Source organism: Oncorhynchus keta, chromosome 19 (genome assembly GCF_023373465.1).
Source record: "Oncorhynchus keta strain PuntledgeMale-10-30-2019 chromosome 19, Oket_V2, whole genome shotgun sequence".
NCBI lineage: Eukaryota > Metazoa > Chordata > Actinopteri > Salmoniformes > Salmonidae > Oncorhynchus > Oncorhynchus keta.
In genome coordinates, this window is record NC_068439.1 from 60,342,650 (window position 1) to 60,414,738 (window position 72,089).

Sequence of the window (72,089 nt, forward strand, 5' to 3'; positions counted from 1 at the left end):
TAGTTTAGGTTGTTTCAGATTATTTTGTGGCCAATAGAAATTAATGGTAAATAATGTATTGCGTCAGTTTGGAGTCACTTTTATTGTAAATAAGAATATAATATGTTTCTAAACAGTTCTACATTAATGTGGATGCTACCATGATTATGGATAATCCTGAATGAATTGTGAATAATGATGAGTGAGAAAGTTACAAAGAAATAAATATCGGTAGAAGTGTTTAGAAACATATTATATTCTTACTTACATTAAAATTAACTCCAAAATGACACAATACATTATTTACCATTCATTCAACACAACCGAAACAAACAGCAAATGCACCCAACAAGTTTGTAGAGTCGCAAGCTTGATGTAATCATTGTGTGCTAGGAATATGGGACCAAATACTAAATAAACTTTTGACCACTTTAATGCACAAGTGAATTTGTCCCAATAGTTTTGGTCTCTTAAAATGGGGGGGACAATGTACAAAAGTGCTAGAATTTCTAAACAGTTCACCTGATATTGATGAAGATATCCTCAAATTCAAGCTGACAGCACTTTAACCTCATAGTCATTGCATAATTTCAAATCTAAAGTGCTGGATTACAGCGCCAAAACAACACAATTGTCACGGCCCAATACTTTTGGACTTTACAGTGCCTTTGTAAAGTATTCAGACCCCTTGACCTTTTCCACATTTTGTTAGGTTACAGGCTTATTCTAAAATAGATGTTTTTTAAATTCCCCTCATCAATCTACACACAATACATCATACAAAGCAAAAAACAAGTTTAGAATGTTTTGCTAATTTAAAAAAAATAAAACTGAAATATCACATTTACTTAAGTATTCAGACCCTTTACTCTACTTTGTTGAAGCACCTTTGGCAGTGATTACAGCCTTGAGTCTTGGGTATGACGCTACAAGCTTGGCACACCTGTATTTGAGTTTCTTCTCTGCAGATACTCTCAAGCTCTGTCAGGTTGGATGGGCAGAGTTGCTGCACAGCTATTTTCAGGTCTCTCCAGAGATGTTCGATTGGGTTCAAGTCTGGACTCTGGCTGGGCCACTCAAGGACATTCAGAGACTTGTCCCAAAGCCACTCCTGCGTTGTCTTGGCTGTGTGCTTAGGGTCATTGTCCTGTTGGAAGGTGAACCTTCGCCCCAGCCTGAGGTCCTAAGCACTCTGGAGCAGGTTTTCATCAAGGATCTCTCTGTACTTTGCTCCGTTCATCTTTGCCTCGATCCTGACTAGTCTCCCAGTCCCTGCCGCTGAAAAACATCCCCACAGCATGATGCTGCCACCACCATAGGTATGGTACCAGGTTTCCTCAAGATGTGACACTTGGCATTCAGGCCAAAGAGTTCAATCTTGGTTTCATCAGGCCAGAGAATCTTGTTTATCATGGTCTGGGAGTCTTCAGGTCCCTTTTGGCAAACTCTAAGCAGGCTGTCATGTGTCTTTTACTGAGGAGTGGCTTCCTTCTGGTCACGCTACCATAAAGGCCTGATTGGTGGAGAGCTGCAGAAATGGTTGTCCTTGTGGAAGGTTCTCCCATCTCCACAGAGGAACTCTAGGGCTCTGTCAGAGTGACCATCGGGTTCTAGGTCACCTCCCTGACCAAAACCCTTCTCCCCCGATTGCTCAGTTTGGCCAGGCAGCCAGCTCTAGGAAGAGTCTTGATGATTCTAAACTTCTTCCATTTAAGAATGATGGAGGCCACTGTGTTCTTGGGGACCTTCAATGCTGCAAAAAAAATGTTGGTACCCGTCCCCAAATCTGCGCCTCGACACAATCCTGTCTCGGAGCTCTATGGACAATTATTTTGACTTCATGGCTTGGGTTTAACTTTGACATGCACTGTCAACCTTATATAGACAGGTGTGTGCCTTTCCAAATCATGTCCAATCAATTGAATTTACCACAGGTGGACTCCAATCAAGTTGTAGAAACATCTCAAGGATGATCACTGGAAACAGGATGCACCTGAGCTCAATTTCGAGTCTCAAAGCAAAGGGTGTGAATACATAGTTTTTATTTTTAATACATTTGCAAACATTTCTAAAAACTTGTTTTCACTGTCATTATAGGGTATTGTGTGTAGATTGCTGAGGATTATTATTTTTTTGATCCATTTTAGAATATGCCTGTGATGTAACAAAATGTGGAAAAGGTCAAGGCTCTGAAAACTGTATATATTTCTTATCAATATTATCCACATTTTTCTCATGATAGTAGAAACAAGTGTCATTAATTATAATAATGGGCTATATCACAATGACAGAGTTCCTTACTTTAATTGAAATTAGGCACTTTTGGGCCTCCCGGGTGGCGCAGTGGTTAAGGGTGCTGTACAGACTTTGGGTTCGCGCCCAGGCTCTGTCGTCTGTTGGGCGACGCACAATTGGCATAGCGTTGTCCGGGTTATGGAGGGTTTGGCCGGTAGGGAAATCCCTGTCTCATCGCGCACCAGCGACTTCTGTGGCGGGCCGTGCGCAGTGCACGCTAACCAATGTTGCCAGGTGCACGGTGTTTCCTCCGACACATTGGTGCGGCTGGCTTTCGGGTTGGGTGGCGCTGTGTTAAGAAGCAGTGTGGCTTGGTTGGGTTGTGTATCGGAGGACACATGACTTTCAACCTTTGTCTCTCCCGAGCCTGTATGGGAGTTGTAGCGATGAGACAAGATAGTAGCTACTAAACAATTGGATACCATGAAAAAGGGGTAAAAAATAAGAATAAATTAGGCACTTTCAGAGTGGGGCAGAGAATAGAATAAGATAGAAAGAAGATTTAATTTTGACAAAAAAATGTCCTAAGTCATTTCTTTAGTAAAAAGACAGGTGCTGCTGCTAATACTGCCATCGTAATTGAGGCAGAGGACATGTACTGTATGTGTACCCCATGTATCTGATGCTGTTTGGCCAAAAAGAGTATGGCATGCCATGTATCTGATGCTGTCTGGCCAAAAAGAGTATGACATGCCATACTCTTTTTGGCCAGACAGCATCAGATACATGGGCTACATATAGTAAGACAGAGGGGCACTGTTTCGCTCGCTTTAATGCTTTCTCCAATGAGATAGTTTCATCGACTTGCGATTGAAGTGAAGTTGGCGGGTGCACAGTGTACTGTTTATTTAGGATTGAATTATTTTGGCTGTACCCTATCTTTTTGAAGTGATTTGTTTGAGAATCAGATGAAAACATAATGACTGGTTGTGTTCATGGCACATTAAAAGGTAATACATTTTTACAATTAAATGACATCTTTACTATAAAAACCTCAGACTAGCCTCTGCCCTGGGGCCTCCAAATCACTAAGTCCACCCCTGGTGACACCCTTTGAAGAAAGGGTGTAAGTGAGTGGGAAGGAATCACTGCAGATAGCTTATATAACTTGGTAGAAGCACTTCATCACCATCAGTGTAGAATCGGAGCAGTTCATTGAATCAGCAACCTACAAGCTGTAGTAGCCAGACCGGCCCATGCAGACAGATAGACAGACAGGCCAGTGATGAGAGAAAGAGAGCCAGAGACAGAGCACAAATAAGTCCAAGCAGAATCAAGACAGGATTATGACATGGAAGAGGAGCCAAGAATATCCCTCTCAGCACACAGAACAGTAAACAGACAAACCAAACACATAATACAAACCACCCTTCATTCTGCCAACTTCTCCTCTCAGATAAAGTCTATGGTAAAAAAACAAGAGTGTGAGGAAACTCTGGGTGTTTGGATACAACTCTACAACATTAGGAGTAAATATGATGCAGATTGAGAGTCATCCTGCAGCTGCAGTAATCAGACAGCTTGCAGTCTTCTTCTGTAATGACTATCACAGTTTCTTGCCTGCTCGAGCTACTAAAATCTTTTGAGATTCAAATGAGGGCTTACCTCTCTAGTTATCTGAATATTTTAAATATTATCATGCTGCCACAGGATAAGGAAAGAGGGAAAGAGAGAGAGGGGATTGCTGCCAGCCCCAACAGCTATAACCTACCACAGCACTGGAGCCTAGGAAAGCCCATTCAGTCAGAAATGATGGTTCTACACTAATGGCCTGGTCTGAAGGCTCCCTTGCCTACGCTACTGATTAGGAAGGAACATTGTGGTCATCACAGTGTCATTAGCCAGTGTTCCTACAGAATCATTCACTTCACACCCCTGTTTCTCCCTCCTCCCTGCATCCTTCCCTCTATGTTGGTCCGAGGCACAGGTTGACGTTGTTTGTCATGAATCTTGCCCTGGAGGCAGAACTAAGTGATTTCTGCTAGATGGACCAAATGCAAAGACAATATTGGTTGTATCTTAACATTTCATGAAAACAAAAGTTTGCTTTTTGGTTTTAATTTATGGTTAGGGTTAGGCATTAAGGTTAACAGTACTGTTAAGATTAGGGTTAAGGTTGGGGTTAGGTTTAAACTATGACTTTGTGGTTGTGCCAGCTTGTGACCAGTCTAAAGAGCTCCCTCCAAGGCAAGATCATTGACAGTAAATGCCAACCTGCGTCTGAGGCAGGGAGTTTCTCCGAACCAAGAGAAGACCTAATGGGTGACAGGCCATTTTTGCACTACAGTACATTGATTACATTTGGGTTGATTATACATTGAGAAATCCCCTTAGTCCCTTTATACCACGATTTAAACAAAAAATAATAGGATAAGCGTATTAGCTAAAACGTGCACTTAAATGGTTTTAAAAAAATAAATAAATAAAGTGTAATTTTATGGATTAGGGTGTGTTAACTACACAAACAAGAGTTGTTGTCATAACCACATCCTTACACCAGCTGCTTGATTAATTCAGGACCTAAATTCTATGTATATCCAACATAACATTTAATCTTGATGGTCACAATCACAATCAAACTCCAAACATCATGTATTCACTGGTATACAGTCAGCTCAACCCACCACCAGTTCTTAACTCTGTCGGACAGTTTGATGACAACAGCATTGACAGCGCATTTAACACAATCCAAACAGTTCCTTTGTGTAAAAGACACATAAAGCATTGAAATGTAAGGCAATGCAGCCAGGCCATTTTGGCAAATCAAGAGTAATTCCATTCTAGATGAATTGTGTGCATCTATCCTGGACCCCATAGGCTTATGAATTTATAACGCGCACATAGCCATGTAATTTAGAGATTATGACACATACAGATGTAGGATCTTAATTCGATCACTCTGTTGCACAGAAACCTCCATACAATGCAGGAAAAGTAAAACTTGTAGTGTATTTTAGGTTTAAAAAGGCTTCTGAAGTTTGTAATTTCCACATTCAAATTTCCGACTTGATTTTCCCTTAACCTTAAGAAAAAAATGATCAACCCCTACAAAAATGTCCATTAATTATAGTCCACAAAATAATTGACATTTCCTGCTGTTGCAGGATTATGTTCCTGCTTTAGCAAACTGCTAAAGCTCAAATGAAGTTCCTACATCTGTACATAGCCACAGTACTTAGCGCTCAGACCTTGGCATTTTCAAACCTAATCCAGACACTTCTCCCAAATACATCCTCATAAATCATTCTCCCAAGACTTTCTATCTTTCCCACTGAGCACTTTGTCTCCATGCAGTCTCTGAAAGATGCCTAACATGCATGTTCACTATGTTGGTAGCATTGTAGTTAAGCTGCCCTAGCACCAAACGGCACATAAGTCCTTATGCAATAGTTTTCTTTTTCCTTCTCTCTTCATGTAAGGGGGGAAATCCTACTGCAGTAGTCAAATGTTGACATTGTTGTGTGGTGTTGAAACGCTGTATGATCATTTCAAATATCAACTACAGAATTGTTGAATGAGCAGAGATTGTCTGGGCTAGAACCATTGTAGAAATGGATAACAGACAATACGGCATGGGTGTGTTCTTGCTGCCTGAACATTTCTGATGTGTGCTTTTGGAACAGTATGCCTGTTCAACCACAGTTTAGAATTGCATAATCTTATTGCAATGTGTGTATGTTGTTGTGTTGTGGTCAAGCTGAACACGCAAACTTAACTATGCTGGTGTATCAAGGGGGGGGGGAGACTTTAGTTAATCTGCTGCTTGAGTTATTCTCACTTCGCTGTGCAATATTCTAAATCAGTCATCATGTTCATTGGTTGTTTCACACATGTTCTTATTCAATTGTTTTCTTGGCAACTGCATCAGGTTTCAAGCCCATCCTTTGTATAAAAGTGAGGTGAAATAAGAACAAGTCGCCTATCACCTGCTACTCGTTAACAGTGTTTGGGTTTTTATATTCACACACAGAGCATCAGACACCACATCAAAACCAAACCTCAGACAATGACCTCATCACTGATGTCATCAATCAATGACCATGTTCTGATCTGAACAATGAGTTGACACTCAGACTCACTGACAAAATTACAACCTACCACACATACAATAAGCATCAACAGATCACTGCATTAGACAGCCTGATTTAAGAGTTAGACAAAACCATGAGCAAGGGGTTTGGTAAATGAAACATTGGTGGAGGTAATGACTTTCTCAGTGGAGCAGACAGTGAAGTGTTAGACAAGTGATGGTCAATCGCACGTTAGAACACATACTAGACTCAGAAAGACAGCATTAAATATAGCTTCGCCAGAGATGGCTTGTATACAGCAAGTACAGCAAGCCGAGTACTTCAAAAGTCGAATTGACTATCCTGTATCATGAGTGTCTAGCAAAAAAAAAACATTGAAAGTTATTGGAGGGTTAAGCATGTTCATGGATCATGTATAATGATATTGTAATCTGAAAATTCAACAGTAGTTATGTAAGTACGGGTCATAACAGCACAGCAAACCTTTTAGCTCAGTCTTAGACATGTTCCGCATATACCATTGCAATTATTTGTCATTATTGTTTGTTGTTTTGCATACTATTCTGATAGAAAGAAAATAACGACAACCAAGCGCAACTAAATTGCAGTGTAGTAAAAAGAGTCTGTAATATCTCCCTGTAATATAATGGCCAAGTAGTGAGGAATAAACCAAGAAACAAACCAGGAAAACCATCAGAATCCACAGTCTCCCCAATAGAGAACATATTACATTTGTTGATGCACCACAAACATTTAGGTCCACTGAAGGTGCAACAGGTTGATCTACTCAGTTTACTGTTGACATTCTGCAGTTTATTACTGTGTTCAACCCTTTTTTCCTTTATTGCTTTTTTTTTATAAGAACATTTCAGCTTTTAAAAAATCTAATATCATAAGAGTTTTTTTTCATAGAAAATCTTTTAAAAAAATCATATACAGTTATATTACACATATGATCCTCTGGCTTCTGTTTCGTTGAACATAAAGGACATTTTGTTACTTTGTGGCACAAAATGTTATAGAATATGCATTGAAACAACAAACATGGGTTAACACGGCGTTGCAAAATAAGGATACACAGACTAAATATACAGAAATCAAAGACATGCATCAATACATTACAGTGCCATGCGTACACAGTCATTTTGGGAAGTCAATGATTTCAATTGGCATTTGTCCCCTTTATATTAAATGTTCAAACCTTCTTACTATACATACATGACATGGCTTTTACAAAAATGCAGTGACACCAACAGTTGCAGGTTTTGTAGCTAGCCTATACCCATCACTTTGGAGTAACTATGTCTGGTTAAAAGTTATGAGATTCTCTCTTGCTATTTAGGCTTTAACGCTTAGGATTAATCATCACCACGGATAAGAGATTTGAGAATGAAATTAGGGATTTACCTTGTCATCATTTTTCTACGTGAGAGATTCATTCATTACTAACTTTCAGACAAAATGGCCGTCATTAGTCTTTTGTGAGGAGGGTGATTTCTTGCATGAGGGAGAGGACCCTTTTCATCCCATTTATTTGACTAAAGGAGGAGTGTGAAAGCCCATGAGCAGGTAAAGGCATTATCTTGATAACTAGCGAGCTACTGTTTCATACAGAAGCAGAAACTGCTTTTCGCTTCTTTACTTCAATATGTTGCTTTCAAGATGGTTAATTGTACTGACCATTTTACTCCTGTAAGCTTCTCTAACTTTTGGTAATAAGACATATAAAGTTCCTTCAGCTGCCCTCATAGCTTTTATTGCCCTTTTTGAGAGGTACTTTGTCCCATTCAAGCAGCACATAAAGACAGCAATGCCCTCTCAAGGTCATAACCTTCAATTAAGAATAACCGACGGACAGCCACATCCTTTTACATGAGAGGCATTCTGTTAAATGCCACAAACCACCCTAAAGGTGACGTATCAGAGGTCAGTGATGACTATCTCCTGCATTCTGACCTTGAGAGTGTCTGCCCTTACAGAGATCTTATCCAGAATCATCAGACTTAGCTTGATAATGCGCTTGGTTTTCCGACGGGGAGAGGGACTCCACTCTGGCCATTCTGGATAGCAGAGAGGCTACTAGAGGAGAATATTGATGTTCTCTGGAGATTTCTAAAGTAGATCAAGCAATGGTCCATGAAAGCCATTGGAATGCTAATATACATCACCAACGGTTGTTTAAACACGCATCATTGTGATGTATGGCATTACTTTGAGGTTTGAACCAATAGGATGTCTTTTACATCATGATTTCATTTGACAGAATATCCATGTACCAACAAATCGGCACCCATATTTTTTTCCCGCTCAAATTATTTGGCACCATAGTCTTTCACACAAACAAAAAGAAACAATGTATCTCTGATTAAATTATGACCTGTCATGTCCAACCCACCCAATCATTTATTTTGTTCATGATGATCCATAATCACCTCTTAATCACGGGACATTGAAACGTGTGACACTGAAACGTGTTAAACACTAAAGATGCCTTGCCAACCATGATGTTCAGATGATTTCTCGAGATACCTCATATCTTAGCCCAGTTAGGAAGGAAGTATGATCTTCAACCTCTGCAGTACTTCCTCCTTTTGGTTTTACTAGTTCAGAGTTGCCTTTTCCCTCCTAGTTAAGCCACCTGCTATGATTTCCTGAACATGCCTAACTCTATTAAGGGATCTGTTCAATCTGTATCGCAGAAGTTACAGTGTGATTGGAATTGAAAGTCAATGTTACCGCGTAAGCGGAGACTGCATTCACAATAAAACTCTGCATATGTCAGCTCAGTCTGAAATGACCTTTATATTTCTATGGTGCAAACTGTAACACTTCAGGGATACAGACTGAATGAAGCCCTAGATTATGTACCTTGCTGCTGTTCTACTCTAATTGTTGGCTAAGAACAGATGTGAGAATGGAAATAAAGCAGATATATCTGTCTTCCTGTAAAATTAACCTTGACAATTGTATCCACACAATGCAATGTGCAGGATAATTCTTCATAATGGACACAGTGTACGCCATCTGCCCAGTTCAGCTGTTCGCTCGGGTGTTTACCGGAAAGAAAGAATGGAATCTAATGTGGGTATGCTTTATTTCTGTGTACTCTCAAACAAATTCAAATGTACACGTCTGTCTGTCTGTCTGTCTGTCTGTCTGTCTGTCTGTCTGTCTGTCTGTCTGTCTGTCTGTCTGTCTGTCTGTCTGTCATACTAATCATACTATAATGGGGTCTTTGTGATGGGGGTAGTATAAGCCTGTGTAGATGATAAAAATATTTAATATGACAAATTGTAGAAAACAATTTAGATAACTTTGACCACCAACCTTGGAGGTACGCATTGCTCTCATTTTTATGCTACCATACTTTCCTCACGATACTGTAGATTTACAATTGTTAGAATATCCCCTTACACATTACACTGTAAGTAAATGTATGATATTGTAGTTTCTTCCTGGTTGTGTGAGAGTGTCTGTATGAACAGCAGAGGGAACCGTTTGCAGACTGTGCAGATAAGATACACTGTCCCATCCAGTCTGAAGGAGTAGCTGATCTATGGGTCTGACCCGGTCTGGTCTCTACTCTAGACAGCATGGCTGCTGGCTGTCTAGCTGGGTCATGGCTGCTGGTCTATATCTCCCTCCCTCCCTCCCTCCTCCTTCTGAGGACTGGTCAGCTTTGACCCCTCTGGCCCTTTGAGGGGCTACAACACATGGCCACCCTCGCTATAGGACATGCTTCCAACACCTCACCCAACAATCACTGAAGACTGTCCCGCTGCCGCTCACCGACACACGGCTTCTCAGACGTTAGTCACATGATCAGGGTTCTCCCTGACTTCAATGCACTCTATCTCCTCCCTCTCCCTCACTCTCTCCCTCTCCATCATCTCCCGCTCCCTCTCCCGCTCTTTCCGTTTTGCCCGTTTTTTCTTCTTGTGCCTTTTTTTTGATGGGGGAAAAAACGTTAGAAACACAGGCAGGATGACGAAACAGTGCAGCACTGTGCAGCCTGCGGTGAGGAGGGAGCACTTGAACAGCGTGTAGGTCAGATTGGAAGGCACAAACACCAAGGGCAACATCCCGATAACGAAACAGCAGGCGTTTTGCAAAATGGCCGCCCCGTGCTCCTCTAACGAGATCTTAATGCACTGGGTCCTGGTGTGCTCCGTGGCCAGTACGAAGGTGTACAGGTGGGGTGCACAGTGATCCATGGCAAAGTTGAGAGTATAAATAAGGCACAGGATAGAGATGCTGTCCATGTGTACATTCCAGAGTGTCATGAGGCCCAGGACCCCCAGCTCTACGGAGGTGACGGTCAGGATCAACCAGAAGTTCCCCAGAGGGTTGATGACCAGGAAGAAGGTGAGGATGAGGATGGTGAGCACGCTGAAGGCCGATGTGAGAATGGGTGAGACCACAGAGGAGCTGTAACGGTCCATGTAGACGAAGGTGGGGTTGAAGACGATGAACTTGATGTTGTTGATGAGCGAAAGGGGGCGGAGCCTCTCCAGCAGTTCTACCACTTCCTCCCGTGTCTTCTCTGTGGTCCGCGCCACCAGGTACATCCTGGACGCGATGATCTCCATTTCATCCCCATCTGTCTTGGACAGAATGATGTCCTCCATGAAGTGCTGATACTCCGGGCTGCGCAGGAAGGAGCCCTGCAGGATGGTGATGAAATCACTTTTGGTCGAGGCGCTCACATTCACCACCTTCAGATACTGAAAGTAGTTATCCATCCAGGAGATCTTGTTGAAGCCGTGGCTCAGCGTTGTGAGGTGCTCCTGCACCGTGGAGTTCCAGTACTCAATGGGCTCATAGATGTAGAAGCCGATCACGGGGCTGTAGTTACTGAAGTACTTCTGCTGGGTCGTGGCGTAGGACACACTGGGCGTGTTGCTGGCTAGGAGGTTGACGATGTTGGATCCATCACTGATTTGTAAACATCCCATGAAGGAGAAGGAGGCGTAGATCAGGTAGAGGATGACCACAAAGGGCTTGACATAGGTGTTGGTTATCCACTCTGTGTAGTGCTCCCTCAGGAAGTGCTGGATGAAGTGGTTGTGGTAGGGCACGACCTCGTGGTGCGTGACATGGTCATGGCCGTCGCTCATCATGGTCTTGAACCAGGTGGGCTGACGGTCCAGGTACTCCACTGAGGGGATCTTACAGCAGAACACACTGTGGTAGCGGTTCTGCTCCAGCTGACCAGCGAACACCAAGCAGGAACCGTAGAAGGAGAACACGTAGAAGTAGTTGACCAGGACGGCCACGCACATGCTCTGGCAGAAGATCTTCACCGACTCAATGTTGGTGAAGGGGCTGGCACCCATGCCGAAGGTGATGATGTAGAGGGAACTGGTCATAGTATAGCACACCATCACGTCGGCGAAGGCGTCTGCCACGCGTTCCTTGAAGGGAAGGCTTTCTCGAGTTCTTCGCCAGCCCGCCAGGAGCTCAAACACTCCTTTGGTTCCATGACCTGAAATGACAGGAACACATACGTTGTCAATGCCAATGCCTGTGAATACACATTAGTCAATTTCTGTTTATCAGTTTTAAAATGATACCATTGTAATACTGAAGTAAAATACTTTAAGCAGCAATCAGCAGATAAAATAATAAAGCGTTATTTTGCCCGTTTCAGTAAAAAGCAGATGGATGAGGTAGGAGATGTGTAACCACTGTCAAATTCTTAAAAACAGCTATATGGGTGCAAGAATGAACCATCCATGATATCAAAATTATAGTTTTAACCATGTTTTGATGCTATAAAGCATTTGTTTACATTTACTTTTGTAGGCTCGACCCTAAACTCTGTTACCTGGTAATACATGGCAAATGGTCCAGGAACAACAAGGAAAACATAACGGACAACGCCCAAGGACTCGTCAGCCGTTCCACCTCGGAGGGGCCACAATGTATCTCTCTGTTTCAATAGTCAGTCCTCTGGATACTGTATGTGTCATAGAAAAGTACTACAGTATTCATGTCTGGTATCTATCTGAAACGTGTTCACTTGAGGATAACTCCGATGCTATGTATGATCTCTGTGGTAACTTATATTTTTGTACAGGGTGAACTCTAAATGACTCTATAAAAAGGAATCCTGTCTTATTTCCATTGGTCTCGCCCCCCACACAAGCCTTTAGATGCTGTGACACTCTGTGGAGATTGGGCCTTGGTGGTCAGGTTACTCTAAACTTGGTATTGTTTGATTGGTCAATGGTTGTGGGTTTTGGGTCGAAAAGGTTACACCTTTAGATGTTATAAATGGAATTAAATGCCTTTGTTCCGTCTCTTATACTGTATCCAGTCGTTGGAGGAAGGTTTGATCAATTCTCATTTCCTAGGCTTCTAGGCCTCTGGCCTAGTAGACATCTCTCGGATCATTCTTAGAATAATGCCTAGTAATGCTTGTTAATGCTTTGTAACTTAATCTTTATGCCTTGTATGTGAATCCATTCGACAAATTATTTAAAGACACTTGTATTTAGAATTAAATTCTCAGACATTTCTTGATTGCCTATTACTGTAACTCAACCATAGTATATATATTTTATGGAATCGGATAAACATTTCAATACGCTAATTGCTTAGTCTTATTATGAGTCGCATGTGAGGTGTATATAATATGCATATATGATCACTATTACCCCCCACTACTCTTTGTTTACAAATATTGGAGCAAAACAAGCTTATATTTGGGGTTCTGATTGGGTACGACAGTTGAACTTAGCTCATGAGATATTTCTAAGTTATGTTCTTTAAAAATCAATTGGTACATATCATTAACTAATCCAAAAATGGATGTAGCAACTGCAGATTGCCCCTTTAAATGCAAAAATACACAAGTTAAATCTGTGGGATTGCTCATGAGCTATAAAAAGAGCCGTAAATAGACGCACTCAGGGGATATGCTCCATATTCACCCCCCCCACACACACACACACACACTGTAGTGACGGGTCACAGCCATATTACTGTCTGGGAGCTGCCTGCCGTAAATGTGTTGGCTTTTGAACAATATAATAAATGTAACACTTTTCCATCTCCTAAATATTTCAGTGGGAGTGGTTGATTTGGCCCATCTTCATGTGTTCCACACTGTTTAAAATATTTCCTTAAAAATCTCCATGGTTGGGTCCTTGCTCTCAACGGCGTCATACATTTTGACTAATTTGACAAGGGCGGAAAAAAACGTAACAATAAAGGATTACGCCGAAATAATGAGTGAGGTGGATTGAATTTGCTTGCTTTTAGATTTATGAAGCTGTGGTACAAGTCAATGAATTATTGTCAGTTCGTTTAGAAGGTGTGTGTGGGAAATTCAGGCTGCATACAGTACATGCAGCAGTTATCCCAAAAATAAATAAAGGGGCTGTGTCAATGCAAATAGTCCAGGTGGCCATTTGATTAATTGAAGTGGGTCTAGAGTTTCCGGGTGATGGTGATGATGTGAGCCATGACCATCCTTTGAAAGAACTTCATGGCTACTGACATGAGTGCTACGAGAAGGTAGTCATTTAGACAGGTTATCTTTGCTTTCTTGGGCACAGGGACTATGGTGGTCTGCTTGAAACATGTAGATATTACAGAGTCGGTGAGGGAGAGGTTGAAAATGTCAGTGAAGACACTTGCCAGTTGGTCCGCTCATGCTCGGAGTACACTTCCTGGTAATCCATCTGGCCCCATGGCCTTGTGTATGTTGACCTGTTTAAAGGTCTTGCTCACATCGGCTACGGAGAGCGTGATCACACAGTCGTCCGGAACAGCTGGTGCTCTCATGCATACTTCAGTGTTGCTGCCTCGAAGCGAGCATAAAAGACTGGGTGGCCATTTGAATAATTGTTCAGCAGGCTTATGGCTTGGGGGTAAGAACTGTTAAGGAGACTTTTGTAACTAGACTTGGCGCTCCGGTACCGCTTGCCACGAGGTAGCAGCGAGAACAGTCTATGACTTGGGTGACTGGAGTGTTTGACAATTTTTTGGGCCTTCCTCTGAACACACCTAGTATATAGGTCCTGGATGGCAGGAAGATTTGCATCAGTGATGTACTGGGCTGTATGCACTACCCACTGTAGCGCCTTACGGTCGGATGCTGAGCAGTTGCCATAGCAGGAGGTGATGCAACCGGTCAGGATGCTCTCGATAGTGCAGCTGTAGAACTTTTTGAGTATCTGGGGACCCATGCCAAATCTTTTCAGTCTCCTGAGGGGGAAAAGGCGTTGTCGTGCCCTCTTCAGGACTTGTGTTTGGACCCTGATAGTTTGTTGGTGATGTGGACACCAAGGAACTTGAAACTCTCGACTCGCTCCACTACAGCCATGTCGATGTGAATGGGGGTGTGTTCGGCCATCCTTTTCCTGTAGTTAACAATCATCTCCTTTGTCCTGCTCACATTGAGGGAGAGGTTGTTGTCCTGGCACCACACCAGGTCTCTGACCTCCTCCCTATAGGCTGCCTCATCGATAGTGTTAGAGTCGTGCTTGCCCACACAGTCATGGGTGAACAGGTAGTACAGGAGGGGACTAATCATGCACCCCTGAGGGACCCTCATGTTGAGGATCAGTGTGGCAGATGTGTTGTTGCCTACCTTTACCAACTGGGGGCGGCCCGTCAGGAAGTCTAGGATCCAGCTGCAGGGGGAGGTGTTTAGTCCCAACGTCCTTAGCTTAGTGATGAGCTTTGAGGGCACTATGGTGTTGAACGCTGAGCTGTAGTTAATGAACAGCATTCTCGCATAGCTGTTACTTTTGTCCAGGTGTGAAAGGGCAGTGTGGAGTCAGATTAAGATTGCGTCATCTGTGGATCTTTTGGGGCGGAATGCAAATTTAAGTGGGTCTAGTTTTTCCCAGATGATAGTGTTGATGTGAGCCATGACCAGCCTTTGAAAGATCTTCATTGCTACCGGTGTGAGTGCTACGAGGAGGTAGTCACTTAGGCAGGTTAACTTCGCATTATTGGGCACAGGGACTATTGTGGTCTGCTTGCCTTGAAGCAAGCATAAAGGGCATTTAGCCCATCTGGTAGGCAGTTGGGTTTCCCTTTACATTCTTTAATAGTTTGTAAGCCCTGACACATCTGACAAGCATCAGAGCCGGTGTTGTAGGATTCAATCTTAGTCCTGTATTGAAAAGATTCCAGTTTGTACTAGCAAAACAGTTCTGCGTCATCTGACCACTTCCGTACTGAGCGAGCAACTGGTACTTCCTGCTTTAGTCTTCGCTTGTAAGCAGGAATCAGGAGGATGGAATTATGGTTCAATTTTCCAAATGGAGGGCTAGGGGGAGCTTTGTATGCCTCTCTGTGTGTGGAGTAAAGGCGGTCTAGAGTTTTTTGCCTCTGGTCACACGTGATATGTTGGTAAACATTTGGTAAAACAGATTTAAGTTTGCCTGCATTAAAGTCCCCAGACACTAGGAGGGCCGCTTCTGGATGAGCATTTTCTTATTTGCTTATGGCTTTATATAGCTTGTTGAGTGCGGTCTTAGTGCCAGCGTCGGTTTGTGGTGGTAAATAGACAGCTACGAAAAATATAGATGAAAACTCTCTTGGTAGATAGTGTGGTCTACAGCTTATCATGAAATACTCTACCTCAGGCGAGCAATACCTCAAGACTAACTTAATATAAGATGTTGCGCACCAGCTGTTATTGACAAATAGACCACCACCCCCACCCCTCGCCTTACCGGACATAGCTGTTCTGTCCTGCCGATGCACGGAAAACCCAAACAACTGTATATTATCCGTGTCGTAGTTCAGCCACGATTCGGTGAAACATAAGATATTACAGTTTTGAATGTCCTGTTGGTAGGATAGTCTCGAATGGAGCTGATCCAGTTTATTCACCAGTGATTGCACTTTGGCCCACTCGCCGACGAATTCTCACAAGGCACCCTGATCTCCGCCCACTGTATTTCCTTATTTTCTTCATGCAAATGACAGGGATTTGGGCCTTATCTGGGAGCAACATTATATCCGATGCGTCAGACTCATAAAAAACCCGTCTTTGTCCAGTTCGATGTGAGTAATCGCTGTTCTGATATCCAGAAGCTCTTTTCGGTCATAAGAGAAGGTAGCATCATGATTATGTACAAAATAAGTTACAAACAAAGAGAAAATACACAAAATAACACAATTGGTTAGGAACGCGTAAATCGGCAACCATCCCATCCGGCGCCTTTCTTTATTTCCTGCATATCTGGCGCTATTTCCTACATATCTGACATGAAAAAACATGGCATTTCTGGGTATGATTGGAAAAACCCTAGGTTACATTAACGTGATTTATGAGTTGCAGGTGGGGAATGGATGAGAGTGTTGGGCCCATGTGGTAAAATATCCCCAGATATTATCTCCACTAGAATGACTGCGAAAACAAACTCTGTTACCAAAGCCTTGGTCTGATGTCACCAAAGACCTGCCAGAAAAATACATAATTTAAAAACACATTTTTTTACAGCATCTTTGAAATTCTCTTTGTAATGAAAAGCACTATCTAAAATAAATATATTATTATGTGCATATACAACATACAAAATCAGTCAGGCTGACAGGGACAGGATTTCCACTCAGACACAATAAAAAAATTATATAGTTTGGGCTATTTTGAATTCGAGCTGTACGGTGCAGAAATCCATGCCTACGATGAATATATGAATACTCGGTATATACTGTACATTGAGATTACATGACAGAGTTTGTAGGCTAGAGTCTCTGAGGCCTAATACCCAGTAAATAGCCTGCAGGTACAGACAGGATCTGACTCTATAGGACTTCTGGCTAATCCTCTGCATCATCATCAGGGGCATCCCTGGGCTCTCTCTCTCTCTCTTAACAGAAATGGGACTGAATGAGCCTCCATACACAGACCAAAGTGACACACTTTCCACTCCACTGAACCCCTGACAGGTCCTTTATCATTAAACTCCAGTTACATGAATGATTGGGTTAAATAATACACGTGCAGAGAGGAATTAGAAGGCGCAGTATAAACTGGTGCTTGTGACTCAGCCGGTCGGTCCTATGCAACAACAACATCAGTCAGAAACAGAAGCAGCTCTGATAAACACAGTGTATGTTATCACTCCCCCCAGATGCTGCTAAAATGCTTTATTCGTTAGCTACTGTAAATGTGAAGTCGGCCATAAGTAGGCTTGAGGACACAAATGTGTTTGTCTCCTGCATGGATCTATGAATCACTGTTGCATTCTAGTAGTGTCAGGTTGTCCGAGGTCAGGAACACTGTTGCATTCTAGTAGTGCCAGGCTGTCCGAGGTCAGGATCACTGTTGCATTCTAGTAGTGTCAGGTTGTCCGAGGTCAGGATCACTGTTGCATTCTAGTAGTGCCAGGTTGTCCGAGGTCAGGATCACTGTTGCATTCTAGTAGTGCCAGGCTGTCCGAGGTCAGGATCACTGTTGCATTCTAGTAGTGCCAGGTTTTCCGAGGTCAGGATCACTGTTGCATTCTAGTAGTGTCATGTTGTCCGAGGTCAGGATCACTGTTGCATTCTAGTAGTGCCAGGTTGTCCGAGGTCAGGATCACTGTTGCATTCTAGTAGTGTCAGGTTGTCCGAGGTCAGGATCACTGTTGCATTCTAGTAGTGTCAGGTTGTCCGAGGTCAGGATCACTGTTGCATTCTAGTAGTGTCAGGTTGTCCGAGGTCAGGATCAATGTTGCATTCTAGTAGTGCCAGGTTGTCCGAGGTCAGGATCTCTGTTGCATTCTAGTAGTGTCAGGTTGTCCGAGGTCAGGATCACTGTTGCATTCTAGTAGTGCCAGGTTGTCCGAGGTCAGGATCACTGTTGCATTCTAGTAGTGTCAGGTTGTCCGAGGTCAGGATCACTGTTGCATTCTAGTAGTGTCAGGTTGTCCGAGGTCAGGATCACTGTTGCATTCTAGTAGTGTCAGGTTGTCCGAGGTCAGGATCACTGTTGCATTCTAGTAGTGTCAGGTTGTCCGAGGTCAGGATCACTGTTGCATTCTAGTAGTGCCAGGTTGTCCGAGGTCAGGATCTCTGTTGCATTCTAGTAGTGCCAGGCTGTCCGAGGTCAGGATCACTGTTGCATTCTAGTAGTGCCAGGCTGTCCGAGGTCAGGATCACTGTTGCATTCTAGTAGTGCCAGGTTGTCCGAGGTCAGGATCACTGTTGCATTCTAGTAGTGTCAGGTTGTCCGAGGTCAGGATCACTGTTGCATTCTAGTAATGCCAGGTTGTCCGAGGTCAGGATCACTGTTGCATTCTAGTAATGTCAGGTTGTCCAAGGTCAGGATCACTGTTGCATTCTAGTAGTGTCAGGTTGTCCGAGGTCAGGATCACTGTTGCATTCTAGTAGTGTCAGGTTGTCCGAGGTCAGGATCACTGTTGCATTCTAGTAATGCCAGGTTGTCCGAGGTCAGGATCACTGTTGCATTCTAGTAATGTCAGGTTGTCCAAGGTCAGGATCACTGTTGCATTCTAGTAGTGTCAGGTTGTCCGAGGTCAGGATCACTGTTGCATTCTAGTAGTGTCAGGTTGTCCGAGGTCAGGATCATTGTTGCATTCTAGTCGTGTCAGGTTGTCCGAGGTCAGGATCACTGTTGCATTCTAGTAGTGTCAGGTTGTCCGAGGTCAGGATCACTGTTGCATTCTAGTAGTGTCAGGTTGTCCGAGGTCAGGATCACTGTTGCATTCTAGTAGTGTCAGGTTGTCCGAGGTCAGGATCACTGTTGCATTCTAGTAGTGTCAGGTTGTCCGAGGTCAGGATCACTGTTGCATTCTAGTAGTGTCAGGTTGTCCGAGGTCAGGATCACTGTTGCATTCTAGTAGTGTCAGGTTGTCCGAGGTCAGGATCACTGTTGCATTCTAGTAGTGTCAGGTTGTCCGAGGTCAGGATCACTGTTGCATTCTAGTAGTGTCAGGTTGTCCGAGGTCAGGATCACTGTTGCATTCTAGTAGTGTCAGGTTGTCCGAGGTCAGGATCACTGTTGCATTCTAGTAGTGCCAGGTTGTCCGAGGTCAGGATCACTGTTGCATTCTAGTAGTGTCAGGTTGTCCGAGGTCAGGATCACTGTTGCATTCTAGTAGTGTCAGGTTGTCCGAGGTCAGGATCACTGCTGGCTGCTTCATTCATTCAAGTCTCCTGCTCTGCCTCCTTCTGACACCATGCCTGCATGCTCACTGGGGATTTCATCTTTTTTTTTAAGTGACTCGCTCTGAGGTATGGTGGTATCTGTCTTTGCTGTCTGAAACACAGAATGCAAGACTATGGAAGCTGGTACAAGCATTTCGCTACACTCGCAATAACATCTGCTCACCATGTCTGTGTGACCAATGCAATTTGATTTGATTTGGTAGCTCACCAGTAACATAGGTTGTAGGCAAAATAGGATAAATAATTGAGCACATGAGGAATAGCTCTCATTTTGTTTCTCATCATTCTGTACAGGTAGACTTATGAACAAAGTGAAGAACAAGACCCTTTTGGGATTGCCTTCCATCCATTTCTGCCTCTGGGCAAAAACTTGATCGTACTGATATAATACTGTTTAATGAATACACACTTGGAAGATTACAGTTTCACCTTGATTACTTTGAGGCTTACTTCTAGGCTACTTAAACCCTTTACACTTGTGGGAATTGGCATATATGGATAGGGCTAAATGGAAATATCTCTTACAGAAGACATTTTAAAAGCATATGCATAAGCATGGTATCAATTGAAAGGGAAAAGTTTGGAGATTATAGATAAATTATTAGACCAAAGTTGAGGACACAACAGTTCACCTGACACAAGATCCAAGCATCACACTGTTGATTTTATGTGTATTTTACATGTACTGTACTTTACACAGCATAAGATAACAAAATCTGATACATTCAGTAATATGATGAGAATATTCTAGGAAAATTTGTGGACATAACATAAGAAAAAACAATTGCAAGGGTTTGAGTAGGAGGACTTACTGGTGTCTCCAAGTGGCCACACACCTCTCCAATGTGTGCACAGTTCCTAGCTATGCTGTTGAGGAACTACAGCAAGCACACTTGTAGTTGTTTTGTTTGGAAGACAACTCTGCTGCATGCACCGCATCACACAGTTACTTCTGTTGTTTACGCAATCCAAAAACTGCCCATTATAAATTGCAATCTGTGTGACGTGGGCATCATTTGAAAGCTTGTTCGATTGCCAACACGACTAGCTAAGTTCTAAAATACGATCTGACAGTGTGGGTTCAACCTCTTGCCGCACACGGTGCTCACGTTCAGAACGGCTGTCAGTCAAAACCCATACAGCGCTGTGAAGCGTAGAGCCAGAGCTCTGACGTCATTTATAGCCACTGCGTTCCAATTTAGGTGCTTATCAGTGCCCAAATCTGCCATTTCCAACCAGAATACGGTTACGAGTGTAAACGGCTAGCGAGAAACAACATAGTAAACAGGGAATGTAACAGAATTCAAATGAAGGGATGAGAGAACTTTCAGAAACAACATATTCATGACTGTGATCTTCATTCAGGCAGAGCAACCTCAAATAGTTCAGGAGACACTGTCACATTCAATATGCAAACAATGTCTGACACGCAACGTCTGAAAGAACCCAATCTCCTCAATCTCCTCAATCTCAATCAAAAATGAGGTGAAAAAACAAATACACAAGTCTGAAACCATGACTGTTCAATGCCATATCAGCTTTCCCCTAGACAGAGAACGGTATTCTCAGACGGTTCAACACTGAAAAGCCAAATTGTAGCTTGCAACTGCATACGCTTCAGAGAGAGAAGTTGATTTGCAGTCCACAGGCCTTCCCAGACATGTCCCTCGTGGGCTGTAGAGCCATGCTGTTGGCAGAACATACAGTACAGTATGTGTGGAAGGGCTAGCATGGCTTCTGCCCATAAAACAATAAAGCAAAACCAGTGCCTCTTTGTGAAGGATAATCTCATTTTAATGACTGGGACAGACAACCGCTAGCCATACAGTCGGACACATTGTGATCGTCACGACAGCCATCTCAGTACATTCAGAGTCAAGAGGAATAGGCTACAGCAGGGATGGGCAACCCTTTTGTAGGCCTGCGGACCAATACAACTTACTGTTGAGAGTTAGAATAATAGAATACACAAGGTTCAATTTCAAAATGTGGTTGTGCATCATCAGTCACTTAATTAGCCTATGTCAGCAAAAACATTTCATATTGGTAAGTTAGTCTAGCGGCCAACTATCGAAACTTGTAGTAAGCATGGTCGAACTACCGCCCGGGGTGGGGCCCATTGATCATCAGTTATCATATTAAAAACTGCAAACATTTGCCTCCACCCTATGGCAAAATGTGTAGAATTGCAGGGAATTACCTGTAAAACTGTCTCCCACCCCCATCAAAGTTGCCATTCCCTGGGCTATAGGGAGGCCCACCTGCCTCCTCTCTCAGGAGGAGACAGGCACTTTATGTTGAAATCCCAGACATTATCTAAACGTCCCATTCTCACGATGCTGCCTGGCACCGTACATTCTGTTCCGGATGGAGAGAGGACATTCACGTTAAGAAAAAGATCACTTTATTTGTCAATTGTCAGTTCAAACTGAAATGTGACTTCCACCATTAGCCCAACTCCTTCGAAAGACACATACAGGTTTTTGGTTAAGTGCCTTGCTCAACTGCAAAACTTCAGGCAATGGTATCTAGGATTTGATAATTGCAACCCTCCGGTTGCCAGCTCACTTCCTGGCAGAATTTTCCTTCCGGACGCAGGATTCAAACTGGCAACCCTTTGCTGGCTTGCGTCTCTAACCGCTAGGCTACCTGCCGTCCCCGATCTCCGAAGCGGAGCAGCGTGCCATGCGGCAGTAGCCAACGGTATCTCAGGAGGAGGCGGTTAGATGAAAGGTTGTACCTCATTTCCACTGCAGCTCCCAGACAGGTACAACATCCCACTGAGCTTGAGGGGGCAGTTTGTCAAAGGCCTCTGGTGGACCATTTCAGGCACGACAAAGGACTTGGAACAATTATTGGCAGGAGGGAGGCCTCATCCCCGAGCCGGAGTCGCATCAGCCCGAGTCATTAAACCAAATTACAGCTCTTAAACTTCAATGGCATACAGGCAGAAAACACATCAATCTCAGATGAGGAAAACACCTCGCCATTGATTTTTTATTCGCATACATTTTTCACAGGTGATGTGACAGAGCAAACATTGGAAAGATAGTTCTGCTTTCTTCGAGAATGTATCAAACTTGATAAAAAGACAGATGAGTAGTGGTAATAAAGAATGTGGCTTTGTGGCTTTGCGGAGTATAGTTTACCTACATCGAAGTAAACTAACGTCAAATCAATATCCTGACAAAATCTAAAATAAAACCAGGTGTTTAGATAATGACCAACTTTATAATCTGTTTGTATCATTTTATTTCCCTCTGAGCAACAAACTAGCTCTTGCTAGACTTTTGAAACATGTCTTTCAATAGTAATTCGTTAAGCTACAGATACTGGTTTCCCAATGCTGTCTACTCTGAAATATACATTTTTTCCAAATCCTGGCCTAGTTAGCAGCAGTCGTTCTCTCTGTAGGTGAGCTAATCCCTCTGCAGTGGATTACAGATGCAATGAGTATAGCCTACAATACTATATAATGAAAGAGGGAAGCCCTGATAACAGACACAGCTAGCCGACACATGGGCATCACATGTGGTTCCAGACAGCATAGCACAGCACAACCTAATCTGCCCACTGCCTGCCCTGAGGCATGGAGAGGGGAGGCCCAGCCATCTGGAGAAACTCACTGCTAATGGTCAGAGGTGGAAGGATGTAAGAGACACACACACACATACATATAGGTACTAATACCAGTCTATTCCTTAAACCTGCAGCATGGTGGAAAACACATGAAAGATATGAAAACATGTCTCACCCGCTGACTGTAACAGCCACCATGGGTAAATAAAGATATGAGCTTTCACTGCATTTGGTTCGTCAATCACATACAATTCCAAATTCCTTTTGCTAAAATGTACAAGATACAAAAGACAATCTGAAAATATTGTTTTATTTTGTGGTTCTTTTTGTTTCTTTCTGTTTGTCCGTTGAGAGCTAATCTGAAAACCCAAAGGTGGCCAAGTTTGCTCAGCTGGAAACTATATTTCTGCAGTGAATCTTCAGATTCCTAATAGGAGTGTGATGGGTCCTGCATTTATGATACTTCAGCAATGCAAAGGAAATCATGAATTACTGTTGGAGTTTAAATGGGAGACGAATAAAAACAAATTAAATGGAAGAGGGAAAAAAATAGGTCCCCTGCAAAACTGCACGATTTGGCTATGGAACTTTATTTGAGTGAGACATTAGAAAATACATTAGAAAATTAGAAACAACATTAGAAATGTATGATATTCATCATAGTGTTGAACTGGGGTGTTAATTAACAAGGCAGAACAAAATACAAATATTAACTGTCGCATTGTAATCAATGAATTAGTTCTATTGATCTGACTGAGACTGCTTTTGATGAACACAGAACTGCTCTATAACATGACATACTGTATAAGGGGCAGAATGGTGGATCTCTGTCTATGCATATCTACATGTATCTGTCAAACATAGATACAGTTATAATCATTATTTCTCTGGATGGATCAAATCCATTTCATACTTATGTGGATTCTGATCCATACCCAGATCATCCTAAATCAATTACTCTGACTTGTGCCTCTGAGTTTGATTAAAGGTGATAAATGATATTTACAAATGTGAGCACACACATGAGTCAGATAAATCCGGTAAAGCCAGTTATGTCATTTCAGTAATAACACCAGGAGTCGTGTTCTGCAGAAATGGATTCTGAAACATTCCAAGAGAAATGGAACAGCTAATTTAGTAATTTGCATTTTGAAGTTTCTCTTGCTGGAAAAACACTACTTAACATTAATTGTTTAAGCCTTGTGTTCCTGGCTGCTGAATTAGAAATTCACAGGAGGAGAAGAAACCCTCTTTACTTTGGGTCTGTGTATTTGTGTGCAATTAGAAAATATCTCAGTATCTGTGCAGTGGGTCATTACATCCCTGAGGGAATACAAAGTATATCAGTTTCTATTTAAGCAATAAGGCCCAATATATGGCCAATATAGGGTTGTTCTTAGTGATGACGCAACGTGGAATGCCTGGACACAGCCCTTAGCCGTGGTATATTGGCCATATATCACAAATCCCCGAGGTGCCTTATTGCTATTAAAAACTGTTTACCAACATAATTAGAGTGTTAAAATGAAGTGTTTTGTCATACCCGTGGTATACGGTCTGATATACCACGGCTGTCAGCCAATCAGCATTCAGGGCTCGAACCACCCAGTTTCTAATGGACATTTGATTCCGGTAATTTCATTCCAGCCATACACCAATCCAGAAACAATTGAATTGTGAGAGTGTGTGAGGGAGTGAGTGAGTGAGTGAGTGTGTGTGTGTGCCTGCGTGCCTGTGTAAATGACCTATCTGATAATTTTATGGTAAGACAGACAATCACCTTAAATGTGCAACTATGGGTCATAGGATGGCATTACAGTAACAGTGCCAATATCAGCTAAGCATCAAACCTGATTAGGATAATGGATAATGGACCATAACACACAAAACAGTTTCTCACTTGTAAACATTTTACGGAGCAACTGAAACAAGTGGTCCAGTTATGGGCCATTGGGCAGAGTGTTTGGGTCATATACATTTAAGAGCAATTCACTGGATTCAGTTTGATTGAAACTGGTGCTCTAAGATGTCATACTGTGCTGCATGGGGTGGAGAGTCTTAATGATTGCCTCAGCAGTCTCTGGTTACATTACTGCTTTTCATTTAAAGCTTCCACTTCTGAGATGACCAAATAAAGGAGCTATTCAGACACACCCACAAGAGATGACACGATTTCACCACAGCAAGTGACATGTGGGAACAATGGGGGATTTAAGATGGCTTGTTTGAAACGTTCTCAAAAAGTAATTGGTGAAACCGACTATAAAACGTACAGTATCAACATAGTTATTTGTCTAGAATAGAATGGAACAGAATGCAACTTTATTATCCATTGACATCTAGACACAAAACATGGAAGCTGTTGCCTTGTGAACTTGGCAATCTGTCTTGAGAGGCCAATAGAACTATAGACCTGGAAGGAACAGATCTGTGAAGTCAAAGCACATTTCCTGCTAACAGTTCAATTAAATATGGATTACCCTAACATACATACCACTGCATTGATTCTCATCTATAAAGTGGCTTCCTCCCCAGTCAATACTCGCCTTCTCACTTACCACAAAGCAGATCACTTAAAACAGCATCTGGCTCATTCTTACTGCTGTAAACTGGAGTAAATGGTAAGAACATACAGAAAAGAGACATTTGACAAACTGCTCCTCTCTCTGAGTTTATTATGTATTTAGACAGGCATAAATCCAAAGTTAAGATAGATGATGTGAATGAATTTGGGCAAAACATACAGACCCAAGTACTGTATTGGTAAAAGTTCAGGTAGAGGAAAGTATGCATCATCTAACCATATTGCATGGTGAGTGGTTTCTCTCTCTGCCTGGGTGAACATGGAAATGCCATTCTAACTTAGGTTGCTGCCACATTGCCCTGAAATCTCTCTGCTTCCTGGTCCAACACGGCAATGGGAAATGAAATAGCTGCTAGCTTAATGACATGTAATATGTCATGCTTGAGGACATTAGTGATAAGCAGCTCTATCAGCATGTATCTAATGTCTTCCTGAATATTTTCCGCTCTCCTTGGAGCAGATCAATAGGTTTTGTTCAACACATACACTTTCCTATCCACTAAATGTATATATTTTGGTTTGCTCTGCAAGATAAATTAAGTTTGTGTGAATCTTACTCTCTCTGTGTGTATGTGTGTGTGTGTTTGTGTTTGTGAGAGTGGAAGAGAGAGAGAGTGTGTTCATTGGTTTATTCAGATCCCCAGCTTTTGCCAAAGCAGACGCTAATTCTTCCTGGGGTACACACAAAACATAAAACATGACAAGTAATAAAACACATATATACTGATAGACAAGGACAGTCACACACATTCATTAATAGAACACTATAAAAACAATACAACAACAACAGAAATTATAGTACAAACAATACAATACCAGCAAAATAATATGTGTTGCAGTGTCTGTATGTGCGTGTGTGCGCGCGCGCGTGTGTGTGTGTGTGTGTGTGTGTGTGTGTGTGTGTGTGTGTGTGTGTGTGTGTGTGTGTGTGTGTGTGTGTGTGTGTGTGTGTGTGTGTGTGTGCGTGCGTGCGTGCGTGCGTGCGTGCGTGCGTGTGTCCTCACAGTCCCTGCCGTTCCATAAAATGTTGTTTAATCTTTTTTTTAAGGCAATTTTGCTGTTTTCCTGAGTAATTGGAGATGGAAGGATCTGTATAATACTGTGCGTTCTCGTGAATTCCCTTTGGACTTGGGGACTGTGAAGTCCCTGGTGGCATATATATGGTTGTCTGAGCTGAATTGTATTTGATTATGACAATCTGGAAATTTCATTAGAGCAATACTTCTCATGAAAACTAGAAGAGAACAGTTCATCTCTCGTCAACCCTCAACCAGGAAAGACTGGCATGCATGTTGTTGATGTTCTGCACGTGCAGTTAAGGGCAAGGCGTGCTGCCCTCTATTTGAGGCAGCTGCAGCTCGGTCTATTCTTTGTTGCACTTGACCATATTACTGGACAGTAATCAAGATGGGACAAGACCAGAGCTTGAATAACAGACATACCCCTCCCAATCTTCACCACAACTTTGTCAATATGACTTGACCATAATAATTGATCATCCAATGTTGTAGCTAGGAGTTTAGCTTCCCCAACTTGATCAATGCTCACACCCTTTATGTACAACTCCAGCTGAGGTGTAGGTCTTAGAGAATGTTTTGAGCCAAATACAATGCTTTTCGTTTTAGATGAATTTAAGACCAGTTTATTATTAATCACCCATTCTGATACTGACTGTAACTCCTTATTTAGAATTCCAGTTAGCTCACTGGCTTGGGTGGTGACATGTAGAGTGTGGAATCATATATATCATATATCACTATATATACTTAAGTATGCGGACATCCCTTCAAATGAATGGGATTCGCTATTTCAGCCACACCCATTGTTGACAGGTGTATAAAAATGAGCACACAGTCATGCAAACTCCATAGACAAACGTTGGCAGTAGAATGGCCACACTGAAGAGCTCAGTGACTTTCAACGTGGCACAGTCATGCCACTTTTCCAACAAGTCAGTTCGACAAATTTCTGCCCTGCTAGAGCTGCCCCGGTCAACTGTAAGTGCTATTGTTGTGAAGTGGAAGCATCTAGGAGCAGCAACAGCTCAGCTGTGAAGTGGTAGGTGACACAAGCACACAAAACAGGACCGCAGTGCTGAAGTGCGTAGTGCGTAAAAATCTTCTGTCCTCGGTTGCAACACTCACTACCGAGTTCCAAACTGCCTCTGGAAGCAATGTCAGCACAATAACTGTTCGCCGGGAGCATTATGAAATGGGTTTCCATGGCCAAGCAGCCGCACACAAGCCTAAGATCACCATGCACAATGCCAAGCGTCGGCTGGAGTGGTGTAAAGTTCGCCGCTATTGAACTCTGGAGCAGTGGAAACGTGTTCTCTGGAGTAATGAATCGCGCTTCATCATCTGGCAGACCAATGGACAAATCTGGGGTTGGCAGATACCAGGAGAATGCTACCTGCCCCAATGCATAGTGCAAACTGTAAAGTTTGGTGAAGGAGGAAAAATGGTCTGGGGCTGTTTTTCGTGGTTCGAGCTAGGCCCCTTGGTTCCAGTGAAGGGAAATCTTAACGCTACTGCATACAATGACATTCTAGACTATTCTGTGCTTCCAACTTTGTGGCAACAGTTTGGGGAAGGCCCTTTCCTGTTTCAGCATGACAATGCCCGCATGCACAAAGGGAGGTCCATAAAGAAATGGCTTTGAGATTAGTGAGGAAGAACTTGACAGGCCTGCACAGAGCCCTGACCTCAATCCCATCGAACACCTTTGGGATAAATTGGAACACAGACTGCGAGCCAGGCCGACATCGGCCAACATCAGGACCCCGACCTAACTAATGCTCTTGTGGCTGAATAGAAGCAAGTCCCCGCAGCAATGTTCCAACATCTAGTGGAAGGCCTTCCCAGAAGAGTGTAGGCTGTAAAAGCAACAAATGGGAATCAACTTCCATAATGTCCATGATTTGGGAATGAGATGTTAGACAAGCAAGTGTGCACATTCTTTTGGTCATGTGGTATAGTAGTCATTCTAGCTTTGTGAATGAGGAGTGTATGACGAGTGGCAAATAATTTGTAAAGAAAATAGAGAAGTGTAACGCCCAAGGCAACTTCGCTGAGGGACATCCCACTGTATCTATCTGATGTTAGAGAAGCTGTGTATGCATGTTCGGTATGTACAGTGCCTTCTAGTGGAAAATCTGCCAACCAGCGCTTTTATAAGCCCAGTCATTGCACAGTCATTCTTAATGCAATCATGTGTTAAAAATATTTCTGGGGCCTCGATTAATTGCTAATATTTGTATTTCTCAACTGGTAATTGGAGGCAGTATGCTGGAGGCAGTATGCATTTTGAAAACATATAGCAACTTAATTGTTTGAAACCTGAACGTTTTGCTACATATTATGAGTCATGTTTTACCTTACGTCAAAGTCGCCAAGGCAAAATCCTACCATATCCTACCATATCGGTGGAGGCAATTATTTATATGCCGTTGAAACCAGTAGTTTATTTCTCTCATGTTCTATTGGTTTTCAACTTTCATTGTCTGGTAGCCAAATGCACATTCCTTCGTAGCCTACTGCCTTGTGCGCATTGCTGCGCTAATAATGTTAAGAAATAATAGTTTATCTGTTGCATCAGATTCATTGATTTTTAAAGTTTTATTTTATGTAGTCTAGGCCTACTGGTTGTATGAATTTGGGATCCATTGTACTGTTTGGGATATTTCTTTCTCGAAAAGCTGACCAATAAAATAGGTCAACCTTTCTACTATGGGGTATAGCAGATTGACATAGGCTCATAGGCGGCGCGTCTATAAGGCCAGGGGAAGCTAAGCTTTCCCTAAGTAAATTCAATTGACATAATTATATACAGTGCCTTGCGAAAGTATTCGGCCCCCTTGAACTTTGCAACCTTTTGCCACATTTCAGGCTTCAAACATAAAGATATAAAACTGTATTTTTTTGTGAAGAATCAACAAGAAGTGGGACACAATCATGAAGTGGAACGACATTTATTGGATATTTCAAACTTTTTTAACAAATCAAAAACTGAAAAATTGGGCGTGCAAAATTATTCAGCCCCTTTACTTTCAGTGCCGCAAACTCTCTCCAGAATTTCAGTGAGGATCTCTGAATGATCCATTGTTGACCTAAATGACTAATGATGATAAATACAATCCACCTGTGTGTAATCAAGTCTCCGTATAAATTTACAAAAAAATTAAAATTGATGGGAAGATGGATGGAGCCAAATACAGGACCATTCTGGAAGAAAACCTGATGAAGTCTGCAAAAGACCTGAGACTGGGACGGAGATTTGTCTTCCAACAAGACAATGATCCAAAACAAAAAACATAAAATCTACAATGGAATAGTTCAGTTAAAAATAAACATATTCAGGTGTTGCAAAAGAGATGATTTGTCTTCCAACAAGACAATGATCAAAGTCCAATGGAAGACCTGAATCCAATCGAGAATCTGTGGAAAGAACTGAAAACTGCTGTTCTCAAATGCTCTCCATCCAACCTCACTGAGCTCGAGCTGTTTTGCAAGGAGGAATGGGAAAAAGGTCAGTCTCTCGATGTGCAAAACTGATAGAGACATACCCCAAGCGACTTACAGCTGTAATCGCAGCAAAAGATGGCGCTACAAAGTATTAACTTAAGGGGCTGAATCATTTTGCACGCCCAATTTTTCAGTTTTTGATTTGTTAAAAAAGTTTGAAATATCCAATAAATGTCGTTCCACTTCATGATTGTGTCCCACTTGTTGTTGATTCTTCACAAAAAAATACAGTTTTATATCTTTATGTTTGAAGCCTGAAATGTGGCAAAAGGTCGCAAAGTTCAAGGGGGCCGAATACTTTCGCAAGACACTGTAACCTAATTAGCCTACTCCTGGCTATACATAAATAAATACAAAATAGGCTACTAAAGCATGATTTGGCCACAGAGGATCGTTAGCTTCCCCTAGCCTTAAAAAATGGCATTGTTTTAAATCACATTGCCTACAGTCAGAAGGAAAGGCTGCACAAAGCAAATACCAAAGAGATTAGTGTTGAGTTGCTACTGTCAGTGAAAGGTAGAGAGGCCCAGGTGTTTTGCAATATTTCAAAATAAGAGAAGACAATGAAAATACTATAATCTGTCTTTTAGTTATCAAAATGCTCACCTTAATTGAGTGAACAACACTAGGCATATGGCCTATCTTATTGGTACCAACCGAGCTCATCGGCCATGTCCCCAGTGAGTGCGCACCACGCACATACACTTTGTCATTGTTGGGTCAGTGCCACTTAAAAGTTTGTTTTTGGACATTAATTTCCTTTTCCAGTTTAGATGGACATCATATTCTATTCGTGTCTCCCCTTCTCGTAGGCCTATTATATGGACAATGTCGTCAGGAGAGTAGTCTACGCTGTAATTTGTTGTGTTAAAAAAGATTCTGCTAATGTCTCCAGTCATATAAAGTGCAGTAAAATTGCATTAAATGTGTTTTTCCAGTGCTAAGAAAGAATAAAGAATAAACAGATCTGATATTGCCCCTATCCCAGCCTCTACACTATATTCAGCCTTGCATTGAATGGTCTTGCTGCGAACAAGAATTGAGTTACTATCCTAAATTATGACTATCAAATCTACTCATCGCATTACGAATAGAAGGCTATTTTACATGAATCTGAAAATGTGATGCATGGAGTGCTTTATTATAAAGGAGGATTTTTATGGTGAAAATGTGCTTCCTCAAACTTGAAACTCACGCTCCGCCTATGCATAGGCTAGTGATTTTGCTGTTCATCTTCTTGGATGAGGAATAGTGCGCGGTAAAAGCACACATCACTGCCTCTTCGACTTGCATGTTCTGCTAAGATTAATTACCATAATCTAAATGTGATTTCTGTCATTCTGAGCACTGTGAGTGGACGCCCTAATCAGGTTATGCACCCAATGCATATGTGTCCGGTACACTTCTCAAATGTCTGGTAAATTTAAATGCTGCCCGTTAAATGTCCCGCCACATTTTCATAACGGAAACCCTGCTCCAAAGTCTTTTTCCATTGTTTTATGACATGTATCTTGGTCTGGGAATGTAATTGATCCAATTTAGTCAGTATGTCAACAATATGTCAACCAATCAGCTGAGCAGCCTGACTTACAATTTGTATATTTATCATCAATCAAGAGGGCTCTAACTGTTCTCACAGTTAATTTCCTTAACAGGCGCATACTTGGCAACAATTGTCATGATTACTATTACAAATACTTCCAGTGCTGGATTCTGGATTCACTTCCTCACACACATCAGACCAACATACATGTTTTACATCTTCAACAAAAGAGTCATGAGGAAACTCATATGATCTCTTATAAATGACTTTAGGCGCAATCTTTGGCACTTTGGCTTTCCATGTTATTGCCACAATGTTATGGTCACTACAGCCAATAGAAACTGATATTGCTTTGGAGCTAAACTCTGCAGCCTTAGTGAAGATATGATCAATACAAGTGGATGTCAAAGATCCAAAAGTACTGGTATGCACTCTAGTTGGATGAGTGATAAGTGTTAGCACTTGGTGGCATATAGCAAAACCCTCAAATAATAGGCTTTAGATGAGGCAGGTGAACCTGCAACTAAAACACTTCAATAACACTTGACATGAGATCTTCTAGTATGAGCTATTTTTTTGTCATTTCCTGGGAGATAGACATAACATTATTCACAGTCCATCAACCAGGTGATTCCATTCCTTTACTTAGATTTGTGTGTATTTGGTATATGTTGTGAAATTGTTCGATATGACTTGTTAGATATTTAAATGTAATTAAACAATTTTACTTTTATTTAACTGGGCAAGTCTGATTTACAATGATGGCCTAATCCAGGCACTTGTCATTTCCTATCCGGACTACTGAGACACGCTGTTGGCTGGGCTCCCCACTTGTGCCATCAAACCCCTGCAATTTATCCAGAATGTTGAAGCCTGCCTGGTGTTTAACCTTCTTAAGTTCTCCCATGTCACCCAGCTCATCCACACACTCCACTGGCTTCCAGTCAAAGCTTGCATCCACAACAAGACTATGGTACTTGCCTACGGAGCAGCAAGATGAACTGCCCCTCCCTACCTTCAGGCTATGCTCAAACCCTACACCCCACTTCGTTCTGCCACCTCCGGTCTGTTGGTCCTCCCACCCCTAGTGGAGGACAGCTCCGCTCAGCACAATCCAAACTCTTCAATTGTGGTTTTCCAACTTCCCCCTGAAGCTAGGACCCCCCCATTACTAGCTCGGACTTTGCTGATAGCTACTTTATTGAGGAAAAATTTACTTACTATGACTGTGAAATGTGGTTGTCCCACATAGCTATCTTAACTGTAAATGCACTAACTGTAAGTGACTATGGATAAGAGCATCTGCTAAATGTCTAAAATGTAAAACAACCAATAATGACAAAGTGAAAACATGTTTTTAGAATTTACATAAGTATTCACAACCCTGAGTCAATACTTTGAAAAAGCACCTTTGACAGTGATTACAGCTGTGAGTCTATCTGGGTAAGTCTCTAAGAGCTTTCCACACCTGGATTGTGCAGCATTTGCACATTATTATTTTCCAAACTCTTTCTTTGCTCTGTCCAATCGGTTGTTGATCATTGCTAGAGAACCATTTTCAGGTCTTGCCATAGATTTTCAAGTAGATTTAAGTCAAAACTGTAATTCGGCCACTCAGGAACATTCACGGTCTTCTTGGTAAACAACTCTAGTGTAGATTTGGCCTTGTGTTTTAGGTTATTTTCCTGCTAAAAGGTGATTTATTCTCCAAGTGTCTGGTGGAAAGCAGACTGAACCAAGTTTTCCAATAGGATGTTTTAAAATGTTTTATTCTGTACAGGCTTCCTTCTTTTCACTCCGTCAATGAGGTTAGTATTGTGGAGTAACTACAATGTTGTTGTTCCATCCTCACTTTTCTCCTATTACAACCATTAAACTCTATAGCTGTTTTAAAGTCACATTTGGCCTCATGGTGAAATCCCGGCAACTGAGTTACGAAGGACGCTTGTATCTTTGTGGTGACTGGGTGTATTGATACACCATCCAAAGTATAATTTATAACTTCACCATGCTCAAACGGATATTAGATGTCTATTATGTTTACCCATCTACCAATAGGTGCCCTTTATTTATATATATATATAAATATATATATATATATATAATGGGAACCTATTGGTAGATGGGTAAAAAAAAATATATATATATATTTATTTTTTAAAATCTCTGCCCCACATGCCCTGAAAGATGGGTCACGACTGGCGTGTATGTGTTTGTGTGTCTCTGTGTGTGTGAGGCAATAGGTCCAATCGAAAATCAAATCAAGAGTCGGCTTTCTATTCCGCAACAAAGCCTCCTTCACTCACGCTGCCAAGCTTACCCTAGTAAAACTGACTATCCTACCGATCCTCGACTTCGGCGATGTCATCTACAAAATGGCTTCCAACACTCTACTCAGCAAACTGGATGCAGTCTATCACAGTGCCATCCGTTTTGTCACTAAAGCACCTTATACCACCCACCACTGCGACTTGTATGCTCTAGTCGGCTGGCCCTCACTACATATTCGTCGCCAGACCCACTGGCTCCAGGTCATCTACAAGTCCATGCTAGGTAAAGCTCCGCCTTATCTCAGTTCACTGGTCACGATGGCAACACCCATCCGTAGCACGCGCTCCAGCAGGTGTATCTCACTGATCATCCCTAAAGCCAACACCTCATTTGGCCGCCTTTCGTTCCAGTACTCTGCTGCCTGTGAATTGCAAAAATCGCTGAAGTTGGAGACTTTTATCTCCCTTACCAACTTCAAACATCAGCTATCCGAGCAGCTAACCGATCGCTGCAGCTGTACATAGTCTATAGGTAAATAGCCCACCCATTTTCACCTACCTCATTCCCATACTGTTTTTATACTGTTTTTATTTATTTACTTTTCTGCTCTTTTGCACACCAATATCTCTACCTGTACATGACCATCTGATCATTTATCACTCCAGTGTTAATCTGCAAAATTGTATTATTCGCCTACCTCCTCGTGCCTTTTGCACACATTGTATATAGACTGCCCATTTTTTCTACTGTGTTATTGACTTGCTAATTGTTTACTCCATGTGTAACTCTGTGTTGTCTGTTCACACTGCTATGCTTTATCTTGTCCAGGTCGCAGTTGCAAATGAGAACTTGTTCTCAACTAGCCTACCTGGTTAAATAAAGGTGAAATAAAAAATAAATAAATAAAAAATGTGTGTGTACATGCAGCACACGTTCATCCCCAGTCTAAGGCCTGTAACAGTAATGAGTTGGATCAATGAGCTGATGTACCGAGGAAGAGCTTTCTGGGCTGCCTACACTAGCACGATACACCCACCAAGTGTCTGTCTGTTTCACACTCATCCTGGATGAGGCGACTGACTCAAAGTTGGTGGCAGCAGTAGCACAGCACTGAATACGAATGACTTGTCTTTGACGCAACAGCACTGACAAATTAGCCCAAGAAGTGAAATAGCTGCCTATAAACCTACATTATTCTATTGCTTCCACTGCTCTTAGGAATTAATGTGTTTATGTGGAATGAGTAAATGTGGTGGCTCTCTTTAGTGGTGTAGTCATATGGGACATCTATTCATTAATTCCATGGAATTCCATATGAATGATAATAACCACCACACTACTAATAAAAATCACTCCTCAACCAGACATGCGACAGTGTTATTCCCTCTTCTCTGTAAATCCCACTTTCACTCATGGTAATTAATCAGTGTGATCATTAGGAACCAAACACATTAGCTGTAGCATTTCCCACTGCTTTCTTCTCCATTCTCATTGGTCCTGGTGTACTGGCTTTTTCCAAAAAAACATATATCTTCCGTGTCGCTACTTGAAAATTAAAATGATTCTAACTTGACTATATACTGTAGATAGAACAGCCAACTGTCTGCATTGACATACACTGCTTAAATAAATTACCATCCCCTCATCCTGAAGTTATTCACCATGGGGTTCTCTCAGAATGTTTCTCGTAACTATTTCACTATCTCTGATTGGACATCTGTTCCGGGGCACTCATCTGAGCACAATTAATTGGTTCTTGTTAATCAGGGCCTAAAGAATATCTTATTCCCTATGGCAATAATCACAACGGCTATGAAGTTGTCACATGTCACATCATAATAATCATCCTACGTTCATGACAATAATATTTATGAATGTGTCATCAGTTGTTCCAGTCCATCAGCGGCCGACTGGGTCCCAGAGGAGCCCTGTTCACCACGTTGTGTGAACAGCCGTGTCCAGTGTCACTATTCATCAGAGCCTGCGGGATAAAATCAATGCCTCCAGAATGGTGTTGCCCAGAAAGGAAAATGCAAAACACTGTAAATCAGAAAGGACCTCCTGTAGAGAACTATTAACTGTGATTGATCTGACTGTGGACTATGGAGAGGAAGCATGGCGTGTGCAGGGGAGCACTTTCAAAATGAAGATGGGAATGAGATACGAGTGGGGCTGTGGCAGTCATGAAATTTCGTCAGCTGGTGATTGTCAAGCAAATAACTGCCGGTCTCACAGTAATTGACCGTTAATTAACATAAACATGTTTAGCATCTCCTGGCTTCCATGCATAGCCTACAAGCCACTGATGCAGACTTTTGGAACATCTACATTTGTGACCGAAAGCCTCGATTTGGGCTTATGTAGCAGCATTTGAAGTTTTATTTTTTTACATTGGATAAAAGTAGAGACTCAGAGCTAGAAAATGGTATATCATACACTGCAGTTGAGGAACAATGGAAAAGTAATTCTGCTTTGAAAGTTGATAACACCACTTTTAAGAAAATGGCCATTGAATGTTTTGGTACACCTACTGGAGAGCTCTTCTTTGTCTACACCCACTCAGAATCGTTCACACCTTCTTAAGCATTAGGCCCAACCATCTCTTTAACGATTCACATGTGAGGCCATGTGGTAAACACACCCTATATCAAATAAAATCTAAGTTTATTTATCCCATGCACAGGATACAGAAGGTGTAAATGATACAGTGAAGTTGTTACTTACATAGTAACAATATCAAAAAAAGAAAGCGTAGAGATTATTAGATGACGCTTATCCAACACACTTGTCTAAATTGATGGTTAATGTGAAGGAAATTCTATAACCACCCCCAAGCCACATCTAGCTAACATTAGGCTATAACTAGCAATGCAAATGGATTTCTGATCCAAATAATATTACTACACAGATCATACATGTAACGTTAGCTAGCGAGCCAGCAAGCTAACGTTTGCTAGCTAACTAACAGTTTGCTTTGACTTGCAATAATAACGACTTTCTGACCAAATTAAAAACATACAGTGCCTTGCGAAAGTATTCGGCCCCCTTGAACTTTGCGACCTTTTGCCACATTTCAGGCTTCAAACATAAAGATATAAAACTGTATTTTTTTGTGAAGAATCAACAACAAGTGGGACACAATCATGAAGTGGAACGACATTTATTGGATATTTCAAACTTTTTTAAACAAATCAAAAACTGAAAAATTGGGCGTGCAAAATTATTCAGCCCCTTTACTTTCAGTGCAGCAAACTCTCTCCAGAAGTTCAGTGAGGATCTCTGAATGATCCAATGTTGACCTAAATGACTAATGATGATAAATACAATCCACCTGTGTGTAATCAAGTCTCCGTATAAATGCACCTGCACTGTGATAGTCTCAGAGGTCCGTTAAAAGCGCAGAGAGCATCATGAAGAACAAGGAACACACCAGGCAGGTCCGAGATACTGTTGTGGAGAAGTTTAAAGCTGGATTTGGATACAAAAAGATTTCCCAAGCTTTAAACATCCCAAGGAGCACTGTGCAAGCGATAATATTGAAATGGAAGGAGTATCAGACCACTGCAAATCTACCAAGACCTGGCCGTCCCTCTAAGCTTTCAGCTCATACAAGGAGAAGACTGATCAGAGATGCAGCCAAGAGGCCCATGATCACTCTGGATGAACTGCAGAGATCTACAGCTGAGGTGGGACACTCTGTCCATAGGACAACAATCAGTCGTATATTGCACAAATCTGGCCTTTATGGAAGAGTGGCAAGAAGAAAGCCATTTCTTAAAGATATCCATAAAAAGTGTTGTTTAAAGTTTGCCACAAGCCACCTGGGAGACACACCAAACATGTGGAAGAAGGTGCTCTGGTCAGATGAAACCAAAATTAAACTTTTTGGCAACAATGCAAAACGTTATGTTTGGCGTAAAAGCAACACAGCTCATCCCCCTGAACACACCATCCCCACTGTCAAACATGGTGGTGGCAGCATCATGGTTTGGGCCTGCTTTTCTTCAGCAGGGACAGGGAAGATGGTTAAAATTGATGGGAAGATGGATGGAGCCAAATACAGGACCATTCTGGAAGAAAACCTGATGGAGTCTGCAAAAGATTTGAGACTGGGACGGAGATTTGTCTTCCAACAAGACAATGATCCAAAACATAAAGCAAAATCTACAATGGAATGGTTCAAAAATAAACATATCCAGGTGTTAGAATGGCCAAGTCAAAGTCCAGACCTGAATCCAATCGAGAATCTGTGGAAAGAACTGAAAACTGCTGTTCACAAATGCTCTCCATCCAACCTCACTGAGCTCGAGCTGTTTTGCAAGGAGGAATGGGAAAAAATGTCGGTCTCTCGATGTGCAAAACTGATAGAGACATACCCCAAGCGACTTACAGCTGTAATCGCAGCAAAAGGTGGCGCTACAAAGTATTAACTTAAGGGGGCTGAATAATTTTGCACGCCCAATTTTTCAGTTTTTGATTTGTTAAAAAAGTTTTAAATATCCAATAAATGTCATTCCACTTCATGATTGTGTCCCACTTGTTGATTCTTCACAAAAAAATACAGTTTTATATCTTTATGTTTGAAGCCTGAAATGTGGCAAAAGGTCGCAAAGTTCAAGGGGGCCGAATACTTTCGCAAGGCACTGTATATCTGAAAATGTAGCTACTGTAGACAATCCCCCGTATAAATGGATGATGGCAGACTGGTACCATTTAACTGTTTGTAGCTACAGTTCATCTTCTTTTGCCAGCATTGTGACAAATCATTCCGGTTCACACTGACGGGGGTGGGGGTAGAAAGTAGCCTGTTCAATTTTTCAAACTGATCTGTCGACAGCACCTGCTAAATTCAAGGTATCAATGTTGTTGAGAAAAGTAGCACAACTTTTGTAGATCTCGGTGCTTAATGTTATATCTTTCAAAAACATCACGGTAGAAAGGACTGTCAACACACACCGAACAGCTCACGTTATAGACAGAAGCATGTTACATGGCAGACTAATCCAAACTTATCTCCCAGAATGTCCAGACTATCCATTATCTTTGTATCTCTGATACAAAAGCTAGTGGGAAGGTTCCTGTCTTTTTCCACGGCTAAACTAACTTGGCTAGAAATGTAAGAATTGTATTATAATTTATGGATGGAATACAAGTGTTTCTTAAGGCACATTAAAGTTCACATGTTCCAGAAAGCATTTTGATCAAAAATAAACGTTTACGTTAAAATGCCGCTCCTATGATATAGTGACGTGCAACATTCGCCTAATTTCCTGAAATGAGGCACATTTTAAAAAGCCTAATAAATCCATTTGATATAGCCTAAATTCATTATTTATTTTAGACAGGTCTGAAGAAACATGATATGAAGAAAATGTAGTCTATTTCAGAAGAACAGAATAGCATACTCTGAGTTGTCCTTATGTTAGGCCCTGATCTGGCAATGCCATATGGCTGTAGACTGCACTAGTTCATTTAGCAGACAAGACTTGCTTTGAATTCCGTGGCATTATTTTTCATGATTTTGTAGGATGAAGAATTACAATCGAACATAGCTGAATAAAATAGAAAGGATATTTTCTCCCAACGATTTCCAAGGAAGTGCATACATGCGGCTATTCTGCTTTGAGCATTTATCAAAGGAACAGGTCCTCCTACATGCCTAATTTAAAGTTATTTATGCAACTTTAGTTGTGATACAAAAGTTGGGCTATATCTTTTTTAATACATTCTAAGGCTGCATGATGAAACTCTAATGATGATTAGAAAAGAAGTTGCATGAAAGGCATGAGCTCTGATTTGATTATTGTGCATGCTGCACACACTTTATCAGTCTCTCATTCACAATTTGACAAGCACTTGATAATATTCTTACCAGGCCTCGAATTTCCCAGGCAGCATCCCCCTTGTGTGGCCGTAAAAAATCCATGCCGTTTGTGGCCAAAGTGGCCGTTGTGCCCTTAGGCTGAATATAATAATTATAATACCTCTCTACCAGCTGATGTGCTCTGGAGCACCTCTCACTCACATGGCTCTCTCAGATATCTAAATTCTTATTAGCCAATGCCTGTCACGTGATTGGGTCCTTCTTACAGATAAGAAGTAGGCTACGAGTGAAGACAGACACATCGGGGACACAACTGTGAGCGTACCTCTTATCAAATTCCGAGGCGCATATCGAAGATGTTAGAAGAACTGTCCGTCAGGCAACAAGATGAGTTGGTCTAACGAACAGCAATAGCACTAGCCTATGTCAATCTACTATCCCCTATAGTACAAAAGTTGATCTATTCTATTAGTCAACTTTTCCTTTTGTGCAAGATGTAAATTGGGCTCCCGAATGGCACAGCGGTCTTAGTGCAAGGGGCGTCATTTCAGTACCTGGTTCAAATCCCGGCTGCATCACATCTGGCTGTGATTGGGAGTCCCATAGGGCAATGTATAATCTGCGGTAGCCTGTCATTGTAAATAAGAATTTGTTCTTAACTGACTTACCGTTAAATAAAGGAATACAACAATTTCAAACAGAGTGACCGAAAATGTGATAATGCATGTAATGCGTTAGTATAAAGGTGCATTTTTAGGGTGAAAATTATCTTCCCCAAACTTAAGCCAGTTAGGTTCTACACCGGTTGTAAAGAAGAATAAAGTTCTTAATTTTAAGAAGTTATCACATATCAATCACATATCACAGTAGTTGTGAGGCTAGGCTACGTGAGATGTGCAACTATGATTCTAAACATTTGCAAAAAAAGGCATGCGCTGTTTCATGCCTTACTGCACACAAAGGTCATCATTCACAAGTGATAATACATCATTCACAGTGATATTGTCACCCATCAGACTATTCTTGTTTTTGCATATACTAAATAATTGTCAAGCCTGCTCCCGCTCCTCCTCTCTGGTGCTCGAGGGCACCAGGCGGCCCATCGTTACGCACACCTGTCACCATCGTTACACGCATCAGCGCTTCATGAGACTCACCTGGACTCTATTACTTTATTGATTGCCTCCCCTAGAGGTCGACCGATTAATCACGAGTGAGCCAAAGGAGCCAAGGTAAGTTGCTAGCTAGCATTAAACTTATCTTATCAAAAACAATCTATCTTAACATAATCACTAGTTAACTACATATGGTTGATGATATTACTAGTTTAACTAACTTGTTCTGCGTTGCATATAATCAATGCGGTGCCTGTTAATTTCTCATCGAATCACAGCCTACTTCGCCAAATGGGTGATGGATTTAACAAGCACATTCGTGAAAAAAGCACTGTCGTTGCACCAATGTACCTAACCATGAACATCAATGCCTTTATTAAAATCAATACACAATACACAAGTATATATTTTTAAACCTTCATATTTAGTTAAAAGAAATTAACGTTAGCAGGCAATATTAACTAGGGAAATTGTGTTACTTCTCTTGTGTTTTGTGCAAGCAGATTCAGGGTATATGCAGCAGTTTGGGCCGCCTGGCGAACTGTGTGAAGACCATTTCTTTCTAACAAAGATCGTAATTAATTTGCCAGAATTTGACATAATTATTACATAACATTGAAGGTTGTGCAATGTAACAGCAATATTTAGACTTAGGGATGCCAACCGTTCGATAAAATATGCAGTGGTTCCGTATTTCACTGAATGAATAAACGTTTTGTTTTCGAAATGATAGTTTCCGGAATTGACCATATTAATGACGTAAGGCTCGTATTTCTGTGTGTTTATTATATTCTAATTAAGTCTATGATTTGATAGAGCAGTCTGACTGAGTGGTGGTAGGCAGCAGCAGGCTCGTAAGCATTCATTCAAACTGCACTTTCCTACGTTTGCCAGCAGCTCTTCGCTGTGCTTGAAGCACAGCGCTGTTAATGACTTCAAGCCTATCAACTATAAATATATACTGTATATATATATATATATATGTATATGTAAATACCAGCCGATTAATCAGTATCGGCTTTTTTTGGTCCTCCAATAATCGATATCGGCGTTGAAAAATCATAATCGGTCGACCTCTAGCCTCCCCTATATCTGTCACTTCCTGATATTTCTTCCCTGTGTCTGCATTGATGTTGTTTTGCTCCCCCTTTTCAGACGCTGTTCTTGTTTTGTTATATGTCCGTTTATCCATTAAATCTTCACTCCCTGTACTTGCTTCTCGTCTCCCAGCGTCTGTCCTCACAGAATGCAGACACCAATATTGGAAGCATCAGGGAGTTCTTTTGGGGGGGGGGGGGTGACGTCGGGTCCGGGTGCCGCTGCCGAAGGAACCGGGGGTGCCTCAGCTGGCTTGTTGGACTTCCATGCCTCAGCTGGCTTGTTGGACTTCCATGCCTCAGCTGGCTTGTTGGACTTCCATGCCTCAGCTGGCTTGTTGGACGTCCATGCCTCAGCTGGCTTGTTGGACTTCCATGCCTCAGCTGGCTTGTTGGACTTCCATGCCTCAGCTGGCTTGTTGGACTTCCATGCCTCAGCTGGCTTGTTGGACGTCCATGCCTCAGCTGGCTTGTTGGACTTCCATGCCTCAGCTGGCTTGTTGGACTTCCATGCCTCAGCTGGCTTGTTGGACTTCCATGCCTCAGCTGGCTTGTTGGACTTCCATGCCTCAGCTGGCTTGTTGGACTTCCATGCCTCAGCTGGCTTGTTGGACTTCCATGCCTCAGCTGGCTTGTTGGACTTCCATGCCTCAGCTGGCTTGTTGGACTTCCATGCCTCAGCTGGCTTGTTGGACTTCCATGCCTCAGCTGGCTTGTTGGACTTCCATGCCTCAGCTGGCTTGTTGGACTTCCATGCTTTAGCTGGCTCGAGAGTTTATCTTGCCTCGGTTGGCTTGGCAGGCTCCCATCCCATGTCATACCTCAGCTGGCTTTTCGGGCTTCCACGCCTCAGACAGCTCATCAGGCGCCCCTAGAGGGGGGAACTGTCACGCCTGCTCCCGCTCCCCTTACGCACCCCTGTCATCATCGTCTCCCAGCGTCTGTCCTCACAATAATATACTGTATGTGTGAAATTAGTTTGATCTATAATGGACCATTCTCTTGCACCTGTCTTGGAACAGGGGCATTGGAAAGAAATATGTCTATGCACTTAAATAGCAAAATGGAGGACCTTTTCCCTTGGTTCATTTTCATGCCAGCCAGGTAGGCTATACTCCTGTTGTAAATCAAAGCAATATGCTTAATATTAGGAAAGTTGATAAATAAATACAGTAGGCCTAGCCTATACAAGCTGATGGGATCCTCCTCTTTTTAATAGAGGCCATCACTGTTTTCTCATGCAATTGCATAGACTATAGAAATGTTGCGCAACATGAGCTCATGAGCTCTCATGAAGTGTTTGAATTGATTTTGGAAAACATTTGCATCGCTATCAGAATGATTAGAGGGACAATAGAGTGCTGAGTACCCGGCAGTTTAAAGTTTGGTTGGCTACGAATGATCTTCAGCAGTATCAGAGCTTGAAGAAGCCTAGTTACCACGACTAAACAGTCATGTGGAATTTGACTGCGGTCATGATTCGTGACTGCCAGTGTGGCGGTAATACAGTCACCATAACAGCCCTAGATACAAGTACTAGGTATAGGAATTTACTAAGGCCCAGTTTTTCCAGGGTGGTGTTCAGTAGTCATGAAACGGGAGAAATGACATTGAAATGGAGTGAAACTCCCACAAAGGCCACTGTGCCTGTCTGTAGAACCATTCTGTTTAGCATACACACAGCGTCAACATATTTGAATTTGCTCCATTAAAAAAAAAACATTCTTGATATGATTTATGTTCTAGGATTGTGAGTCAACTCTTTCTGGAAGATAAAAAATTCCATATTTTCCAACACAGAGGAATCATTAGAAGAACTGCAGAAAGTAAGTACTCATTTACAGTGCAGTAAATTAAATAGTGTGTGGGTGAGGTACAGCATACAGTAGGTGAGGTCGATATCCACAGCTCATTTGGAGCAGAGAGATAGAATGGGAGCCAGTGCCCTGCCAATGTGTCTGTGTCATGTATGTTTCATTAGTCCTGGTACAAAGCCCCCTCCCTGTTTTCCCCCAGCTACCCAGGGGGAGGAGAACTTGACAAGCTCAGAGCTACAGTAATTGGCTTCACTAAGATGACATCCCAGATATACATAGTTGGGGAAAGACATGAAAAGGTGCACTGATGTTAAGACTCTGTCCGGCTGTCTCATCTTACGGTTGTCCACTGGCGTGGTGAGTGTTAACTGCCAACCTGTAGGTTTTATCCCAGTCCAAAAAGTATTGTTGAATGGTTGAGGTCTGACTTTCTCTAGGAGAAAGTGAAATTGGTTCAAGTACAATTTGTCAGATGATTTAATATTACAGAATTAAAAGATAATTTTGGACTTTGAGCCTGTTGATAATTATGTTTTATTCATTTTGAGGATAACTACAGGATGGACTCAAGTACAGACTTTACACTATAGTGTCATCCCAGGAGGTGGGTGGTGGACATCTGTCGTCTCGGAGGACCTGTCACATGTATTTAAGTTCCTCCCTGCCTATGTTTGTCCTCCTCCATTCCTCCCTGACTCTGTCTCCTTCCCTGGTGAGACACAACCGAGGTCACCAAGATGCCTTTGCCTCCTGTTCCTGCTTCTTACTTAGAGTAGTCTCAGCCTGCAGGGCTTGACTGACTTCTGAACCTTTCAGACTGGGAAAATAGGTTATAAGGCAGAAGCCACGTACACAGGAGATCTCCTCGTGATACTGTGGCTTAGAACGGTTTGAGTAGAAATTAGAGGACAACTCTGCTGGGAAATGTTTATACCCTCCACCGTCAATGGGACAATTATGGTAGTGATGTTTGTAGATGTAACGGGTTTGAACTGTTGAGATTTGTTGTTCTTGAATGTATTTTCCTCTCTGCAAGTCCCAGGTTTGCCTCGTTGTAATTAAGGGCATAGGACAGGTATAAATGCTTGTCTATTTCATTCAGGGGATCCCACTACTACAGTATGTGCAGGCTGGGATTCCTTGGGAGGACGGGTGTGGCGACTGTGGCCTAAACCAAAGTGATGACAATGGATTGTGAGTATGTTTATGGCAAGGTTGCCCCTAACCACTGGTACCGTTCCCCTTCTCCCATGGCATGCGTCCCTAGGTATGCATTTTGTGTGTTGGCCAGAAAGGATAAGAATATTGATTAAAACGTAATACATTGATTGATGATTGAATGCCTAAGTGCTGATGAAAGTAATTTGTACGGAGTGCTAGGAGCTGAAGATGGTGTCCATGAGAAGCTTTCTGATTGTTTGGGAAATATCAAGCTTGTTATACTGTCCTGAAGGATGTGCTGTAAGACACACACATATGCAGGCACACAAACACTTGCAAATTTACAACACACTGCAACAACAAACCGAAAACAATCAGCGTAGCACAGGGCGCTCCTCTTTGAGGAAGCCCACAACAGCCAATTACCCTAATCCCCTCCCCAATAGGCAATATGGCCACTGCTGATAAGGCTAAGCAGCTTCACACTCACCCATGGAGAAGAATGGGATCCCCAGCAGCGTGGAGTTAAACTTCCCGTCGGAGATGAAGAAGATGCCAGCGGAGGTCACGTTGGCAATGGCTATTGTGAGCACACCCAGCAGACCCAGGAAGGGCTTTCCCCTCAGGCAGTCCCTCATTGAGCTGGAGATGGTGGCCGCCAGCAGAAGGAGCACTAGGCTGACCAGCACCTCCCCTTTGGCCAGCACTCCCGTCTGGTGGAAGTCCCTCCACAGGCTGAAGGAGGTGAGAGACAGGATGTGCAGGTCCTCGCTGAGCGTGGACAGGCGTGTGATGAGGGTGCAGAAGGCATTCTCCCACTTCTCTGCAATGACGTCCTGCACCACGGGGCCATGGTTGCGAAGGTAGTAGGTGATCTGGATGGCCCGGGCAAACTTCACCTGCTGGTCTCGGCTGTTGGGCGAGAAGGCCACTCCACCCAGCTGGTGGCCGATGAAGGACACACGACCATCCTGGGGGAGGGAGCACAGCAAACAGGTTACTATAAGACACACTGAGAGAGGGATCTCAAGTCCCTACAGAGCAAAGCTGGAGATATGCTATTTGGTTTCTGTTACCTGATATTAGCAACAGTTGTAATTTGTAGTTCATTGTGGATTATGGTTAAATCTTGTAAATGATTTGAAAACAATGACCCACCAATCAACCATTACAATATGCATGAATTCACATATTTGATACATTTTACGTTAAGATAAATGCTATATCATGCTTACCAAGCAATAGTAAATGTATGCTATGGCAAACTATTCCCATTATTTCTACTATAGTAAATTGAACTGTGTATCTTGGATTCATGCTTGAGAATGTCCCATTACTACGGCTACTAAAGAATCAGACGACATGCACTGTACTGTATGATTACTTAAACACTGTTGAATAAAAAATGCATGAAACCAATCACTGGCTTCCTAGTTGTTTTTAGACGGGCATATTGTAGGTGTCCTATTAGATCGGAGCTCCACTAGTATAAGCGATGCAGTGACAATAATTCTCCCAGAAGGTGACTGATATGTGGAGATGAGCTATATGACACCACTTGACTGCCCTCCAGAGAAGATGGATCTCTTGGACAAGTGGATGAACAGCTAACTTGTCAGTCAATAGTGAAACGATGCAAATGAAATAAAGCATTGTTTGTTCATTTCAGACAAAGGCCCTAGCTGGCCTGATTTGATCTGTTTGCAGCTACTGCACTGTACTGTAGCCTACTGTACTGTACAGACAATAATGAATCTCTTCAATGCAATGTTTTATGTTGAAGTGTAACGTCAGCAAGTGTGGGATTCCATGGGGTATTGTAATTAAATATCACTTACACTGTCAGCACAGTAGGGAATTGCATGATATCATTGCCATTTATTCCCTATCATTATCATGTAAATGAAATATTCAGTAACACTGGGCCTGAACATTCATAGTATCAACCCTACACCACAAGGACTCCTCATACAAGCAGAAGCCATGAAATTCTGACATACCATTCAGGGATTTAACATTAGTAGCGCAGTGCTGTGGCTTGGGTTAGCATCAGACTAGTAAACAAATTAATAAAGCTACCAGCTGACATCAAAGCACTGAATGAAGAGCAAATAAAACGTGTCAAGACAATCTGCACAGACAGACGGGGAATATCAATGATGCAGGCGACACAACACGGCGAATGAATGGCGCTGTAGAAATATCTGCCAAGATGGGTGGAAAAGAAGGTCAGTTTATTCTAACCTTAAAGCGGGAACTTGGGGGTTGGTGTCAAGGGGCGCACAAGGGCCAGAGCCATAGGGAATAAGGCAACTAACTGCCTGCAATCAAAGTGAGTGAAGACAGTGGCCTTGGATGTAGAGTAATGAACAGTGGTAGGATGTGCAATCTAGAAGTGATTTAGGGACAGCCTAGGTTGAATGAAAAGAGCAGGCCCAGTGCATTACTCACAGCTAGGCCTGGTGCAGGAGGATTAGCTACCTCCCACTAGAGATTCTCTTATTGGAGCATATACAACACTAGCTAGATTTGAGATACTCTGTGAAGCATAGACCTAATTTAGCACAGAACAGTTTTCAACTCAGTAATGAGCCATGTCACCCACTATAGTGAGTCGTACTCAAGGCAGATCATACACAATATTCTACTTTCCACACTCATTCATTACATGTGCTCAATGTGTCATGGTATTATCAACAGATCTGGTCACCTGTTGTAAAATTAGGCTACCTGTTGTAATTGTGTAACATCTGATTAAAACATTAACCTAATTTATAGCCTACTGTCTAAAATGACATGAGCAGAGGTAGCCTAACAGCCTTGCTATACGTCTGCAGAGGGCTGCACCACAGCACACACTTAGGAGGCATAGCAACATCTTACAGGGGACGAGAGGATGCAGGCTCCATACTAGTCGATCAGCAATGTCATTCTCTATGTGCAGGAGAGGGAGAACTACACTGCATCAAAATAAGAAGGGGGACATTCCCTCTATATTGGAGCAGTGCGGGGCAATGCAGCCAATTCACAACCTGCAGCTAACAACTAGCCTACATTGGCTGTTCAATCCATTCAGAATATTTCCTTGCCTTGCCTGCCTGATATACGAAGACATCCGCAGTCTACATAATAGGCTGAGTGAATACAACCACTGCTCATTGAGAAATGAATGCAGGCTTCAGACAGTAGGTTATGGTCTCATTGCAGATACATTGTCCCACTGCTAATCCAGGTCATTCGGAGTTTGGGGTAGCAACGCACGTCGGTCATGTTCTCTTTAAGGGTAACTGTCACCACATACTATACTCAAATCGGTCATTGATGCCCGAGGCCGGCGGAAACATTGTAGACTATCGTGTTATAAAACTAAATCCTCGCCGTCTTACCTTTAATGTGGTATTTGGATAGGTCACGGGCACCTTTGAAAAAGTGTGATTCGATAGAATGGCTAAGCGGATATCTTCGAATATCGTAATTATATCATCCAAGAGGCATCGCTTATCCTGATGGCTCAGGACACAGAGATGAGCGAAAGTGTAATTGAATCCCTTGTAATTAACCCGCAAATCCAGCACCTGCTTGTGAACCTGCAGGACCTGGTCGGCTAGCTCCAGTATATTTCCCCCAGACTTGGCCAGCAGAATCAGTCTGCCATATCTGCCGGGGGTGTGCAGGTCGGAATACAGCTTGTTTTTTGACTGGTCAATGGGGAAAAGGCTGTTCGCAAGACTCCGCTCTACTTTAGCAAAACTGTGTGTCGGGGCAACCAGTATCTCGATGTCCGTTTCGGGCTTGAATCTGCTCAGGACCGTAGATCCGAAAATGATGGTTAAGACTGCGGGAACGGTGAGGAAAAAAACCGGATGCCTACTAACAAATAAGCCCAGCCAGTAGAAAGAAGCTTTGAGCCCTCTGTGTATCATTTGCCGCAGCATCCTCCTCCAGATCCAGTTTGCAGATGCCCAGCTTCTTCCTATGAAGCACATGTGACATGAGGCTCGGTTGCCCAGTTTAGTCAATCCGAATGAGAATACACTACACCTATAAAAAGAGCACTGCAGCAATTTGCAACAAGAACTGTCATATACTTATCATCTCTGCTTTTTTTGTTTCATTTCAAGCCATTCCCCTCCTTTTACTACCCGCGGACCAGTGACTATTCCTATTGCTCCTGCTGCAATAGCAGCAAGCCGCGGCCGTCTGATGTGCATGTGTTCCTAGTTCTAACTACACTATCGGTGGCGCCTGATTTATGTAGGCTACTTGACTGTAACCATGTGCTGGGATTAAGGGGGAAGACGGGGTAATGCTGATGGTGGGTTATTTTAGAAGCACACACAATAGCCATATGAGAGTCGTGAAATATTAACTGGTGGCACAATGGCCAAATGCACTTCCTGAAATCACTCCCACCTCATGCATGGGGAAACCATACAGTTGCGCGTAGATCTAATAGCCAGTAACCCAGGTTAGCCTCTTGAGAGAGGGAGACAGCGGGTCCTACACAGCCTTTCAAAGTCATGGAGAGTTTACTGATAAAGTACTTTTTGCACCCCAGGAGATTTATGCTTCAAAGTCAGGTAAAGACACACTAGATTGCCTCTCAATGCGACACTTGTTTACATATGCCACCCAACCTGGGACAATAGTGTCAGTGACATCATTGGGTTACAGTAGGCTAGCTCACTTTTATCTGTTGGGATTCAGTGACAAAGGGCCTCAAGTCATCGTCTGGGGTCACATTTATACAGTAGCCTAGGTCCTACACCAATGTAGCATTTATATATTGTAAGTATTTGCGTTGTTGGGAATTTTTGATGCCTCACAATAAGTATTGTCAATCGTCCGATGTTAAAAATAATAATAATAATAATAAAAACTAGCTAATAGAGGCGATTCGGAACCACTGAAGTGGACAGCAACGCAATCGGAATTCGGAAGTTCAGCACCAGGACAGCAACAGTCTCTTCGCTCATGGGGCGTTTAAGTCCTTAACAGAGCCTGACAGGCAGCCTGTCTCCCAGCCTGCATGCCGCCCCCTAGACCAGAGCCAATCGCATATGCAAGAAACAACTAGCCATCAAGCCACATTCAAACAGAGCCAGAAAGCCGAAGCCTAAAGGAAAAAGGTCATATAGCTAGCATCTTTCAAAATTAAAGCAGCTTTATACTGATATATCACTGATATTAAATCAGAGTAATTTGTTGTAGATAAGCTATATTTTTGTGTTTGTTAGCTAGCTTGCTTAGAAGGGCTGCTTAGCATACTCACTTGGCTAGCTAGTCTTGTGTGCTAGCTAGATAGTTAGATATGTAGTCAGGATGCTGCCTTGGAGGCTGTTTCATGAGAAAAGCTACTCGCAGGCATATTATCATTCAACGTGTCTCATAGGCTGATGCATACTATCCAGTGGGTGAGTCCTATTCAGGCTGATCAGATTCAATGGCAGCCCTAGAGGCTCATAAATCAGGGTGCTGCCTTGTTGGCTGTTTCATGAGTCTATCAATATGAATGGTGTCAAAACTGCTACCTGACATTAATTATAGTCATCATTCAATCAATGATTGCATGTACTACTTTGTTTCACTAATGTTTTATCTTGGTGTTATAGATGTGTTATGGTTGACTGTGACATGAAAGGAATAAAGGCAATGAAATCAGCCGTCTCACCGTCTGCAGTGTTACTTTGCTGGTTCCATCTACTACAAGTATGTATCATCACACTATCTGACAGCCCCCTGTCAGAATTCAGCGTCACAATGATTATTTGAAATATTTACATATGAACATGCTTGCCAGGCTAATTGCCAGGCTAATTGGTTTACGTAGGACTACAGTGATAGCAATTTGGAAGCAATTGAAAAGGTAATTTAGTCCAAAAAAGGTAAGCATAACAAGGAATAAGAAGAAGGGTCTAAGATCTGAACGGTACTCCGTTGGCTAATAAGACAAGACGGGGGGAAATGTTAGGGATCTATCAGCAAGGAACACTGTGATAAGAGGAATGGTGTCTCTGAAGCATTACAGTACAGTAAGTTATGCATCTGATATTGTGTAACACAATATTGTTTCAACTTAATGGTGCACTCGTTAGTCCTAATATAAACATAACGGTAGCCCTGCCACATGATGCTGAAGAATGAGGTTGGAGAAATATTTACCTCTCTCAAATTAATTTTTCAAAATAATCATAGTAGCCTCACATGGCCACCCTGAACTCGTGAGCTCGACTCTGTTTCACTTGCAGTTTCAAACTATGAGTAGAACAGTGGAAGCTCAAGAGATTTGAGGTCAGTCTTACTCTTATGAGGTTATAGTCATAGTTCTAGTCTGCTCAGAATGGCCACCAGTGACAGCCCATTGGGAGTTTTGAATGTACTCTGAAGCCATAAAATATGTATCTGTCATTGAGAGGTTTGTGTGTGTTTGATACATGCAGAATTTTTGGGGGGAGAAATTGCCCCCAATGAGGAAATAAATGCTGATATGATTGTGACACACCTGACTAGTTCAGCAGAGGACCGAAAGTCAAAGTGATAAGCCATTTGAGAAGGCACATTAACAGTAGATGCCGTCAGAAAGTATTCATACCCCTTGACCTATTCCACATTTTGGTGTGTTACAGCTTGAATTCAAAATGGATTACATCTTTATTTTATCTCGCCCATCTACATACAATACCCCTTAATGATGATGTGAAAATATGTGTTTAGAGATTTTAGCAAATGTATTGAAAATGAAATACAGAAAAATCTAATTTACGTAAGTATTCACACCCTGTCATTCCCTGACCATAGAGAGCCTTTTTATTCTCTATTTTGGTTAGGTCGGGGTGTGACTAGGGGGGGTGTTCCTGAAAGAGGTTGTTTTTTTCTTTGTTGGCCTGGTATGGTTCTATGTTGGCCAGCTGTTTATCGTTGTCTCTAATTGGGGATCATATTTAGGCAGCCATTTCCTCACTGTGTTTTGTGGGATCTTGTTTTTGTGTTGTTGTCTGTGAGCACTTCTGAACATCATGTTTCATTTGTTCTTTATTGTTTTTGTGCTTTTCATTGAATAAACATGTGGAACCCATATCGCGCTGTGCTTTGGTCCGAGTATGCTTACGACGATCGTGACACACCCCTGAGTCACCTTTGGCAGCGATTACAGCTGTGAGTGTTTCTGGGTAAGTCTCTAAGAGCTTTACACATCAGGAATGTACAGTATTTTCACATTATTATTTTTAATATTCCTTAAGCTCTGTCAACTTGGTTGTTGATCATTGCTGAACTGCCATTTTTAAGTCTTGCCATAGATTTTCAAGACGATTTAAGTCAAAAGTGTAACAAGGCCTGGAACATTCAATGTCGTCTTGGTAAGCAACTCCAGTGTATAATTTGGCCTTGTGTTTTAGGTTATTGTCCTGCTGAAATGTAAATTTGTCTCCCAGTGTCTGTTGGAAAACAGACGGAACCAGGTGTTCTTCTATGATTTTGCCTGTGCTTAACCCTATTCTGTTTCTTTTTATCCTAAAAAAACTTCTTAGTCCTAGCCGATGACAAGCATACCTATAACATGATGGAGCCATCACCATGCTTGAAAATATGAAGAGTGGTACTCAGTGATGTGTTGTGTTGGATTTGCCCCAAACATAACACTTTGTATTCAGGACATAAAAGTTCATATCTTTGCCACATTTTTTGTAGTTTTACTTCAGTGCCATGTTTTGGAATATTTGTATTGTGCACAGGCTTCCTTCTTTTCACTCTGTCATTTAGGTTAGTATTGTGGAGTAACTACAATGTTGTTGATCCATCCTCAGTTTTCTCCTATCACAACCATTACACTCTGTAACTGTTATAAAGTCACCATTGGCCTCATGGTGAAATCCCTGAGCAGTTTCCTTCCTCTCTTGCAACTGAGTTAGGAAGGAAGTCTGTAACTTTGTAGTGACTGGGTATATTGATACACCATCCAAAGTGTAATTAATAACTTCACTGTTCAAAGGGATATTCATTGTCTGATTATCTATTTTACCCATCTACTAATAGATGCCTTTTTTTGCGAATAATTGGAAAACCTCCCTGGTCTTTGTGGTTGAATCTGTGCTTGAAATTCTCTGCTCGACTGAGGGACCTTACAGATAATTGTATGTGTGGGGTACAGAGATGAGGTAGTCATTCAAAAATCATGTTAAACTCTGTTATTGCACATACAATTTATTATGTGACTTGTTAAGCACATTTTTCTCATGAACTTATTTAGGTTTGCCATAACAAAGGGGTTGAATACTTAGACTCAAGACTCTTCAGTTTTTAATTCATTCGTAAGAAATTCTAAAAACGTAATTTCACTTTGACATTGTGGGGTATTGTGTAGGCCAGTGACACAAAACCTCAATGTAATCCATTTAAAATGCAGGCTGTGCCACAACAAAATGTTGAAAAAGTCATGAGGTGTGAATACTTTCTGAAGGCACTGTATCTGTAGATGCATGGACAGCAAGTTATTTGACTCTATTTCATTTCAATCTCCATGTTCTTTAGGTGGTAAACGTTATGTCCGAGGGTGAAGAGTCCAGAATGAGAGTTGAAGGGTGAGAGGAGGCTGAGAGGGGCACAAGGCGAGTCATCCCCGGGGAATGCAGGACCAACCAAGAGGAGCGCCCACAGCAGTACTCCATCCAGGAGTAGGTGGAGACATGGATTTCTTTCTTCATCACCTCCCAGGCTAATGGTTGCCGTATGAGCTTGAAACTTTCGTGCTCACAGCAAATGTTTTATTGTTCATCGCCTTGTAAAAAAAATAGTCTTATTATATGGACCATCAGTGAGACAGTGATTAACTCTACCCCCACTGATGTTCTCCATAGGCCAGCCTATTATGCAGACTCTGATGGATGGGTCCGAGGGGGGAGAGGGGGGAGAAGAGCATAGAGAAACATAGATACTACAGGTAGCTTCAACCTGAGGGGCAAGGGAGAATATGAACACCACAGTGGAATGTGAGTGCTTATCAATCTTGCGAAAGAGATTTGTACACTTGGTGTACAAGTCATGTGTCATCCTTGTTTACCACATGGTAAATGTAAAGTTGTTTTCCTGTCTTTCAGAGGCATCTCCTGTGAGAAGAAGAGAATGGGCCCGTGGACCCTTGAACTGGGGATCTTTTCAATACCCTGTAGCCATGGGGTGAGTACCACATGGAGATAAGTTACAAAAGTAAACATGTGTTTTTAATTATTTTTTTATTATAAGTCCTAGTGATGTGATGGAGGGTTTAGCATGGTCACAGTCTCCTGAGGGCAGCCAACAGTCAGTGGAGATGGAGGTGCAGAATCAGTGAGTCACACACACACACACACACACACACACACACACACACACACACACACACACACACACACACACACACACACACACACACACACACACACACACACACACACACACACACACACACACACACAGAAGAGATAGATGGGAGGGGGGGGGACAACACACGCACATACCACAACACAACAATTTTGGGGGGTAATAACATTGATTGATACTGGGAAGATGCAAAGTGCAACAGGTGTATAATTATATTTTTAGTAGTGGTAATGTTTGTATTATATATCCCTCCCATTCATCACAGACCATCAGATGTGGAGGGGGAGGTGGTGGTTCAGGTTGCCATGGAGATGTGTCTGGACGAGTGGAAGGCCATGCAGGAGCTGAGGCGCAGTTTAACCTCCATAAGCCAGACAACATGATGCCCTCTAAGGACACGGTCCAAACGCATTGAGGTGAGTGACCCCTTTACGATTATAGCTGCGAAACTTGATCTTTGGCAGGACCCATAAACGGATAAACAATTTGGCATTTAGTTGTGTTAAAGTTGATGTGTTTCTATTCTTGTTCATTTCTGGTAATTCATCCACTAGAACAGAAAGGGGGAGTCTGTTTACAGTTCTTTAAATCAGCAGTTACAGTTCTTTAAATCAGCATGAAAATCTATGGCAAGACCTGAAAAGGTCTGTCGAGCAATGACCAACAACCAACTTAACAGAGCTTGAAGATTTTTTTCAAGAATAATGCAAATATTGTACAGTCCAGGTAAGCTCTTAGAGACTTAAGCAGAAAGACTCACAAAGGTGCTTCTACAAAGTATTTATTCAGGGGTGTGATAAATATATACATGTGATATTTCTGTATTTCATATTCAATACGTTTGCAAACATTTCTAAAAACATGTTTTCACTTTTTCATTATGGGGTATTGTGTGTAAAAATCTATTCAATCCAGTTTGAATTCAGGCTGTAACACAACAAAATGTGGAATAAGTCAAGGGGTATGAATACTATATGAAGGCACTGTACATCTGAAATGGCACTCTATTCCCACTACTTATGGTCTTATGGTCAGGACTAGTAGTGCACCCTACAGGGAATAGAGTGTCATTTTAAGACACACGCACCCTTTACGTTATACTTTAGTTCCATGATATAAACAGTGAAATATATAAAATAAGTGCCTAGCTTGTGACAACAAGGGTTGGCAAATTAATTCCATATGTTAATACACCGCAAAACCTTAATAATACTACATTGGGTGTTTCTCAATATCCCTACTACCTTGCTACAATACATTTGAGAAGCACTCCCCTTACTGAATTACCTCACGCTTCACTTCCCCATTCACTGAACCTTCTTCCAGCCAAGACAATGGCAAGGATAAACAAAACAAGATATACACAAAGCAAATGTTTTACTTCATAATTATCAGCTAGATATATGAATTGTAATAATCTAGTTAGCCAGCTAGTTAAACAGGTAAAATTACCTAAAACTAATGTTATGCAAGGTAGATGTACATTTTTTTTAGGGTCGCTACCATTTTTTTGTGGCTAGATAACTAGCCAGTTAGCCCTATTGACTTAAAACTATGGACTTACAGTACCCATTCACTGAACCATCTTCCAGCCAGGACAACAATGGCAATAGAGATGAAACAAGATACACACAAAACAAAAATGTTATTCAAGATAGATGTTAATTCTTCGTGGGTAGCAAGCTAACAATTCTTTGTGGCTATCTGGCTTGCTAACAGTATTAGTAATTAGCCAGTTAGCCCAATTGACTAATTATGGGCTTGCGATCTACAGTACGTAGGCAGGTAAACATGTCAAAATTAACACAACATGTATTTATTAACGTATGAGGTGTGAATAGGCAACATGTGAATAGGCAATATTTTATTTTGAAGTCGGAGTGTATTTTCTCTCGCTTTAGCTCAAATAATGTCCGCCATTTATTTCAAGAAATGTTGCATCATTTTTTATGTGGTTGCGTTATATTTCTTTGCATATTGTCAGTTGAAGGTTGAATCAATGCATGCTTAAAAGTACAAACAGAGTACACTTTTGAGAAGTGCCCTCCGTCGCTCCGTTTCGCATACTTAGATTTGGACTTATACTCCGACCCTACCATACTCCAATTGCGTGCTCGGAGCACGGTAGTATACATTTTGAGAAACACCAAATGCCTTCTTTTCAATAAAGACCCCAAAGAGGTGTTATGTGATTCCCCTTGTAGAACAATGATTCACAAACAGCCAATAACAGGTTGCCGGTGTCTGGAATGCAATGAGACACAGTGTGAGAAGTAATGTCAAAAACAGAAGCTATAGCCAGTCGTACCCCTGAATCATCCATTCCAATAGAACATGCAGGCATGGAACATGCAGTCATAGAACATGCAGGCATAGGGAACCATAGGGAGCGTAAAGAGCTGGAGAGTGTTCAAGTATTTGAGCTTGAGTGTTGAAGGGAGTTTGAAAGTGTTGAAGCCTACTGTAGCAGCAGTACAAATAAAGATAGGTGTTTGCTTAAGTGATTATAAAAACTCAGTCACCTTGGTGTGTGGGGGACCTACAGAGTAGAAGAGAGTGAGGTTGAGCCCAGAGAAAGGGGTTGAGGATGGGCTAGGAGGGCTTGCCTTCTAAGGGGCCTGCGGCATGTTTAGGTTGGGCAGGTTGCCTGTACTGACTGGGCTACGTGTGTTTACTGTGTTGTGTGTCTCTATGGCAGCCACTGGGCTCACAGCACTCTTGCTCTCTGTCACTGGCTGCTACATGCATGCTGCCTAGAGACCTGTCTAGTCTGGCATAGGGAGCTGGCAGACATTGAACCATGAATAGCAGCATCCTGACTTTTGAGCCTCTGAGGCTGCTATTGACTCTGATCAGCCTTTCAGGAATAGAGCTCACCCACTGGAACAGATATGCTTCAGCCTATAAGGCACTTTGACTGCTAATATGCCTTCAAGGAGCTTTGCTTATGAAACAGCCTACAAGGCAGCATCCTGACTTGCCAGCCTCTAAGGCTGCTATTGAATCTGATCAAGCTCTGATGCTGAAAGCTAATCTAATCTGATAATTATACACATATCAGTTATGCAAGCTAACAACCAGCATAGATAACTAGCTAACTAGCTAGCTAACTAGCTAAAAAGACTACCTAGCTAACTAGCTAGCTAACTTACAAGACTAGCTAGCTAAGTGAGCTTGCTAAGCAGCCGCATGGGCAAGCTAGCTAACAAACACAAAACATTTGCTTATCTACAACAAATCAGTCTGATATAGCAGTGATACAATATATCAGTATAAAGTTGCCTTCATTTTTAAAGAAGTAAGTTATATTACCTTTTTTCCTCTAGGCTTTAGCTTTCTGTCTCTGTTTGAATTTGTCTCGATGGCTTGATGTTCCTTGCATGCAATTGTCTCTGGTCTCGGGGGCGGCACGCAGCCTGTGAGACAAGGCTGCCTGTCAGGTGCTGTTCAGGGCTTAAATGCCCCACGAGGTCACTGCTCACTGTGGAGTCCCTGGCCAGGATACATTGGAAAAGGCCTATCCATGAAGGAGATGACTAAGCCTGGGAAGGTACCCCAATGAACTCTGCATCCTTGCATGACATTAGCTGTAACTACCTCCACTAGACTACACACATTCAAAGACACATTGACATATTAAAAAGAAAATAGGAATATGGCACTTCATAAAATTAAAATGGCTTTATTTGTATGGCATGTTCAATAGAACAACGATTTAAACATGTCTATGTGTTTCGTCTCAGCCTGCTCTCATAGACTAAACGTAACATAGCGAAAGTAAATCCGGGACATACAAATTAGTAGTTGTTTGGTATGGTTATATAATAAGAAAGACAAGCATTTTGGCTAATTACCAACTTTGCAGCTACTTACTACTTTTCTGCTACTTTGTAACTACTTAGCATGTTAGCTAACCCTTCCCCTAACTGTAACTCTTTAAACTAACTCCTGACCTTAACCCTAACCTTAACTACTAACCACTAGCCTAGCTAATGTTAGCTAAAAATCCATAACATATACATACTGCAAATGTGTAACATATTGTACGAATTACAATTTATAACATGTCATAAAAATAGTATTTTGTAACATATCATACGAAATGGATGGTGGACATCCACAAATTAATACATACCATACAAAATGTAAGATACAGTATCATACTAAATGGAGTGTCCTCGGATTTATGTATGACCTTTGTCAGGGAGTACTCCCTAACGTGTTGGAGTTTAAAAAAAAAAATGTCATTGAACATGCCATACACATAAAGGCATTTGTAATATATGAAGAGTGCCTTCGTCCACCTTTCTTTTGATGACCATTTTTCCTCCAAGGAGCACCTGCTATCTACAAAGATCCACAAAGATGTACCCTTGCAGTGCTTCCCTTCTTTTTTATTCACATTGACATATTGTTGACCAGCCTAGTCTCATAGACTAGACGTAACATAGTAAACTGAAATCCAGGATTATCAAATTAGAATGAAATGTCATGTTTGGTTAGATAAGACAGAAGGTTAATTAAGGCAAAAAAAAACGAAAGAATGGTGGTTGGTCAGGTGGATGTATAACGCTAATTCTAGCAACCCAATAGTTGGTTATTCGAATCTCATCACGGACAACTTTAGCATTTTAGCTAATTCGCAACTTTGCAAATACTTATCACTTTTTCACTACTTTGCAACTACTTGGCATGTTAGCTAACCCTTCCCCAAAAATGAACCCTAACTTTAACCATTAACCCTAACCCCTAACCTTAACTCCTAACTCTAACCCCTTAGCCTAGCTAACATTAGCCACAACAATTTGGAATTCATAACTTATCATACATATTGCAAATTCGTAACATATTGTACGAATTGCAATCCATAACATATCATACCAATTATAATTTGTTACATGCAGTATCATACCAATTGTAATTTGTAACATATCATAAGAAAGGATGATGGACATCCACAAATGAATACATACCATACGTAACATTTATTAATTTCAGTGTGCCAGATTTTAACTGACTATGTCCAGGTCGCAGTGGCTAATAAAGTCATGTTTGTTCCTTGTGTGCTATGCATTGCATTGTGCACTGTGCCCTCTGCTTCGAGAACATATTCACTATTGTTCCCCTCAGTGACTGGCCAGACCAGTTCCTTGTTGCCTTTGAATATGTGACAAGTGTTTCCTTTAAAAATCATTCCCATCAAAGTCAGTGGGATGGTCACATGCACATTACTGTTATAATGAGTGAAAGGAAAACATCTCAAGTGGATAAAGTGTAAGCTTAATTCGCCGAGACCTCCCTAGTTGCTGCAATATGATAAAATATGTCATGTAATACCTGTAGGCTAATGTGAGCTAACTCGCCATGGTGTTGTGAAAGAGTGTAACACAATCCTCTAGCCTACCTTGCTTCACACTAATGACTCTTTTCGTTCAACTCTTTTCATTCACACTTATAAGAGAAAGGATCAAATGTGGTGATGTATTCACCAAAGTCCACATTTTAAAAAAGCACGGCATTGAAAAGTGCAGCAAGGCATCCATCATGGCAGTGAAATCATGCACCTGAAATAAATAGTCACAATAACATCAGAGAAGACGTTAATGCACAAACAAAACTGTGAAAGGGAGGGTTCTCGATGCATATGGGTTTCTTACAAGGCATACCGATGCCATTCAAGGCAGCCAGTTGTAATTATGCAGTTATTGCAGTATATATTTTTTTACATTAACTTCTTATGGCTGCAATCCCGTTAACGGAATAATTTTCATCAACAACCGCTGAATTGCACAGCGCCACATTCAAATAATATTACTAAAAATATTTATATTAATGAAATCACAAGTGTAATATAGCAAAACCCAGTTTAGCCTTTTGTTAATCCACCTGTCGTGTCAGATTGTGAAAATATGCTTTACAGCGAAAGCAATCCAAGCGTTTGTGTAAGTTTATCGATCGCTCCACAAAACATTATGAACACCTAGCATCAAGTAGCTTGGTCACGAAAATCAGAAAAGCAATCAAATTAATCGTTTACCTTTGATGATCTTCGGATGTTTTCACTCACGAGACTCCCAGTTACACAATAAATGTTCCTTTTGTTCCATAAAGATTATTTTTATATCCAAAATACCTCAGTTTATTTGGTGCGTTATGTTCAGAAATCCACAGGAAAGTGTGGTCACGACAACACAGACAAATTCCAAATAGTATCAGTGACAACCAGACCAGCTCCTTGTTGCAAGTGTTTCCTTTGATTTGAAACACATAATTGTTTTTTTCTGCTTTATATTTCTTGCTGGAAACCAGCAGTGGGGTTTATTTTGTTCCTAGCTGTCCACAATGATCTTTGTTCAACGTAACACCCTGGGCCTGTAAGGTCTTGTTTGTCTGCGTTGTGTATTATTTAAATGGAGACTCTTTTGGAAAGTTATTTTCTGCCTCGGTGATTGTCTTCCACCCCTGTGATGGCCTGTAATCCCGTAAACCACTCTTAAGGCTCTCACAAATAATCACCACTATTCATCAAAATCCCCACACACAGAGAGAGAAAGAGAGAGTTTACACACGGAAGCACAGATTGTTCTCTTTTATTGTGGAGTTCTATGAAAGATGACAGTCACTCTCAAGAGGGAGGTTGGTTTTGTCAAGCATATTGTAAAGTACATCACAATGGTGTGTCTTGCGAGATGATTTTGCAGTTTTGTTCAACCACAAACGCGACACCATTCTTCCACGAGAAAACTCCAGCCATTGGGTGTTTTGTTGATGGTGTTGGAAAACGCTGTCTCAGGTGCCTCTCCAGAATCTCCAATAAGTGTTCAAGTTGGTTTGAGATCTGGTGACACACACACACACACACACACACACACACACACACACACACACACACACACACACACACACACACACACACACACACACACACACACACACACACCCTATTATTCTTAGAGACCCCTCTTTCAAAGTCACTGAGATCTCTTCTTCCAGCCATGCTAGCCAAAATAATGGGCAACTGGGCATTTTTATACATGACCCTAAGGACGGCCAGCTGAAGCATTCAATGAAATTAACATCCTCTCTACAATCAATCATGGGTTTAATGCTGTGGAGTTGCTTTGCTGCCTCTGGTACTGGGGGCCTTGAGCATGTGCAAGAGATCGTGAAATCAGCAGATTATTAAGGTGTTTTGGAGTCCAATGTTCAACCCAGTGTCCAAAAACTGTGTCTCCCTGGAATGGTTCAAAGAAGAAATGTTGGAATGTTCTGGAGTGGCCAGCAAATAGTCCATATCTGAATCACATCCAAAACCTATAGCGAGATCTGACAACAGCAGTTGGTGGAGGGCACCCCTCAAACATTGACGAATTAGAGAAGCTTGCTGCTAAAGAGTGGGACAAATTGCCAGTAGAAAGGTGCAGTAAGCTCCTTGTTGGCTACAAGAAGCATTTTTTCTGCATTTACTAGCTCCAGGGTGCCAATAATTTTACTAATGCCTTTAGTATTTATTTTCTAAATTAAAATTGTAAACAGACAGACATACATTGTACAATTTGTTCTGCAATGTTAAATCAAATGATTAAATTTAGAAAATTCAATTTAAACTTATTTTAGAAGAAATAGTGAATAATTTTAGAAAAGTGCTAGGGTGCCAATATATTTGGCCCTAACTGTACTTACATACGTTGGAAGTACAGTACACACTGTTTTCCTCTAAAGGGGCAATATGCAGTTGCTGCATACATGTTTGGACTTTATGATATGTACCCATTTATTCTTGAAGAATATAACGTATACTGTAAATGCCTCATAAGCTTAGTTCAACTGTCATACCCCATCAAAACCCAAACTATAAGCTTGTTTTACTCCAATTAACAGAGTAAATGTAAACAAACCCTATATAACCTCAAAACATGGTTAACACGGTAATTTTGATATCATGGATGGTCACTTGGTCAGTCCTTGCATCCATAGCTTTGTCTATGAATTTGAGAGTGGCTACATTTCTCCACCCCATCCCTCCCTCAGCTGAGTCTCGGTAAATAGAAAAAGAGAGAGCATATTGAGAGAGAAAGACTTCATGCATTTAGAGTGTTAAGTTCCACACTAACAAATCAAAAACCATCGCTCAACAGAAAAAAAGGCACTGATAAATAAGTCACTGACAAGCAAAAGGAAACAGGTGGGGTTTTGAAATGGTTTCTGAAATGCATCCACGGGGTTCCTACTGACTGGGTGCTGACCAAGCAAACTCCAGTTGGGTCTTAACACCCGCCATCAACGGCCATTAGAGTTGACTGTATCAGACAAAAGGAAAAGAAAACCTCCACCAACTTAGGTTAGGGAGTCAAACCAAACGTGGCACAAACCAAACAGGGGAGACGCAAGATAAAAGTCATTGTTAACCATTTAAAGAGGAAGAGCTAAACAGTCATGTAGCTCATCCAACATCTCTCATGCCACTGGAGCATTGGCTCTACAACTCTGAAATCTCACCTGTGCCAGCACAGGTGACACTAACGACTGACTAACGAGGCAAAAGTCACAAGACGCCCTGCCCAACAAGGATGATTCAATTCAGTGCGCGTCCACACCTATACAGAACCAACCTCGAAATTTTGAAATTGGAAACGAAAACCAAAGTCTGTAAAGTAAAGGATGTGATAGGGCCAGGACCAAAGCAGAGAAACAGAGTGGAGGATTAGGCAGGAGGAGGACGTGGCTCAAGACAGGGGGCTCCATGGGTTAGGGATCCCTTCTCTGTGCATGGATGCAGGGATGTTAATTGGATTTGAGCAGCCTATTGTAGCGCTGATGCCAGGTGCTGCACTCTGGAGGCCCACTACTCTGCCTCAGAAACAGGGACCAGAGAATGACTCTCCCATTCATAAATCACATTGCAAAAGACATAATCCACTATCAGTACTGTCAGAACATCATTCCGCTTCATAACACTCAAATCTGCCCATGTCCAATGCAACAAATTTGCCCAACCTTTTATTGGAGGCTGAAAAGCAGGGAGTTGACAGTATATTAGATTTTCAATAGGACTGTACTTCAGTATAGGGTTATTAGATACAGACTAGCTTATGGCATCCATAGGGCTTCCATAGTTATATATGATATAAACATGTATGGGTATCGACTGATCTCTCCAGGAAGAAGAATGACGGGGGTGTATGTTTCATGATTAACTACTCATGGTGTGATTGTGATAACATACGGAAACTCAAGTCCTTTTGTTCACCCAACCTAGAATACCTCACAATCAAATGCCGACCTTATGACCTCCCAAGAGAATTATCTTTGGTTATAGTCACAGTCGTGTATATTCCCCCTCAAGCTGATACAATGACGGACCTCAAAGAACTACACTGGAAACCACATATCCTGAGGGCACCTTTATTGTAGCCGGATATTTTAACAAGATAATCTGAGGAAAAGGTTACCGAAAATCTAAACATTTTACTAGCTCACAACAGTATATGGAGAAAGATAGAGAGAGAGAGAGAGAGAGAGAGAGAGAGAGAGAGAATGAGAGAGAGAGAAAGAGACAGAGAGGACAAAGAGAGAGACGGAGAGGACAGAGAGACAGAGAGGACAGTGAGAGAGGACAGAGAGGACAGACAGACAGACAGACAGACAGACAGACAGACAGACAGACAGACAGACAGACAGACAGACAGACAGACAGACAGACAGAGGGGGAGGTCCACTGCAGTATATCAAAAGAGAGCCGTTTTGCACAGGCCTGTCATTGTTGTTTTGATCTTTTGAACAATTTATCACGTACAATGCAACAGCCTTTAAATCGAACATGGAGCCAAAGAAGGACAGTGTCCGTTGCCATTGTTTTTCTATCCAGTGTTATCAATGGGCTTTACACATACAGTACTTACCTTGTCTCGTGCTGACTCCCACCACTGAGTCAGAGCAACCTTGAGTCATAAATGGCCTTGGCACCCGGTCAGCGGAACAGGAAGCACCACCTGCTGTGGAAATCTGACGGTAATTTCCATGAGAAAGTCTTCATCGAGCACATGAGCGTGAATCCTCCTGTAGCAAGGAGAGACAGGCCAAGGCCAGTCCCGGTCCACACTGGTTCTGCTACACTGTAGTAGTATTCTGCTATATAGATACTGTAGTGATGTGCTGCTGTGATTGTAATGCAATATCTCTTAACGACATCACATAAATAAGAAAGAGTAGGGTAGGGGGTTGTGGGGTTAAAAAGGTTACTATTTTCAGGCATGGGGTTTTTAATCATCTTTCAAATGTACTGCAAAGCATCTTCATCGAAAATATTTCCGCTCATTAAACCTCTGCTGCAGCCATTCAAACCTCATTAATCATTTCACTTGTCACAGTGGATTATACCGCCACTGAGCTGACATAGCTTTTCTAGAATATATATCACCCCAAGCTAGGGGATTTCACTCCTCCCCTTCCTCCTTACCCTACCCATAACCAACTCTCCCCTCACCTCTCATTTCCCTCCCCCTCTGCGCTCTCCCAAGTTGAGTGATTGTAATTAGTTGGCTGAGGGTTTTCCCATGTTTTCTCTTCCTGGTGACTAATGCAGTTGTGTGACTGGTATAAAGGGCCACCCGTCATCCCCTGGCCCCTCCCTGCCTGTGAGCCTGCTCTGTTCTTCTCCCCCAAACCCAGGTCTGTATCCCAAATGGCACTTATAGGCCCTAGTCAAATTAGTTTTTTTAATGTAACCTTTGTTTAACTAGGCAAGTCAGTTAAGAACAAATTCTTATTTAAAATAATAAATAAGTCAATGTCCTAGTCAAAAGTGGTGCACTATATAGGGGATAGGGTGCCATGTGAGACACACCCAAGTTCTATCTGACTCATCTGGCTAGGATAGATAATGCAGCTGAAACAATCGTTGTAGGTGAAGGTCAAATGAGTCCTTTAGATGTAAGAGCTTTGGAGGGATATTGAGTGATTTGATGGCGGATAACCCTTCCCAGCACTCCAGCGAGCCAAGAGGAACCGGCTAGCTCACACAAAAACATTACTCCCAATGTTGTGAAGGAGACTTGCCATTTTTTTAAATCTCCTCAGTCCCAAGAATATATATGGTGCTTCTTCTGTCAACAGTTCTTTACAAAAATTACAACACATAAAGATAGAACTGGAGTGTCAAGAGAATCAATAAGAAAAAATACTTTTGAAACAGGGTCCGTTTTGTATGCACAACCTTGTGTGATAGAAGTCAAGTCCTGTTACATTATTTTTGTTGGCGCTGTGAGGCTCTCGAATATCTCTCTGGAGGAGGAGGAGGAGGAGGAGGAGGAGGAGGAGGAGGAGGAGGGGGGGGGGCCATTCACAATCATTATGCTGTCAAATAACTAGAGACAGAGGGGGTGGAGGGGGGCTGGTGATGACAGCTGTGGATTAAATCATTGAAATATCATCTGAAGAGAACTTCACCCCAGCTCCAGTCCCCAACGAGAAGGATGCTGCTTATGAAATAATAGCAGTAGTATTGAGTACAAGCACAGACAGAAAGATAGGGAGAGAGAGCGAGAGAGAAAGAGAGAGGCAGAGCAAAGAGATGAGACTTAAGGCATCCGCATACTCGGTTTAGTTTCATGCTAGCAGAACTCGGCTAGGCGAAGCAAACGTCTGTGCCTCGCATTAAAAGACAAAAAATGAGAAAAAAGCAGCAATATTACTGTTTGTCACTCTTGAGACGTGGTAGCAACAACATACAGTAACAGTTCCTCAGAATAGTCATTCATTTTGACGTTTTTGCCATGGAGGTCTTAGAGGCTCAATTTTACATCTCAGATGTTTGGTGCAGTATTTCTCAAGTGAAAACATTTGCATAAAAACTTGTTGAATGACAACACTTAATTGAAGAATACCTACAGTTGACCAATCAAGGGGTTTCGACTTCGGCTACCAAAGTTTGGTTTACCTCGTGAAAAAAAGAAGTGCACTCGAATGCTTCCGAACACCAAAACAAACAAAAACGTCACAATATATGCGCAAACTGTTTCGACTGGGAAGCACACAGTAAGCTTTAGAGAAAAGGTTATTTGCATTGTAAAAGGAACACCTTGTTTGTATGTTGCAGTACATGGCTTCAGTGTCCTTTTTAAAGCATATTATACTCAGACGCAAGATGTTTCAATACTATGTGCATCATATAACATGAGTAAATGGTTAAGTTTAGGAATTTAAAAAAAGTAGATAAAAAGTAGTAAGTAGTTAAAAAGTTGTTAATTAGCTAAAATACAAAAGTTGTCCGTGATAAGATTCAAACTCGCAAGCTTTGGGTTGCTAGATGTTCGCATTATACACCTACCCTCCTTTTGTTTTTTCCTTAAGTAACCACCTGTCTTATGTAAAGGTAAAATATCATACTCATTTGAGTGTCCCAAATGTATATTTACTATGATACGTCTTGTCTATGAGACCAGGATGACCTGGAAGGCCTCATTGTTCCTTACACATGAAAGGAATTCTGGAGATGCGGAAATGTAATCCACAGTTCCCGGTTGAGTTGTTTCATTCAGGATGTCGATTAGGACCATGCTGACCATATGTATCTGAGGGAGTGACATGGTTAGCGAAGGGGAAAGCTGGAGATGTTATCGTTTCTGTGACGCTTCTCTCTCCTACTCTCCATGCATATCTCATGTAGAGCTAAGAAGAGGAGGTATACATCAGAAATAGAGGAAGGAAATATAACTATTGTAAAATAGATTGTGTCTGTAAAATATATAAACTGAAGGTAGAAGCCTACGTTATTTTTGGTTTACTCCAATTGGGGGAAGTGTGGTAGGGTTTGTGGGGAATATTTTTTTATTATTCTTATTTTCAATTATTTTCAATTATGGCCTAAGAACAGTGGGTTAACTGCCTTGTTCAGGGGCAGCACAACATATTTGTACCTTGTCAGCTCAAGGATTCAAACTTGCAACCTTTCGGTTACTAGTCCAATGCTTTAACCACTAGGCTACGCTGCTGCCTCTAATTAAGGTATATTTTTAAAAAAAGTATGTATGTCTATATAGGTATGTGTATGTAGGTATGTGTATATATGTGTATATGTATGCATGCGTGTATGTATATGGATATATATATATTTACCCCAAAAATATATAGGGGATTGGAAATGATGCAGACAATTAAATTGATGGAAGCATTCTTTCCGCAATATTAAGCTGATCCACCCGGGGGGAAAAAAGAAAAAAAAAGAAAAAAAAAAAAATATATATATATATATATATATATATATTTTTTTTTAAACATAAAAAACACAAGGTGGTATATATTTTAAACACAAATATCAGCAATGTATTTATGATTCATTTTGTGCTGGTCTGACATCATCATCATCATCTCTCTCTTTAACACACACACACACACACTGGGTGTAAAAAAAATGTTTTGTTGCAAAAACCACAAGGGAATAAACCTTTGATCTCCCTAATGAAATTCATTCTCTGAGCTGTGTTAAATGGGGCATACACTGTCTCTCCATGAGAACACATGAATATTCAAAGAAAACTAAAAGCAAATGTTTTAGCCTTTGCTGTACATAATGGTCAGCTTATGGACATAAGGTCACTCAGAAACAAATGAGGAAATGTCCACCCTCTAATACATTATTTGTAACCGGTTTCAATGCTTTCATAAAGATGAAAGAAACAAAGGTTGATCTTAGCACTGGCCGTAATGTTATAGGTTCGGGGCTGTGTCAGGAATATTTTTGCTATTTTCACTACCGGAATTATGGGCGTAATAGTTGGCGGTGGCACGAAAGGCCTGGGTTTTGGGTGTGTGTCCAGGCCCCTCACTGGCCAGTTAGAACAGGCTCCATGGTTAAATATGTGGCTGTGTATATACAGTCTTTTATATAGTATATTGCATTGTCATTAACTCCCATTCAAATGTCACATTGTTCTAATGGCATTGCTTCAATATGGAAATACATTATAAAATGTAGGCTATAGCATTCACACTGATATAGGGGCTGGGCAGTGATTGACTTGTGTAGGAGCTCACAAGAGCTGAGTACCTGCACCTCAAATGTTCTACTGCTTGAGCTCCTGTTCCACTTATAGAATATTACCTTAAAAGTATTATGGAGTGGCCTCCCGAGTGGCACAGAGGTCTAACAGGCTGACTACAAAATAAATGTAGACAAACACATTATTTAATTATTGCACCCACACTGCTCGCGCGCGCCAATGAGTGTCTGTGTTGCTAAGGGCTAAAATAGAAGTCCGTTCTATTTGTGATGCAGATCGCACTGCAAGTCCTGCCTTTCCCATCTCCTCATTGGTTTATAGAAGCAGGTACCCACGTACCATCTCCTCATTGGTTATACCCATGTGGGTGACTGAAAAACGAACGAGGTTAGTGCCGGTAATGCACCTAATTTATGAAAGTTGCCAATCGCAATATAAAGTCAAGAGAAGAAAAAGCCTAGAAGGAGGAGAAATGACTAGAAACGATTCGGTTGACCGTTTTATGTGTGGATTAATTGTCGGAGTTGAGGACCTTGTGCATTTCAGGTAAAATAACAACGAAATGTTTATATCCCATGACAAATTAGATAGCAACAGCAAGCTAGCTAAATAGGACAAATAAGCTAGCAAGCGCAAGCTTAAGTGAGCGGTGCGTCAAGAAGCGGTGCGGCTTGGCGGGGTCATGTTTCAGAGGACGCATGGCTCTCGACCTTCGCCTCTTTCCAGTCCACACGGGAGTTGCAGTGATGGGAAAAGAATGTAACTACCAATTGGATATCACACAATTGGTAAAAATAAAATAACTTTTGTATTGTGGAGCTCCTGCACCTAAATATAAACAGTGTGGCACCCAAAATCTGTAGCGGCACCTATTTCAGTCCATGTCAAGCCCTGGGGCTAAGCTGAAGTCTGAAGACTGAAGTCTGGACATGCCAAACGTAGTCATTAAGCAAGATTACATTTACTAGGCTTTTGATGAGGCCTAAAAAGGACAGTGTACAATTGTAAATACATGCACTTCTCCAGAAATAACAAACAAAATGGCTTTGCATTCAAGCCATGAACGTTCTCACTATAAACCCATAGACGGTGAATCTTTCTAATAAATGTGTTTTTTAATCTAATTAAATTTAAAACAATGTTTTTTAAAACAACAACAATATTTCTAAATAGGATCGGGTCAGAAGCATGATATCATAAATTGCTTCTCATGCGTCATGGCACTGTGTGCACACGTAGGCTTAATGTCTTTAAGCATTACATGTGCACGTCTATACAAAATACTAGGCTCCTTTCAATTGCAGAGTTGCCTATGTGCGAGGCAGATTCTCTGAAAAATCTGCCGTTGATACTGCATTATAGGAGGATGGAATAGTTTGGAGGTGCGTGTCTTTGGTAAACGGATGCTCTGTGAAAATGGGGATGGATAGTTCTAAGATGCCACAGCAATCACAACCTACGGAAGTTGAAATGTACAATTAAAAGGTTCTTTAGTATAAATTCAATTTACAGGGACACACTATCTTAATAAACATTTGTTTGATACTGTTTCGGTTTAAAACTACTAAGAGCCCAAATAGAAATGTATATTGAGGCTAGAGGTTAGGACTACAACACAATATTACAATGATCCCAGCTAGAAAAACTAACAGCAGCAGAGTTACTTCCCTCACTCAGAGCTGTGATTGACATTCATTTGTTTGTTCGTTCGGCTCTTCCCAAGCAGGGTTCGTTCGGCTCTTCCGAGCAGGGTTCGTTCGGCTCTTCCCGAGCAAGGTTCGTTCGACTCTTCTGAGCAGGGTCGGCCTCCGTACGTGGCTTTGTAAGTGTTGCATGGTGACAGCTCTGGCATGGAACACAAAAAATACAATGAGGGGCTGTACTAATCAACAATGTGGAAATTCACTCACACACACAGGAATATGAGCAGGATTCAGAACTGTTAGTAAAACCTCAATAGGTAGAACGGACAGAGAGAATATATGCTGTATGCCTTGAGTCTTAAGCAGATAGATTCTAGTCAAGTCAGATACAATGCATGGACTCTGGACACATACAGACCCACCTAAATTAGGTTTCAAGCATCAAACATTTATATTAACTTCGTGCCAAGATAATCTAGGACCAGGCAGATGAGTGGAGTGCTTTCCAAGGCAAAACGTTGCTCAGATTAATTACGGCTGTGATTGTGCATCAGCCATTCCATTCTGTGTGAGATCAGATGGAAGAAAGAGAGTATCTGGGTCTGTGTGAATGACAATTAGCCCAGATAGATAGAATGCACATGGAGAATTATCCCAGATGCTATGGGGGTCTCCTGGGAGAGCATTCTATGCAGCCCTTATGTGCGTGGGTATATGCGTGTGAGTGTATGGGTGTATGTAAATGTGTTTGAGCTCCTATTGCTTTGTCTCTGTAGCACAAAGAAAGCAATGCCACCACATGAAACATTACGTGCCTGGAGATATAAGAGGAGAACTGTAGGAGAGAGCATTCAGCATCTGTTTTTTCCCCCATTCTTCTTCATGAGAAGCACGGAGGTGTGTTAAGGGCTGATTCTCCTCTGATTTAGCTGGGGATTATCCAAATGAAGAGCCCCAATGAGCTAAACTGAGAGCAACCTACTTTTTCCTCTTTTGGAGTCGCTCTGGCATTTAGCAATTTCCCCAAACTGTTCTTGGTTCAACAGTTTCACATTTTTTCCCTGCTACGAATCTCGGTATATATGATGAGGCCTTTGCATGCTATGATGTAGTCTACATACACAAACAGTGTTGTTACAATAGTGGCATCTGGTTACCATAGAGACTGGTTGTGCCCGTGTGGAATCGTATTATCGCCCAGCTGTCATTGCCTCATTCACATGCACAGGATTGATACCGAGCGGCCTCCCTATGCACTTCAACATGGTTCACAATGAGACTGATGCATGCACACACACACTCACATGGGCAGATAGGCACACACACACACGCACGCACATAAATACACACACGCAGACTCACACACTCTCTCATTGTGTTCTGTGTGTTATGAATGTGACACACACAGCTGATGGTAGTCTCTGTGGACCACAGATCTAATTCTACTGGAGTTATGGGACTGGGGCTGTGAATGGGCTGAATCCCATAAAGCACTTGATTAACACAACTCTTTCATTTAGCTACCAGCCCAGTGCTTTGTAATTGCTTATACAGACGAGCACCTTGTCCTCAGATGACACTTTTCGCTGCCGAATGCCACATATTAACCTACTGTCTTCCATTTGAGGTCCACATCACGTGACTGACTTTATTTGCTTTTGTACATTAAAATGCTTTGTTGTTGCTCCTGCAGAACGTGTTTCCTCTCTTGTCTTTACGTTGTAGCCTCGGGTGCTACTGTGCTCGCTCATGTCCTTGCCAACCAGGAGCAGCTTGATGGGTCCCCATAGACTCCACTGGTGGGCTGATTCATCTGCTTTATGGAGCTGCTGTACATCCCAGCACAAGCCAAGAGTTTCAGGAGCCTTAGGACTTCACAGGTGTTAGCATCAGACCTACCGTCAAACAGACATACGCAGATAAGCTCACGCACACACGCACTCACCTATGAAAGCAGGCCCTTTCTTCATTTTGGCCTTCATGGGCATCCATCCAGTGAATTTCCCAGCTCTATTAATAAGGACACATAGATGTAAAACATAATGACATGGTTGTCTGAGTGTCTATAACGCAAACCATTCATGCCAGTTATTTACTCAGTCATAGGCTGGAGAATGAGATGTATCTCTA

At 41.8% G+C, this 72,089-nt stretch overlaps 1 protein-coding gene across 1 annotated transcript; it reads right to left on the minus strand.

Moving 5' to 3' along the window:
- Positions 1-9,922: 9,922 nt before the first annotated feature.
- On the minus strand, positions 9,923-49,181 carry LOC118397865 (patched domain-containing protein 1-like). Its single transcript, XM_052468951.1, has 4 exons — positions 48,346-49,181; positions 45,450-45,930; positions 10,283-11,790; positions 9,923-10,009 (listed from the first exon to the last, which is right to left on the minus strand). Exons 1-4 carry the CDS (start codon positions 48,943-48,945, stop codon positions 9,923-9,925), a joined length of 2,676 nt encoding a protein of 891 aa, XP_052324911.1. The 5' UTR covers positions 48,946-49,181.
- Between the last annotated feature and the right edge of the window lie 22,908 nt (positions 49,182-72,089).

Excerpts from the sequence above, each read along its gene's own strand:
- LOC118397865 (XM_052468951.1), bottom strand. The coding sequence starts at position 48,945 with ATGTGCTTCATAGGAAGAAGCTGGGCATCTGCAAACTGGATCTGGAGG. Across the intron at positions 45,931-48,345 it reads ATCCAAATACCACATTAAAG|GATGGTCGTGTGTCCTTCAT; the intron begins GTAAGACGGCGA and ends TCCCTCCCCCAG. Across the intron at positions 10,010-10,282 it reads ACTGTTTCGTCATCCTGCCT|CCCCTCAAAGGGCCAGAGGG; the intron begins GTGTTTCTAACG and ends CATGTGTTGTAG.